Source organism: Hemicordylus capensis, chromosome 1 (genome assembly GCF_027244095.1).
Source record: "Hemicordylus capensis ecotype Gifberg chromosome 1, rHemCap1.1.pri, whole genome shotgun sequence".
NCBI lineage: Eukaryota > Metazoa > Chordata > Lepidosauria > Squamata > Cordylidae > Hemicordylus > Hemicordylus capensis.
Window position 1 is genome coordinate 164236120 of NC_069657.1, and position 72089 is coordinate 164308208.

A 72089-nucleotide genomic window follows, 5' to 3' on the forward strand; every position below is an offset into this window, starting at 1 on the left:
TGCCAGCAATGTGAGAATAACTTTAATCTGTGAATAGGACAAGCAGGTGTCTGAAAACATGTGTATCACTCATGAGGGAGATGGGAGTCATGTGGCTCTACTCTGAGAGAATGCTTTTATAGCATCCTCTGTCTATTGCTGCCTAATTTGTGGAATGGCCATAAGGTTACAGCTGCATACATGCACAATTGTTGCTCATCCTCTCTCTCGCTCTCTTCGATTTATATACTGCCCTTCCAAAATGGCTCATTTGCTGAAGAACCACAAGAACAACAACCCCTTGGTCCTTATTCAAACCCAACTGAGATTCCAAACATGGCTGGAATTGCCTGGTTAAAGATAACCAGTATTACAGGATCCCAAATGGTAGAAGAGTTGGATCTTACTTCCTCACGGTCCATTTGCTCTTAGTTCCCCAAGGTCCATTCCTCCAAAACTACGTTCCCACCAACCTCTGATCATATTTCCTTCCAAGCATTGCTGCACGGAAATCGGTTCTACATCAGTTCTAGATATTTCCACACGGAAATCAGTTCTAGATATTTTTTGTTAGATATTGCATTTATTTAAACCATTCATGTAAACCAAATAGGCATATCTACAGACTCATTTAACAACCATTTCTTCTCACCAGGGGATCCTGGGGAATAGTTCCCTTAAAAGAAAATGCTTAGCATGCTAACCAAACTACTATTCCCAGGATTCTTTGGGGGAAACTAGGACAGTCAAACTAGCATAAAACTGGTAGTGTAGACAGACATACAGTCATCAACACTTAACAAGACTTAACTGGACTGTGGTCCAACTGTCAAGTATTCACTGCTAATAGCTACTGTACATTCCAAATTACGACCCCGTTGTGGTACCCTACCTCTGTATAAAGATGGGGTGGGGAACACTACTTTAAAAGTTACCAAGATGTTGATTGTGGCATGCTTGTTTCTCAAGAAAGTTTACTATTAGGTTGCAGTCCACAGCTTTATTTTGATTTCATTGTAATGATGCTGAACATGGAATCAATGATTTGTAGTATATAGCCATTATTATGGTGAGCTGGATATGTGTTGTTATCCTTCAAATGCTATAAACAGAGAAACATCCCACGTTGCTAATCGGTGTCCTTTCCCAACATGTTTTATTTGGCTGCAGTGTGAAAGTTGTATATCACAAAGCTGAAATGTTTTGTGATATACACTCACTGACTGGGACAAGTGTCTTATACTTTTTATTTATTTATTTATTCATTACATTTATAAACCGCCCCATCCAGAGGCTCTGGGTGGAGTAGAACAACTTTTAAAAAGACATAAAAACACACTATTCAAAACACAGTGCTAAAAACAACATAAAAACAATTCAAAAACCATAAAAACCATTTAAAACCAATTAAAATACTTTAAAAAACAACAACACTTAGAAAAATTAAATACTATTAAAACAGGCTTTCAGTTTGTAAGCATTCCTCCTGTACCATGAAAGGACCATGCACTCTCCCTTCACTCCTTGCTAGCTGATGATCAGAAGATCTGCTTTATTTTCAGCATATAATACTGTTGCTGCCAAGAACCTCTAAAAAGACGTATTCTAGGAGGTTGAGAAAGATGAACAAAGATATATTCTGCAAACTTTTTCATGTTTTTTTATTTCTTAAGAGAATTTTGTGGAATTTCGGCATGGATAGAAATCCAGTGAATGGAAACAATGTGGCTTATTTGATTCTTCATCATTTGTGAAAGTTTGATCTTACTGCTCATAAGATTACCTGAGAAAACTGCCAAAGTTTGTCAGTAAGCATCATTTCGCATGCTTTTAAAACTGGAGCGTTTCCCCACATTTTCTGGGAAATTAATTATTTTTTTTATGGGGTTTTTGATTTTCCTGGTAGTGTGGGCAAAATCCTACCTGCCAAATAGCATTTTCCTATCTTTCATGGTTTGGTCAGAGAATTTCATGTCAGTGAGTGAGCAAGGCTCAAATTGCATCTCCGTACTTCTTGGGCCTATGTGGACTATGTGCAGCAGATACTCTTCAGAAAGTTGAGGAGTGTCAGTGTTTCTTCAATCTTCTGCGGCCTCCTGTGCTGAGTAAGCAGCAGAAGGCAGGATCTGGAGGGAGCTCAAGATAGGCGCTCCATCAATGATCCCATCTTGTCTTTCTGTGTTATGCATTCCACCTCTCTTATCCCTTCTGTATTTTAGGTTGCCTTTAATTGGAGTTAGAAGTTTCCACTGCTTGTAAGATCACGACTGCCAGCTCTGTCACAGAGCTGGTGGGGGCTTGGGAGTTCGGCGGCCGCACGGCCCCCAGAAGTTTCAGCATGCTCTGCACGATTTTAGCTGATCGTGAGAATAGCCTCACCATCATGTTTTGGAAGTAGAATGAGTTCCAGTAGTAATTGGTGTTTTTTCTTTCCCCTCTCCACCTTTGCTGAGAGGAGTCAAGTGGCTAGGCCAGAGAGTCTGAGACACCACTCCACAATCAAATCTGGCATGAAGAGATAGGATCCTGGAACCTTATTGGCCAGCTGCCACCTCTGCCTATGAGCTTAGATTCTGAAAGAGTGTTGTTGTCCCTGCTTCCAACCAAATTCAGAAATTCCACTCTGAAAACACTGGGGCTATTCACACGTCTGCACAGGCGGGTAGATACAGAGCCGTATCTAGGGAAAATAGCGCCTAGGGCAAACACTGAAATTGCGCCCCCTGTCCAAGCATCTGACACCCATCTTTCAGATAACTTTACCATAATATCTACTCATGAGTCACTGTAGTGTGGAGCCACAGCACGGTGACATACTAGCACTCTTCGGATGCTCCTGTGCCCCAAACCCACACGGTTCCTGGCAGTTCTCATGCACAGTGGGTTAAGGGAGCTGGGCTCCATTAGCCCAGTTCCCACTGTGCATGAGAATAGCCTCATTGTATTTGCAGTGTCTTTGACATGGTCTTGTTTCTAACTAACTCTCGAGCATGTATTGCTGTAATGTTTTCAAACTTGGCCTCCATGAAGTTTACAAAAAGCCCCAACACCTTTTGCATGGTCCGACTCCATCATTCCTTCTGAGATTTTTGAAAATCTTTTTCTTTTTAAGGTGCAGGAGGTTTTTGGTTCAGTCTCTGGCATGTCCAGGTGGGACTGAGAGAAAGCCCTGTCTGAATCTCCAGAGAGCCACTGCCAGACAGTGTAGAGAAAACTGAGCTAGATGGATGAGTGGTCTGACTCAGTTGAAGGCAGCTTCATGTATGCAGCCTTTATGCAGCCTTCTACTCATGTGTGGTTTATCCTTAGGTCCTGATATACACGTGAATATTTGAATAAGTATTCTAGATACTGGCTGACATGATGGGCAGACCTACATTGATATTAGGGACTTGCTGGAGCTGCTGCATGACTCAAAATGGAGCCCCAACAGTGTAGCATGTTGCCTGCCATGTTGGCCACAGATTATCTCTGTAAGATGTCTGCTGGCATTGACCCAAAGGGCATGGACTGGCAGCTCCTTCCTTCAGCTGCTGCTTGCAGAGGAAGAGCTTCAGAGGGCTCTCATCAATTTTAGTCATGACAAGAATGCAGAAGAACCAGAAAATCCAACTGTCTTCCATTTCTCATTTCCACACCTCTTCATTCTTGTACACAAAGGAAATTTTCTGGCAGAAGTTTATTTATTTATTTAACACATTTCTATACTGCCCCAAACTTGAATCTCTGGGAGGTTTACAATTAAAATAATTTAAACCTTAAAATCAATTAAACAATCAAAATGATATGAACATTAATATCATTAACATTAAAATCAGTTAAAGCCCAACATTAAAAGTATTAAAACTATAAAGCCAGGGTGAATAAATATGTATTCAGTGTCCTTTTAAAAGTTGCCAGAGATGGGGAGGCTCTTATTACAACAGGCAGCGCATTCCAAAGCCCAGGGGCAGCCACGGAGAAGGCCCATCCCCGAGAAGTGCCAGACGAGCTGGTGACAAGATGAACCTCTCCAGATGATCTTAACAGGTCATGGGGCTCATGGTAAAGAAGGCGCTCTCTTAAATACCCAGGGCCTAAGCTGTTTAGGGCTTTATAGGTAATAACCAGCACTTTGTATTTTGCCTGGAAACTTATCGGCAGCAAGTGTAGCTCTTTCAATACAGGAGTAATATGGTCTCTCCTAGATGACCCAGAGACTAACCTGGCCACTGCATTCTGTATTAACAGCAGTTTCTGGACTATGTACAAAGGCAGCCCCACATAGAGCACATTGCAGTTGTCTAGCTTGGAAGTTAACAGCATATGTACCACCGTTCTGAGGTCATTCATCTCAAGAAACGGATGCAGCTGGTGTATCAGTTGAAGCTGATAGAAAGTACCTCTGACTACTGCCTCAACCTGGGACACCAGGGAAAGGTTTGAATCCAGAAGCACCCCCAGACTGCATATGAGCGTGACCCCACCCAGAACCAGCAGATCAAAGTCGTCTCCTAAGTTCTGACCACGCACAAATCTGTCTTATCTGGATTCAGCCTCAGTTTGTTATCCCATATCCAGACCATCACTACTTCCAGGCAGGCATTTGGGGAGGTTATGCCTTCTCCTGATGATGTTGACATGGAGAAATAGATTTGGGTGCCATCAGCATATTGATAACACCCTGAACCAAATCTTCTGATGATCTCTCCCAGTGGTTTCCGTATACACGGAGTTCCACTATTTGTGTGAGGATAGCACGCACATCTTTCTGCCTGAGAGGACTTTGATGTTTTTTTCTTGGACATCAATACAAATAGATCAGATTCCTGCATATAAATGACACTAGCAATTAATAACCCAAACAGATTTTGCTTGCTGGCTCCAAATAAATGTTCAAATGCCTATAGAAGACTGCTGGAATAAGGTGATTGTTTTTACTTATTTGGACTTGGCTACATGTCTTGGTGGCCATATGCTGCCTCTAGGTTCAGAGGCAGCAGGAGCGCAACTGTGAGATATCTTCATCTCTTGTTTATGAGGCATCTGGCTGGTCACTTTGTCCTTGGCCTGATCCAGCAAGCATCCAGCAATATTCTTATGCATATCCAAGGTCCATGGAAGTTTGCACACAAATGACAAGTATCCATCCTTGTTCAGAAACTCAATGCATTGAGAAGTTCTCTGGTAAAAGTACCATTGAAATGAACTATTGTATTGAAATAGTCTCTTTCTCTAAAAGGGTATGAATTAAAAATTATAATGAACTTTGTGAAATGAAACATGCTATACAATTATTATAAAAATGACAGGAAAATATTTTGGGCATGTTACACATTCCGTTTCATTTGTAAGTATAAAACAATGGGAAGTCTGGATGGCTTCAACTAACTCAACCCACTGGTAGGAATGAAAAAAATAAATTAAAACTGTTGTTATTGATGATGATGCCATCACTGTACATGGTGCTTTGCATAGAAACGCAAACTTCTCTTCCCTGCGGAACTAGGAACTCTAAATTTAAACAGTGGGGGAAATAACCAAGAGTAGGGAAAGAAGGGAGAGGAAAGGTAACTGGAGAGAGTGGGAAGGAATGTTTGTCTAATCAGTATCACAAACATTATCAGATGATCCTGCAGTAAACTTGCACAGTGATTTAAAAACTGCAAGTCCATTTTTAGATGGTACGACCCAATTAAAGTCTAGTCCTCATGAGTCCCATTTATTTCAAGGGAATGTCAGGCATGTGCTTACATCCTTTCCATGGAAGTTGGTGTAGCTCAGGCATGCTCCATTTGAACTGAAGCAAGCCCAGAGGTTTCTGGAACTATTTTACACACTGAATGCAATGATTCAAGCTACAGTTTATAATAAAGGCTTACGAGTTCTCTGATGTATAAAGGAATCTCTTCTTCAGGCAGCACATTGATTCTTATGCGATTGCAGGAGAACTGCAATGAACTGTGTAATTATAAAAATCCTAACTACCTGGAAACCTAGCAAATGCTTATCCCAAACAGAGCTATCTAAGGCACTTGTTATACGTCACTACTATTACATTAAGGTGAATGATAGGGATCTGTTCAAACGGTGCCAGCCAATGCCACTGCTAGAATAATTTGCATGTTGCCTTTGCAGTCGTCAAGGAATATCTGAAGTTGGTTTTGTTGCTGGGAACATTTGCCGACGGCCGATACCTTTACATCCTTTTGCTCTTCATGCTCAAACAACTGAAATTGTGTGAATCTTTTGAATGACAGCTATAAAGGGCCTGTCCAGACCTGGCAGTGCTAATTCCAATGAGTCAGTCTATAGACATCAATGTGTTGAGTCACTGAGAAGGGGGATGGCATGCCTCATGAATTTTATCTTCATTTTCTGCTGTTATGAAGAGATGACTCCTCAACACTTCTTCAAATCAGGCCCACAGGATCCAGCTCTTCCTGAAGGATGGCTTTGCTTTCTTCACCTTGTTTCACAAATCTATCCTCTGAGCCCTGCACGTTAGCTGTCTTCCTGAAGTAACCTTGGCATATACATTGTGATAAGTATGAGAAGAGTTTATGGAAGTCAGTGGGCAACCAATCTACCCCCATATTAGAACCCTTCTGAGAGGCTCTTCTGCATGTGCTGCCTCATCAGAAATTTAGGATAGCTACACAGCTCCGGGCCCACCCTCCTTCCCATTCAACTAAAATAAGGTAAAGTGTGCCGTTAAGTCGAAACAATGCCTTTCAGCATCTTCCTATATCACTGCTGCCCGATATAGTATCAGTGGGGATTTGAACCGGCAACCTTCTGCTTGTTAGTCAAGCATTTCCCTGCTGCGCCACCTAAGGTGGCTGTCCTACTCCACCCAGTATTTCAATGAGTGGTGAAAACTTGTCTTTTCCACCAAACTCATCACATCTCTCTCACTCTTGATGTTTTTCACATTTGTTTTTAGTGGTCTCTTCTGATGTGTTCTAATGTTTTTCTATTGTAATTTATTGTATTGTTTTCTAAACTTTAATGTAAGCTGCCTACAAGAAAAAGGATGGATACCAACACCAAAGGATCAGGAACATGCTCTTGTCCTTATTGAACATAGAACTTACAGCAGCATGGTGTGTGTTCACCCTAGTTCTGTAGTTTATTGGGTGCAACCGTATTTTCTGTGTGCATTTCTCTAACATGCTTTCACATATAACAATTAATCCTGTTTCACATATAACAATTTCTAATATTGTTTCAGAATATTTCACTTGCAAAAAGCCATCATTTCTTCTCTGCTCTGTTTCTTTCTCAAATGTCTATTTTGTAGTCAAATCCAAATCTCTTTATTTTGGTCAGCGACCAGCATGAGTTTAAAACAAATGTAGAAGAGAAGACAATCAAACTTCTACTACAAACAATAAAACCAAATAAATTTGAAAAAGTCCTCCTGGACATAGATCTAGGTACTGAAAGTACTACTAAAAATACATAACTAAAAATAAAAGGAGACAGCAGTATCTCATACTTATGGGACTATTACACACAAATCAAAACTCAAACAGTCTGAAAATGTTGTCTTTTAAATACTTATTTCTTTCTCATCATATCTTGTTTTCTTTCTGGCAATGTTCACAACTGTGACCCCACCCCCAAAACACACACACAGAGACAGAGACACAGACACACACACACACATACTATAGAACCTCAATGAAGAACTGGGTGTGTTTAGGGAAGGATGAAAAGAAAAGCATACCCTTTGTCATATCTATCATATTTAACGTCCCTATTAGACATAGATATACATTTCCAAGATGGTTCTAAATTGCCTGTGACTTAGTAGTACAAGAGCGACTGCACTGACCTCATGGTAGCAGCTACAGTACGCAAGGCAGCAAGGCAATGCGTTCACAAAGGGTATTTTGTTCGGCTTCCATGAGTATGTACAATGGAACAGAAAGAATCCTGCTAAGCACTGTCCCCTTTGTGCATATGGGGCAATTGGAGGATTGCTCGAATCTGAGACAGTTGCAGTCATTTAAAATGGTCCAGCTTGCAATGATGCCTTTGAGTATAGCACAGTTTTGCCTCCCTAGGATGCTAAAAGTAGAGACTTGCAGTAGGATAATTGGGATGGATTAACAACACTGTCACCAGCACTAATTGCCTAAGTCTTTATCCAACAGAACAAGGCTTTCTTTCCCCCAGAATGCTCCATCTTATATCATGCCCATGTAATCAATGTTGCTTTATAACATTGTGCTACCGTTCATCTCTAAAATTTGGTGAATGTTGATTTGTACATCTGAATGTTGACAATCCCAGATGAATTTTGTCCATGTCTGTAAACTTAGAGATTTTCCAGCAAATGTGGACAGTCATCTCATCATAATTGTAAGAATACATGGATATGTCAGAAAGGTGGGGAAATATACATGTCTGCTGGTAAATGTGTGTGTGGCAAGAGAACTTGTATACTGAGTTCCAGGGATGAGTGGGTTGCAGTGCCTCTTTGAGCATTCTACACCCCACAGGATCCTTGTTAAAAGGCCAAGGCACCTGGCAGCCGGGGTGGTAGAAGGACTGAGAGCAGGGGTGGTACAAGGGAAGAGGGCTGGTCTTGTGGTAGCAAGCATGACTTGTCCCCTTAGCTAAGCAGGGTCCACCCTGGTTGCATATGAATGAGAGACTAGAAGTGTGAGCACTGCAAGATATTCCCCTCAGGGGATGGAGCCACTCTGGGAAGAGCATCTAGGTTCCAATCTCCCTCCCTGGATTCTCCAAGATAGGGCTGAGAGAGATTCCTGCCTGCAACCTTGGAGAAGCCATTGCTAGTCTGTGTAGACAATACTGAGCGAGATGGACCAATGGTCTGACTCAGTATATGGCAGCTTCCTATATTCCTAAGGCATTTGGTTGCCCTCATTGCATCAATATCTTTATTTACCACTGAAAGTAGTGCAATGCTTTCCTGTTATTTCTGAGTGGTAACTGTTCACTTGTGGGAAACTAAAGGAATGCACTTAGGAGCAATGCTAGAGTCAGCACTAAACGTGCTTGCTGCCCTAGTGGACTCAGCCAGCCACTGAGAAAGAATCCAATCTCTTCCTATCTTTACCCTGCCTTAGGCACTGTTTTGTGGTGACTCTGCTGTGTAATGGCATGTCAGCGGAGCAAAGCTGAATGTTGGAAGTGTGTTGCTTGCTGCTGACCCCTGGCTACTGATTTGGCCTCTAGACCAGTAGCGGCTGGTGGGCTTTGGAGTGGGGGTGGGGTGCGGACAGGGGAGAACCTGGTCACAGAGGCAGAAGCCCATCTTCCTCCATGCCAGTGGACTTGGGTATTTCCCCAAGCCTGACAGCGTTGAGGAACACAGAAAGAATGGAGGAAAGTAGAAAAGCAGGGGCAAAAGTAGAACACAGAAAAATTTTGTGGGGAGATGGGGAAGAAGGAAGAAAGCAAAAAAGCCAGGGCAAAAAGCAGGGAGAAAGGTAAAAAGCACAAAGAAAAGGCAAAAGGCAGAAAAAGAGGGACAGAAGGGAGAAAGCAAGGGTTGGATGCCCACCCCCCACAAAATATGCTAGACTTACCAGCAGCCAGGGAATTCTCTAGAACAGGGAGCTTCATCCAGCCCCTCCTACCCACCTGCAACTTCCTCTTTTGGTCTTACTGGCTGGAACGGCTGCTACTCAAGCTGCTCTAGCCAATCTGATTCATAGGGGGCTCTTTCTGGCACTGCCCCCAGGAAGAAGAGGAAAATATATTAAAAATATACTCCCAGAGGCAACCAGGAAGTGCATTTTTAACCCATTGTTCTAGTTCTTCCTGGGGGCAGTGCCAGGAGGAGCCCCCAAGGAAGCAGATTGGTTAGGGCAGCTTGAGTAGCAGCTGTTCCCGCCAGCAAGACCAAGAAGTTACAGGCAGGGGAGGAGGGACTGGAAGAAGCTCCATGCTCTGAAGGTTTCCTTGGCTTCTGGTAAATCTGATTTGTTATTAGCTTGTTTTTGTTTGGAGTCTAGACACAGGTGTTGGGAACCTAACAGGTTCATTAAACAAGCTTCTAGCTCCCTTGCAAAGCTCTTAATGCAAAGAAAGGGGAGTCTGCACTTTGGGCTGTACTTACGTGCACAATGTCAGAGGTGCTCTCTCTCTCCTCCCCACTCACACACACACACACACACACACACACAGTCACACACTTTTCAGGCATTCACAGAATTCACCTGGGATTGTCAACATTAACAAGATTTTGGATTCACTCTTTCACTGTTGTATACATTTCATGTATTGCATTGTTAAAATGATGGCACTTTAAAAAGGTTGGAAGCAACCGTTACTGACAGGTGTGTATGTAAGTAAAGGCAATATTCTTTGGACTTCACACACCTGCCCTCATAATTGTCACTCAAACGCTGCTCCTACTCCTTAAAAGTAAAATAACTTTTGTTTCTGAAGCTTGGCATTTAAATCTAACACATAGATCTAATTGGCACAGAATGCAACTGAGGCCAAGAAGGCGGCAAGAGTATCTTACTTATTTAAGGAAAGCCTTTCCACTGAGAATGAGCTGGTCTATGACCACAGGATTTCAAACCATACTTTTCTGAAAGCAACAGAAGTGAATCCGGGAAGCTTTGTGCACATGCAGGAGAAAAGTGTTCACTTAGCTGGTGGTTTCTTTGAAGTATCCTGCATACGCTTGCATGGCTGAACATATGAGCCATTTTAAAACTGAAAAGCTGCTTGCCCATTCAGCCATATGAATGGCTACAGTGGAAACTTCAAAGACGTTTGCAGTTGCAAATGCATGGACATCCTGCCCCTCCCTCTGCTGCCCCACCAGTGCACATAATTTCTTAGTGTTTCAACCGATATCTATAACCGTTCTTTGTTAATGCTGCAGGCGTATGTGAGTGTTTATTTTCTTGAATGCCAGAATATATTTGCTGCTGAGTCATTATTGTTGCCAAGAGTGTGATGAATATTAGGCTATGTCTGCATTACAGGTTACTCCCCTTCTGCTTAATACGGCCGTGGACTGTAGCGTATTTGGGTCTGTTCCTTTGCCTTCTCCAGTGTTTTTATTTTAGAAGTGAACTCTCTGTACACATGTTTTGGGTTATTCTGGGACAAAAGAGCTGTTCATAGGGACATGTGGAGATGGTTTGATAACACAAAAATTGCCTAGTTGACTATTTGCAATGTCAGAGCCAGCTTTGGTCAATTTTAGAGCACTGTGTCCATAGAGGTTCAAATGAAATATCAAATTAACACTGCAGTCGTATATGTGCCTACTTATTTGGGAGTAAGTTCCATTGAACTCAGCGGGACTTAGTTCTGAGTAAACATGTGTAGGATTTGACTGTATAGCACAAAAGAACTGATTTGAAGAAACACAGTGGTTTCTGCAAATTGACACCCCCCAACCCCCCCCCCAACCCCATGTATTCTTGACAAAGGAAATAAAACAAAAGTTTGAGGTAAGCAGAGGCCCTGGAGCTCAAGGCAGTCAGCAAAGGGAAGCAGACTGACTGTATGTATGTCTATTTTTGCCCCCCTTCACTGGAGACAGTTCTTTTGTAGCATTTGGCTTCTAACAGAGGCATTTCCCCCTCTCTGAGCTTTATTTAGTGGGTTTGTACATTGGGACCTACCTTGCTTCCCTCTGATCTTCAGACAGCACCATTTACCCATAATCTGTTGAGGCCAGCATAGGTATTTAATTAGATGCACACTTATCGGGGAGTAAGCCCCATTGAACTCAGTGGGACTTACTTCAGAGTAAACAATATGGTTGGGCAGTTAGATTATAAACTTGCTGTATTTTATAAGGCAAGGACAGGCTAGAAATGGGTCAAGTATCAAATTTAAAAAGTCAAAAGGCATCTCAGTGGCACTATTCACGATAATATATAATGGTAGGAGAACTAGGGTCAACCTTAAGTGGCGCAGCGGGGAAATGCTTGACTAACAAGCAGAAGGTTGCCAATTCGAATCCCCGCTGGTACTATATCAGGCAGCAGTGATATAGGAAGATGCTGAAAGGCATAATCTCATACTGTGCAGGAGGAGGCAATGGTCAACCCCTCCTGTATTCTACCAAAGAAAACCACAGGGCTCTGTGGGTGCCAGGAGTCGAAATTGACTTGATGGCACACTTTACGTTGGGAGAACTAGGAGCTCACTATTCAGCACTCAGATTGTCAACCCCAGTGCCCTCCCTCCCCACATTAGCTCTGTTGAGTTCAGCTCAGCTCCTCTGTCTGCAGCTAAGCTCTACTGCCAAGGTGCAGCAAGTCAGTGGTCAGGTCCTAGAGAATGGGCTGCTTCTCTCCCTCTCTCTAATCGACCTTGTCTACAACAGAGTCTTTTTTTTCTTGATTGTTGGTGGGGGGCTGGGTGGAGCTCAGGCAACACTAGCCATCCTTGGGTGGTGGTGGTGGTCCAGAGCAGTGTTCCCTGTAACAGGGATGCCCAGATATTGTTGACTACAACTCCTATCATCCTCAGCTGACTCCAGAGTAATGTGAATGGGTCTGTGTATTCACATGATTTGGGGAAGTGTGTTAGGCATAAAGGGGAATCAACATAGAGAAGGACATGCTCAGGGGGTCTTCACTTGTATAGTCTTATTTATCAAAGTCCCCTCAAAGACGAAATAGTGACAAAGAAGACTAGGATGAGGAATGTTCACTTGTGTTGGGGCCAGAGTTCCCTGTTACAGGGATTCCCAGATATTGTTGACTACAACTCCCATAATCCCTTGCTGCAATGGCTTTTGCTTGGGGATTATGGGAGTTGTAGTCAACAACCTCTGGGAATCCCTGTTACAGGGAACACTGGTTAGGACATTCACCTAAAAAAGCTAATTAGGACATATTTCGATACATTCACTTAATAGCAGGTTGCTACAATGGATTCTTGCAATCATTCCTGTAGCCAAATGTGTTAAAAGAAGGCATTAGTTGTTGAAATGGCCTATAAAACCTGTCAACATTTGCAAGCCAGTTGGAGGACAGTCGTGTGTGTGTGTGTGTGTGTGTGTGTGTGTGAGGGGGGCAGTTCCAAGTAGTATGTTTGATGTCTGGCCCAGAGAGTGTGCTACCTTGGGCTGTATCCAAGTTCCTCATAGTGTTCAGATTTTTCACCGTGGATTGTATAAATGCAGGCATTTGGCAACGGCCCTATATTGATAGGATGCTGGTGTATAAATCAGGCTACTCTCTTTCCTCAAGCACAGGAAATAATATGTTGTCTTACGAATGGAAAGTGTTTAAGGACAACTGTGAAAACTCAGCACAGTCCTTATTCTTGGCATATGAAAATGTAACCAAATAGCCCACCTGCCAACATGAGTCATGGCTTGGTGTTTAAAGCAGGTTACTGGAGTGGGCAAAAGCTGTATGCAAAGACAGAAAAGGGACACAGTCCCTGTGCTTTCCTGCTTGCTACACCCACAACAATAAGGAGCACTTTAGAGGAGGCAGCAGTTCTTAAGGTGGTGGGCTCAAGATGCCTTTTAAAGCATCTCTTTTTTGAGGCCATCTAAGTGCTGCTGTGAGTTTTTAGTTGCTAAGCATGCTGCGGACGGCATGATGTTGAGCATGTGGCAGAAGAGAACCTTGCAGCAGAAATGAAGGGATTGAAGTTTCTTTTCACATGCCACGTAGAAGGAGTGTGCACTTCACTTTTTGGGGATTATGATTTGTATTGAGAAATGCTTATCAAGTGTCCCCCCCCACCCTCCAAGATTAGTTTAGTTTTAATTAAGTAAACCTTTCTCAGGAGAAAGCTCCCCGACTATTCTTCATACCCAGAGGCAACCATACTTGTTGTTTTTAATTATTTTCTGCTGTTACCCAAACTGCTTTGGGTACTCCTGCCCAATTAAATCAAAGGCACGGGATCCTCATACACAATATGTTTAATATTTAATTTTAATTAAATTAATTAAATTGTTTATTTAATTTTATGTCGCTTTTATTGTGCACCAAGTAATGCAAAATTTATGATAGGAAGAATTTTGTGGAGGGGTGGGGGCAGGAGCGGAAGCTTTCAAACAAGCTAATCACAGTAGTCAAAAGAACCTTCCATATCATTCCCAGGGAATAACCAGCCAAACAGAAGGAGATAACAAAAATCAGAAGTTGTTTGGATAAAAATTGGTGGATGCACAGCAGTGAGAGTGGTTTGTTTTACTTGAGCTATCTTGCTGTCGTTACTTGCATCTATGACAATAGTCACAATGGCGCTTCCTGAATTAAACAGGTAATCAACTCAGCATTAGTAAAACTACAATTTAAGCTTTATTTGCACATTTCAGAAGACCAAGGACAAGAAATGCATTCCCATCATTACAGGCTCACACAGGCAGTTCACATGCAGCAGTGCTGCCTTCAGTACTATTTTTCATTTTCTTTCTGCAGATCTTGCCTCTCTATTTGAATTAACAAAAGAGAGCTCAGGTTAGCATTGGGGCTTAATGCATTACAAATCCATTAGATTTATTCTCTTATCGGGTCCATTTAAAAAACTGTACTCAATAAAAGAATACCCCCCCACCTCCCCACAATCCATAGCTTTAAGTCTAAACAATCAGTCCTCTTTTATGATATCAAGTGTAAGGGAAACATATTTTTGTTGAGCTGGGATTTCACTTTAATAAGCAAGTTTTCATCTTTCATTTTAGTTATTGCGTCATAAATTTTCCGAAGTTTGGTTTCATGCCTGGATCATGATATGATATGATGATATGAATGTAACATATCATAAGATAAATTACTGCTTCCTCCACTATCTCTAGGGATGTATGGATCTATATCTCTGGTTATATGAAAAGAGATTTCATATAGCATTAATCTCTGTTATTGCAGGAAGCAATTCAAACTTGCTGTAAATATGTCTGCATGCTGTATGATATTTTTCATAATTTAGATGGTAGAGGTTATCAAAATTCAGTAGTAATATAGGGAGATATGTAAGTGTGCACTTACACAGATGCACACAGAAAAAACATCAGTGCATGCTGGATACAGGTCCTGATCCTGCAAGATTAACAGAGACCTAGCTCTCTGAAATCAGCAGGCATTCAATGAAAACCTTGCCTATAAAGGCTGGTAGAATTATTCTCTTGGAACAGGCAACATTATGCTCCCATGTATATTTCAACAGGGGTTTTAAAGTTGGCTTTCCCACCTCCACCACCCCTGCTGATATTCGGCCCCTCATTTCTGTCCATACTCTTTACCCTTTTCCAAGATTCCAGACCTACAAGTGTTTATGTATCAGACTCTGGAATTATAGGATGCTCATAGGAGACCAACAGAATATTAAGGCTACAACAATAATATAGGACAACTTCTGAGTAAACATGCATATACTCTGGCTGCTATTCTATTTTCTGTTCTGTTGATGCTGTGCTAAGTATAGTGAATTTTCCTTTTTTACAAATATAGTGATTGCAGCTAGAAATGAGGGGTGTATCCAAGTAGCTTTAGCCCATTTCTATAGAGACTTGCATGTAGTTCAGTTCTGGAAAGCCCCACAGAAATTGATGGAGGTTGTCCAGAGTGGTGCCAATGCAGGAACGGAATTCCAGAATAAATTGCAAGAGTGTTTTTGGTAGAAACCTCTTTATTGAGGTATCAAAATGGCTGACGTTGGTGGTGTTATTATCCTTGCAAAATAATGATGTGTTTTTTACCCTTGAAATGACCATTTCCCAGATTCAGTTGTTAAGAATTGACAGAGAAATTGAAGGATAATGGTGGTAAGGCAAATATAAACATATATCTCCACATGGATTATTCATATTGTAATGAACAACTCCTTACCCCTACGGAGAGAACTGCTAAAATCCATTCTCCCGTCCCGTCAGTATTGTATATATTCATGGGACACCAGTTCTGTTTCAGCAGATTAAATATTATCATAAAAACCATGGATAGTGCATTAAATTAAAAATCTGATTAGGGTAGATATTACCAAAGGTCTTTCAAGACTAATATAATTACCCGTTGTGCTAAAAAATAGGTTTAAATCAGCAGCACTTGCCAGAAAGTTTTTTCCCTTCGAAAAACTAATGTGAGGACCAGGGGTGCTCTTCCCCGTGGACTTCCGGGCTGAAGTCCAGGGCCTCCACACCCCCTGGAGCCCCCCAGATCCTCTTTAGCCTGTCTTGGGTGGTGTAGTGACGGTGCTGTGCTACTGGTCCACACTGCACGAGGCAGCTGAGGGTAACTGTGACCTGTGCTGGGCACACTTTGTCTCTGCTTTAGATACAAAGTGGGTAGTAGGGAAAGAAATATGTGGGATGGGAATATGTTGTGTGTTGAAATGTTTCTGCTAATGCATATTTGCATAAATATACCTGTTTTATATTCTTGTGACTTCAGTTGCTGTTTGTGCCCTCAAGAACCCACGTGTGAAAAATACTGTGTGTGTCACAGTGTGTGTGTGTGTGTGTGTGTATAGGGGGGTGATGCTTAACTTGCAGTGGTGGTGGTGGTGGTGCTCCAGAGGTCTTTAGGTCCAGGCTCCAAATTTCCCTAGGTGCACCTCTGGTGAGGACAATTGAGGATCAAACAATAACAACAAATATTTATATGCTGCTTTTCAACAAAAGTTTCCAAAGCGGTTTACATAGAGAAATAATAAATGAATGAATAAATAAAGATGGATCTTTGTCCCCAAAGGGCTCATGATCAAAAGCAAGATGAACAGTCATAGGACTCATTCTCACAATCAAAACCAAGGAAGGAGTAGTGTCCTTGGCTTGCTTTCCGTCCACCTTTGCAACAGTGCTGGGTACAGGAGGTGGGCTGGCCGCTGCCACCCTGCCCATAGGGGCTGGCAGACGATCACGCCCTCCTCCTACCTCAGTGTTTGCTGACACATGACCATTCCTTGGGAGTGTGCACAGGGCCTGAAGCTTGGCTGGATGCTCCTCTTACCCCGATTCGGATCATGAGAACCAGCCCAGGGGCGTAACTATAATAGGGCAAGGGGAGACATTTGTCTGGGCCCCCCGCCCCCGAAAAGTCACATGACTGACTCCCCCATCTGCGCACCCGCCCGGGCTTCCTTCTGTTGTAGTCATCCTCCGAAATTAATGTGAGTATTAAGATCTGGAGCTACCAGAACAGCATGTCTTTCTCTAGTTCCATTAAATGACTTGCATCGTCCACAATTTACAAATACTTAATTTTTTTTATTTAGGATGATGTTCTATTGTGGCACATAGGGGTGTGTGTGTGTGTGTGTGTGTGTGTGTGTGTGTGTATTTTACTATGCTTTTTGTTACCACTATTCAGCCTCATTTAAGATTTCTTTACTTCATGAGCTGAGCTTCAGTGTGTGTGTGGGGGGGCATTTTAAAATCTTGTCTCTGGGCCCATCCAACCTTGCTATGCCCCTGAACCAGCCTCTTGTCTCCTGTGCAAAGGGCAAACAGACAAAGGGGCTATTCACAAGATTGTAGAAAATTGGGCTAGCCACCACTAGCCTGATTTTCTACGATCGTGAGAACCACCAGGTTCGGCTGCGAGCCCGGTAGTTCTTGAGTGGGTAACCCCCTCAAGTAGCCTGCCCCTTAAACCCGGTTTTTTTATCGTGAGTAGCCATGGTGCCGTGCCATGGTTACTCATGAGTAGACCCCTGGTGGGAGGCTGACAAGCAGCCTCCCGGCTTGGGGGTCTCCCCAGTATGCCCTGTGTGCTTGCGCAGGGCATACTGGTGCTTCTGGGGGCCGCGTGGACCCTGAACTCCCCAGCCCCCACTGGCTCTGTCATGGAGCCAGCAATCGTGTGGGTGGCCGATCCGGCCACCCAGGGCTCTCGCCCTGATTGTCTGCTGAGAGAGTGGGCTTAGCCCGCTCTCCCAGCTGAGTTTCCCAAACCAGGTCTCACTGATCGTGAGACCCGGCTCAAAATGAGAAGGGCAGGAGTTTCAAGGTGTAGTTCTAGGGGGTTTGCTAATTTCCCCCTCCTTTTTTAATTTTAAAGAGAGCAGCTAAGGAACAGGACAGAGCAAGTAATAACTAGGTCTTGAGCAAAAATAAACCATTGGTCAGTACTAGCAAGGTAGTGGCATTATACATCTTCCATCACAGTGATGGAGAAAATTGTACCTGCTAAATAGGTTAGGTTGGAAGCTTAAAAGGACAGAAGCAGGGGCTTTGCAACATTTACAGTTCCAAAACAGACATTCACATCTTCTTCCTCATGGTGGCATACATGCTTCCTATATATCTTTCCATCTAGGTGAAGTAACTCAGAGACTTGGACCCTCACTGCACATTTACCCTGATACAGCAGAAGACATTGAGGCATGGCAACAGCTTCCAGATGTAAATTGTCTTGCTGGATTAGGAGCCCTGTGCACAGACTGGATGCACACCTACAACATCAGCCTGGCACCAGCCGTTGGCCAGAGGAGGAGCAGCTACAGGAAGTATGGCCTGAAGACAGCAGAAACAAAAGGGAGCACCCTCTGGCTTCTGTCATTGGCCAGAGGTTTAAGGGCTGCTGAGTTCTTTTTGATGTGTGTGTGAGAGAATAATAATTATTGCAATCTATTGCAAGCCACAATTATTTCAAAAGATGAAGTATATATCCTTTAAATAAGCAAATTAATATGCAGCCGCATTGGAATATATATTTGGTCATGAGGCAGTGTGGACTCCATTTGGATGTACACTGCATACCGACCACTGTCCTGGGCTAAAAGAGGTGTGCTTTGATGTATGACTGGGACCATAATTCTGACTGGGACCATAATCTGGACTGGGACCATAATTCTGAGGTCGTCCCACTTAGTTTCAATGAGACTTACTTACAAGGTAGAGTATTTCGGAATGCTGTGTGTCACAGCTTCCAAAAAGTGCCTTTCATATTACTGTAAAAGGAGCATATAATTGCTTTTTTATATTTTATGCTTTAAAATCCATTACAATTGGAAATTACAAATGGGAGAGATGAGTGACACACCATTCTAGGGGCATAGAACTTCTGTTTCTAGCCCCATGGCCTTTTTAATGCTTAGGGAAAAAAACTAGTCCTTGATTAAATCTTGATCTCAGGATAAGTAAGGTGTGCAACAGTCCTTGAATCTCACATTTCAGAATGATTGCTTAGTCTTGTGAGGAGGACAGCCGGCGGGGCGGGTGTATGAGTGGATTATTATACAAGCTTCATGTGATTTCATATCTATGGGAATAGAAACAACATTTCTTGAAAGACTGGATTAAATAATTGGAGACTTACTGAAGCCATTTAGAGATTTAGGTTGTTGAAATAAATCCCAGTGATATATTAGCAGGCAGCAGGCCAGGTGAGGTTTTCAATGGCATATGAGCCACATGACCAAAATCCTTCACCATGTGGTGATGAAACTTACACTAGAGATTTATTGGCATGACCCATATATCACTGATGGCGACTTAGTGACTTGATCATGTAAACAATTAACCACTTCATGTAAACAATTAGCCACTTCAGCAAATACAGGTGGAGAAGAGAAGTGGTGAAAGATGTTAATTTGCAGTGCCCTCAAGTCATGTTAACTGAAGATGCAATAATATTTACCCTTGCATTCACTTTTTATTTAGTCCCAGCATTTTAAACCAGTTTGGATCAGGCTAAAACAGGGGTGGAGAGATCCAAATCTGAATGTAAAATCTAACCCCTTTCCCACTTTCCTTCTAGCCCTACTAATTTGTCTGCAGCACGCACACACTTTGGATCTGGCCCAACTGAACCACTATGAGTTATGTAAGACAGAGAGAAAGATTCTGAGAGAGTTGGTCAATAGCATCTAGCCCTGAAGGACTATACTGTAGTTAGTTCAAAGAAGAATGCAGCAGTTACGCTGCTGATTGGCAGACTGTATAGATCACACCTCACTAGAGTTGAAACTGCTCCACCAGCTTCCTTTGTGTTTCTGAGTGCAGTTCAAGGTGCCGGAAGAGTTACCCCAGCAATGTAATATCCCCACCCACCCACCCACAAAAATTGTTTCAGGTTCTTGCAGGATTCAATGAGAGTTTGATTGGACATTTGATATTTAATGGCATTGGAAGCCTGTGTGTGTGTTTGATATAATACCCTTCCTTTCTTCTCAGAAGTACACACAAGGTGGTTCACATTCAAATAAAAATACAAACAACTATCCTTCAAAAATCTACAGCAAGTATTGGTGGACTCTGTTGATATTAGATGGCAATGGCTTTACAGGTTTGACTCCCCCGCTCCCTGCATTGACTTTTTAATTTTAACTCACTGGTGGTGGTGGGGGGGGCTCTGAACCCTAAAGGTCTGGGCAACAAAATTACCCAGGTGTGCCCGAAAACTTCAAGAATTCTAGCTACACCATGTGTGGCAGGCACCCCACATCCATAAAGAGCAGGCGGAGCTTCCTTGCAGTTCTCAAGGGCCACTGGGCTGAACGGTCAAACAGCCACTCTCGCTCCACCCGCTGATGCTACCACCGCCATGGGGGGTGGGGGAGGCCTGCTCAGCTCACCCCCCCGCCACTTCTGCCACACACATTGCGCAGCTAGAATACTAAGTTTTCAGTGCCGCAGTTCTGCGCTGTGGGGCAGCGACGGGGTGTGTTAGCGGCAGGGGCCCCCTGGGCCTTTGGAGCCCCCCCGGGCCTTTGGAGCCCCCCTGGGCCTTGGATGCCACGGACCAGGTCTCCAAGATTTGGGGGTAAGAGCGCCTCTGGCTTAGGCAGAGGTGGCCTTACTATATGGCAATGTGAGGTGACTGCCTCAGGTGGCATCGCTAAGGTGGCAAAGATGGCCTAAGAGCAGGAGATCAGCAGAACTGTTCTAGGGGAACAATCCACTGGGAAGTTCTCCTGCAAGCCTCACTGAAAAGAATATGAGCTGCACAGTGTGCCCCACAGTATTTAATGAGAGAGAGCAATGACATTTGAATAGACTAGTACTACAATATTTTGGAGCAGCTCTAGGCCCAAGAATAGCGGCTTCTTGCACCCTCCTCCATCAGTATGGGGTTTTAAATGCACATAGGTGATACTCATGAGCTACTTATAGAAATAATGATAATGTGCATATAATTCCTTTGCTTAAAGATGCCAAAGAAGAAGCAGGTAGAGCATAACTGGCTCAAAGTAAGGGAGTGTGTGGTCATTGTTTTCCAGCTAGAGATGTGCATTTCTTCTTCCCTCCTCCTTTCATTTTATTTTTGGACAGATCAGTGTGTACTCAAGTCATTCCTGCCCTCTGTCCATAATTCTTGACATCAGAAGTTTCAGTGAATGGGGGTTTCACCTCTGAGTTTTGTTCTGCTGTGGTGTAAATTCATTTCTTAATTTTGGTAGCTGGCAAAGATGTTGCATATCTTCATTTTGGACATGAGTATGATCATCCTGGCTCCATGAGGGAGGCATTATTATATATATTTACAAACACATGCATGCATGTACACACACACACACACACACACACCCTGAGATCTGACTATAGGTTTCAGAAGATTCTGGATAAACTGCCCTCCATGGGTCCTTCCTGCCTGGTTGGCCTCACCTTGGCAGATAGAAGAGTGATGAAAGAGTCTTGCATCGACAAACTGACTCGTTCAGCTGAGAAAGACACTCCACCACCAAGAGAAGCTATAACCACAAAGGATTGTCTCAGGGACCACTAGTGGACCACTCTGGGCTCTTATATATACTGTACATTGGTTCAGTTCTTCAAGAAAGTGATAACTAGAGTACCCCTGCTAACTTGGCAAAGAGGCACCTTTTAACATGGTGATTCTTTTTATTTAGCAGGGGGAGAGTAACTGGCCCTCTTCACCCCCAGCACAGTACCTCCAGTGACTGTTGCTGGTGTCTATCTTGTGTTTCTTTTTAGATTGTGAGCCCTTTGGGGACAGGGAGCCAACTTATATATTTATTATTTTTCTGTGTAACCCCACCCCCGAGCCATTTTTGGAAGGGCGGTATAAAAATTGAATAAATGATTAATAATAATAATAATAATAATAATAATAATAATAATAGAGGCGTGTGAGTGATTGTACCAGGCTGAAGAACAATCTGTCCTGCTTCAGTTTATTGATCTCCAAAAAAACTGTTACCTAGGTGCAAACCTTGTAAACTAGTCATTCCTGACTGTTGCCTGTGAACAAAACTTCTGTTTCCTCCCCTTGCCCATTTGGAAAATACTTATACTTGCCCCCATTCAAAAGAAGAGGGATTGTGGTTTATTCACCCCACCCCACCAGTTATACTTTTCATGCAAAACTGTATTTGGATAGAAGATATTTTATACAAGTGCAAGGTGATCGCTAAATATGAGTGCACAACTACAGTGATTGTGAGATCTGTCTGTCTATCTGTCTATCTGTCAGGCTGATGAAAACTAAAACTGCAACGCTATGAACAGATCAGTTACTTTAAAATAGCCCAATGCATTTGGATATCTGATACTCCTTGAACACAGGAGCATCGTAAGGAGCAGATGGCTCTACAAGTAACTGAAAGCAATGCAAATCAGCACCGAACCCAGTTAACGTACAGTGCAGACATTGCCAAATGCAAGTATCAGTCCCTCTCAGCCTGAGCTCAGCCTGATCTTCATGGCTGCGGCCCAGGATTCCCACACACTTACTAGAGTTTGAGATTTCTTTCCTTCCTTAGCTCTCCGTGTTGAAATCTGTTTCTGAAAAGTGGGAACTCTTCCAAATGTCCTCCAACATAGTGCAAAGAGTAGCTGATAGAACAGAAAATTGCAGAAGCCACAGTCAATGCAGGAAAACACTTAGGTTTATGTGCAGGGCAATTGATTTCCCTCCCCTCCATGCCTGGAAGTCTATAGGGATGCATTCAGAAGCTTTTACATACAAATCTGAAATGTGTCACTTTCTCTCATGACATTCAGTCATGCTCAGCTTTGCCACTTTCTACAAAACATTCTGTGACATCATAGTAGTCCATCTAGTGTTTTCAGAGCATTAGAAAGCATCTCCCTAGCAATGAGGGAGATTTTCCAGCTGTTACCTTGACAGCCTCTGTTCCTTGCTTCCTTCAGGAAATATGGAGATGGGGGATGTACGGAAAACAGTTTGGGCCCTCAATACCTGAGGGACTGCTTGCTCCCAAGGGTCTCTGCCCACCTGATGAGGTCATTGGCAGGGGCTCTGCTCCATGTGTCAACAATGAGGGAGGCTCGTCTGTCGTGCGTACGGGACAGGGCCTTCTCAGTTTTTGCCCCCAGACTTTGGAATGCTCTCCTGGTGGGCATCCCCTCATCAGTTTCCATCACGTTTTTAGAAAACAAGTGAAAACTTGGCTTTTTACCCTTGGTAACAAGTGAAAACTTGGCGTAACGCCTCAGGATTTTAAAAAATGAAATGTGGTATATACTTTTAACAATAGTACAATAATTTTTTTTTAAAAAGAAGATGCCTCACTGCTAGATTTACTAAGCAAAGTTGCTGGGCTGCTGCTATGATGTCACAGAATGTTCCCTACTTCAGGTTCCTAGCAGCTCGGGCAACTTCTAAGGAGGCTTAGATACTGCCAGATTCTGTTCACTTCAGATTTTGTCCTTTTGTGAGTTGCCATGACTTTTTTGGGGGTGGGGTGGGATGGGATGGAGAGGGCAAATTGGTCAAACACTTATTCCTGGTATATCTTCTTGTTTAGTACTTTAACTTGATACCTCTGTGACCACAAGAGGTTCCCTAAAACAGCTTCTACATAGAAACCATGAGTTTGGCATTATGATACACTTATTGTCCAAGCCCATTAAGCCTCTGTGTTTCCCCCCTCAATATCTCTATTCCTAAGAGTCAGCTCTGGGCATTTGATAGATTATTTATAATGACATTTTCCCTTTGCATGTATGTATCTTTCTTTCCACTTCTTTTCTTGAAAGTAAATTACATATAAAAGAAAGTCAGCATGATGTATGTCAGAAGGATACTTGTTTCATGGGGTACATGATGATGTAGGACACTATTTTTTTTTTTAAAACATCTTCTTTTATTTTTAAAAAAATCCTAAAAAATATTTCCTACTACTAATAATGAGTAACTTGAAATGGTTTACAAAAAATAATAATTCAAATACAACAAAGAAAAACAGCAGCAAAAATAAAAGCCACCTCAGCAGATTTCATCCGACCAATCACAGGGAGAAAAATCATGCCAACCATGATTCACATCAGCCTGATCTAAAGCCTTTGTAAATAGCCAGGTCTTGACCAGGTATCTAAAGGTGAGGGAGTCATACTGGCCTCCTGATGAAGGCATTCCACAAAGCTGATACCACCACAGGAAAGGACCCACTTCTCATAGTAAACTGCTGGACTTTGGTTGGCTATGGACTATTGGCAGAGCATCAGATGTTGAATGGAACATATGAGAGGTTGCACCCAGAAGAAGGTGGTCCTAGTTCCTACATGCATTCAATCCTATATAGCTAAGTGTTCTTCACTGAAAGGCCTGGGGCCCAGTGGCCATCCCCCTCAACCCCAAGTGCATCCCCCAAACTAATTATTAACTGTGTGAAGCTTTGGCCCAGCTGAATATTCTGCACAGTTCCCCAGGCACAATGCAGAGGCAACCATTTCCACTGTGCAATGCCGTGCTTTCCCTAGCACTGGGGTGTGTGTGCGTGTGCTCCTTTAAGGGAAGCTTAGCCACTGCACCATCTTGGAAGGTGTTTACCGAGTGCTGAAAAGTGTAGCCCTTCCCAACACTTGCCCCACAGTGCTCTTAAGAAAGGGCTCCATTCTCTTAAAGGACCCTTCCAGCCCTGAGAAAATCCCAGTACTGTGTGGAAGCCAGCACAGTATGGAATGGCATTCACACTAAAGGTTTTTGACAAATTGAAGGTCACTGCTATAGCCCTATTAAGACATTATTTTTTAAAAAATGTACACAAGTTCAGCCATCCGAAAGTGCTCCAGAAGTCCCACCCTTGTGTGTCACTCATCTCCTGTTCGTGCTCTTCACAGTTACGGCCGCATTTGTCTGAAGAGGCAAAACCGAAACCGTGATAGTGGGGGCTTGTTTCCATGATTGACACCTGAGTCTGCCAATCATGGGAATCCCTGCCTTCATGGTTACGGCTTTAGCCTCTTCAAACAAATGGGTGGGGGCAGGGGTGGGTGAGTGATGTGCTGGGGTGAGACTTCTGGCACGCTTCGGGACAGATGTACTTGCGTACAGCTTTTTAGAAAAATAATGTCTGAATAGGGTTTATGCCTGCAATATGCATGGTGGAGGAACAGTATGATCCCTATGCAGATAACCCGCTGTGTGAATAGGGTTCTCTGAATGAGCACCCAACCATGAAGAGTTTGCATGATCTTTGTTCTTCCAAAAAGCGGGAAGATAATATGAAAGATGATATGAATTGAGTCTCTGCATGAATTAAATAATGCATTTTTATTATTTAAATTATACCAGCATTTTTTCTTCTTACATGCAGAGGCTTTTGAATGGCAGAAGTAATAAATAATTATGGGAATTCCCATTCCAGCCAGATGGAACTCGACACTTGTCACTGCCTAATGGATATTTGATTTGATTTTTTAAAATTAATCACCCACACTGTGGTGGGTAGAGTGGGTGATGCAACTGATGGGGCCTTTAACACCCACTCCTGCCTGCATTGGTTCCCTTGGCCCACACCATGCTTCTAATTGCCATTATAATGGCTTCTGAGGAGGAGGGTAGAGAAATCATAGAGCCACTTTGGCACATAGATATCTGTAGAGCTGGCATCTTGGCAGTTCAGAAGGTCCTCAGAATTAGTCTCCATATAGTCCTGTGATTCCCTCACAGAATGGAACACCTCCACATTTGACCATGCACCAATTTACCAAGTGTTGAGCAGACAAAAGAGAATGCTTGGATGGAGGAAAGGTGGAACAACATAGATTCCTTCCACATTCATGAATGTTTGGGAGTGATTTGGCCTATGTAAGTTTACATATGGTTTTGAGTGTGGAGGGGATTAATTCCTGTTGATAAAATGGGACAATGGGGCCATGTGCTGAATTACGGTGAGCTGAGATTGATTTATTAACTCATCCCATGCTGCAGCTGGGTCTCTTCAGCGCAGTGCAGCCTTCTTATGGTGTACATATAATTCTAGTGTAATGACAGTTTATGCTGCGCAAGGAAGCTATTTCAGTTGAAGGGGCAAAAAATTTCTACTGGGGTGTGTGTCTCTGTGTGTGTGTATAGTGAAGGGACTGCGCAATGACTAAATGCTTATTTTTAGAAACAGGGTTAAATTGCAAAACATCTGCATATTTTAAGAGCTCTCTCTCTTTCTGTGTGTAATACCTTATAATAAGCATAGCAGGGTTATCAACAGAGGACAAACACTGTCTTTTTTTTTTTAAAGTAAGGGGATCTGAGGCTTTGATATGTATATATGACATAGCATATAGGCCCATTTCACTGCATTTTTACAATAGTCACTCAAGGCAGGTTCTCCCAGGTAGTGCTGGGCAGTTGTCCCATGGAGGCACTGTTTTATGACCTGGTACTTCCATATAGGGGCTGCCTGTATTTAGGGTGCATGAAGATATACATAATTTGAGCAGCGAAGTCACTGTGGAAATATACTCACCACATTGTGGGTTTACACATGACTTTCTATCCCAGACTGAGCTTGGGGGAAATCCATCCTTCTGGTTTTTGGCAGAATCTGGATTTGCAGAGGGCAGACTGGTCAGTGCCAATCACACACAAAGCCATTTCCTCCTACTGGGAGCAGTTTTTAAAGCACAAAACACATTGTAAAACTGTTATCGAATTTGAAAGTGCTAAGCGAATGCTCCATCGGATGAATATACAAGGCACTTGAAAACAAAATCAAACAGCATACAGCCCACCTGAAAATGGGGAGGAGCAGAAAGGGCAGTGTTAGATTGTGTGTCCATTGAGGAGCAAAAACAGGGGGAGCAGAGTTCACTGTATCTTGGCAGGTGCATCTGCATAGCACCATGAGCTGCTGTGGTTGTGCTCCATGCAGGCACATTACTCGCAAACACTGTGACTCGATGTAAGTGCTGCCTGGCTGAAATCTGGATTGTTCTCGATCTGATCATGTGGGGATATAACTAGTATGAACTAGCCCTCATGAACCACGGAGCTGATCAAAGGTATAGGCGTTCCCAAGGAATAATCATCTTGTTTGTGTAATGTCCCAGGTTCAGTTCCTGGCACCTTCAGGTAGGGCCAGGAAAAACCCCTGTCAGGTATTCTGGAGAGCCTCTGCCAGCGGATACAGACAACACTGAGCTGGATGGACAAATGGTTTGATTCAGCATAAAGTGGCTCCATCTGTTTCTCATACGAGAGATCTTTAGGATAGCTGTCTAGCTGCTACTTTGTCTAGTGGCTGGATGAAGGTTGTTGAGAAATGAAACAACTGTGAACAATAAACAGTTTGTAATATTGACTCAAGCTAGGGTACAGAGAATGGGGAGTGAAGCGGGCATTCTGAGCAGAGCCGCACAAGGCAGAGGGCCCCCAATGTATTGGTTCATATTGGCAGTGTGGGGTTGCAGGATTGATTAATATGGACAGCAATTGGGTGGGGGGAGGTGCAGGAGGAGGGCCCCAAGACTATGTTTTACCCCAGACCCAGGTTACATCTCTACATCCATGGCTAAAGCTGAACAGAATTTCATAAGGCACATAAAAATATCACATCCCTGCCCACAGGAATGGAGGGGTTTCTCCCTTACAAATATAAGACTTGCTATAAGCTACAAGGTGGGTCAATTTCTTTAAAAGATGCCTTGAATCATTGCAGGCAAGCCCTGTCACTATCTCTGCTTCTGTTTGACAGCTTATAAGCTAATAGATCCTTATAAGCTAATAGAACCTCTAGGTTGTTAATAAATGAAAACTGAAGTGCTTGTACTTCTATAAACAAGTATGTAATTAGATATTACAGCTTAGGGAATCTAACATACATTAATAATATGCATAGCAATGTTAACACTTTTCTTTTAAAATGTATTTAACATTTTCAGTTTTTTAACATTTGGAAGTTAGTGAGTTCTTCATTTTTTTACATTTTGTACAGACTTATGACAATTTATTCTATATATCTAGAAAAATAAGCTATCATTGTTGACGGCTCTGATTCTGTGTCTGCTAAGGGTGAGGGGAGAAAGAGACTTTTCATTTCAGCAATGGGTTGTGGAGACTTCTGATATGTTTGAAGTTGATTGGATCAGGGCCTATGGATGCAACTCCAGTAATCTACCGAGCTCGTAAAAAAGACTAATAGTGACCTTTTCTTATATCTTGGAGTCCTCCCCAGGAAATATCCTGTTCATTGTTTCTAGCAATCAATTCATAACATATCAGGGGTCAGGCATTTTTAAATCCTGGCAAGTACTGACAGATGCTTCTCATGCTACTTTTTGTATTGGCTACACATAACCAAGTGCAAAATACACTGAGGTCATTTACACAATCAAAAACTGTGTTCTACCCATGTTTGGGAGCTGTGTGTGCTCCCAATTTTCATTTGTGTGGAAGCAAGGTAAGATGAAACCTGAGTAGAAATGATTTTGTGGAAGCAAGGCAGGAGGAAAAGTTACCCAAGTTTTCCTCTTACTTTGCTTCCACACAATCATTTCTATCCAGGTTTTCCTCCTACCTTGCTTCCACACAACTGAAAATTGGGAGCACACACAGCTCCCAAACCCAGATAGAATGCCGTTTTTTTATTATGTGAATGACCTCACTGAATCACACAAAATGTGAATGAGAGGTTAGTATACACATTGTTCTTTGCTTTTCCATTCTAACTGTTGGTTATCAATTCTTTCCCCAGTGACTTAATAAAAAACTAGTGTGAGGACGAGCTTTCTATGGTACTGTAAGGGAAATACCTGGATTAATATTTTCTTATATATCTGAAAAAAATAAATCTAGAAACATCTTTTAACTTAATGCATTATTTACAGGTAATGCGAATCATCATTTAACTCATTTGGCAGGGTTCATTTATCTTTTGGAAGGCTATGCTTTAGGCCACACCACAGGGTGGTGCAAATATTTGAGATGGAACTAGAAAACCAAAAGTAGTAAAACTAGCCTTTAGCCTAGCCCAGAGATCCTCTGAGTACAGGCTTACCTAGAAGACTTATAAGAAGGTGCTTTATTTTGTGTGAAGCCACTGATCCATCTGGACTAGTAGTGTGTACTCTGAATGGCAGCAGTGAGATAACCTTTTTCCTTGAACCTTTTTGGCTAGAAATGCCAGCAACTACAGTGCCACCCTCTACACTTCCACCCTTTAGTAACAAAGCATGTGTTCTGTTTCTGAGCTGTGGCCTTCCTCAATCTATATTAAGAAGGTGGAGAGTTCGAGCAGTAGTCAATATGGATGAATCATTCTTTGGTGCTCCACACTGTTTTCTGAAGCAAACTTTGAAAATTGATCAGATAGACACATGAAACATCCACCAGTGCTAAAGTCTATGAACCTGAGACTGCATGCTAACAGAAGTGGGAGCACCCTAGGTCAAGGCCAGGAAATCCTGCAGATGTATCAGCCCTGCCAAGGCCTGTGCACACAACTCCATGCTGCTGTGGTGCAACAGCTGAACCAGGACCCTTGTTGCAACCTGGGCCTCAAGACACAGCACAGGATGCAGGAGCTGCAATCAAGGCTGCAAACCCAAATGCTGAGAGGGGTGAAGTGATGCTGTCTGAGATGGATATATCTGCTTTTCTGCTGATTACAATGTCTCTGACCATTCTTATTTGCATCTTGTCACCTATGTCGTGTGTTTGTGTGTGTGTGTGTGTGTGTGAGAGAGAGAGAGAGATACTTATATGGGACTTTTGTTGAAAAGTGGTATATAAATATTCGTCTTATTTGTGTTTACGTTCACACTGTTTTGAACAAGGTCAATTTGGACAAAGAAATGGATATTATATATTATATTTATATATATATAATTGTTAGATTAAAATACAGCACATTTTAAATCAGAAAGTGTAAATACATGACTCTAGTTAAAAAGAGATAGGATATGAATTTCAAGGGATGTCGCAATGTCAAGGAGAGACAAATATTCAATATTAAGTAGGGAAATCTGAGGAATTTGGGTGGTAAATACACATGGCTTTAAAAGTCATGCTCATTTATTAATGTATCAGCTGTGGGGAAAGTCAGAATGGTAGTAAAAGCAGTAGCAGCAGTTGTAATGATGTTGGGCATTTCTATATTTATATTTCAGGAAGTATTGATGGTATTGTGAAATAGACAAGCAATTTTGAGTCAATATAAACAGATTCTTTTTGTGGTATAGCTATTCTTTGTTTCTTTCTGCAATTTACTTGGATGTTTTGTCTTGCAAAGTGTGGGCCAGCCTGTTCCTAATCGTGCCAAATGCTGGGTCAGGACTGTAAGCAGAACTGTATTTTGCTCCTTGAACAAAATGTCTCTCCAGTTTAAATGGATTCACTCAGAAGCTCTCGTCTTCTCTGGTTTTGTGTTCTAAACCAAATTTTCATGTTCCTTTCTGGAGTATATTGCTGAATGAACTGGTAGGTATTTGAATGGTCCTACTGAATGCGGTGACTAAACAATGCATATATAAGTACAGCATCAGGTAGGTCACATGACATGGCATATGGTTCAATGAGCGATGACTCAGATCAAAGAAGTTGAAACAAATGAATTCTGAATGGAACTCAAATACCACCCCAAAGATGCAGTCAAAGGTTTGAAAAACAAACAGTATTTATTAAATTAAAATGGCTGGCTGACTACATTTCTCAATAGAACTACTCAGGAGTTACTCTAAAAGACGGCTAAATTTGAATAGGACTTCCTCTTGTAAATTTAATCAGGATGTCAGCCACTTTTAGTTGGGTTGAAATTATTGGCTATTCACCAATTATATAATTTAGAATTTCTAGTTGATTATGATTTGCCTTTTCACTGATTAACTGATTCATCGGTAATATTTAAATAAAATTGCTCATGATGAAAATCTCACTATAGGTGCTTTAATGAATAAAAGCTACCACTCCTTGTTAGAAGAAAAAAATATCTTTGAATTGTTGTTGTTTCCTATCACAGTAACCCATGAAAGCCAAAATAGGTTAAAAAATAACATGACCTTAACTTGCAGCAAAGCTAATTAAAATTTGCCCTCACTGATTGCCTGTACTGATTAACCATCTAAAGCTTTAGTTGATAAATCTACTGATTATCTGATTAATCTTTAGCTAAAACCAAGTAAAGAAATAGTCTCATACAAAACATTTGAGGCAGCCAGAAGGTAAGCACTTATAATTCCTACTGATTTTAGTGGGAGATTTAAATGCATGCTTAAATATCTGCCATTGAAATAAATGAGACTTAGAAGAATTAGAGTGTAATTTCATTCTATATATGTAAGAATGATTTGCTGATGAAAGCCCTCAGAATGAAGGATGGGAGCCTAAATATATTTGATCAGATTTCTCTGGCACAATTTTGAAAACCTGATCTGCATGGAGAATGCTTCAACAGAAGGTGTGTGTGTGTGTGAGTGTGTGTGTGTGTGTGTGTGTGTGTGTGTGTGTGATTTCTGCACAAACCTGGGAATCACAAGCTCTTCAACTAATTCAACTTACCTGGGCAAGCACCCAATGTATATGGTGGAGAGCGGCTGGGTATCCTTCCCCTCATTGTGTACAGTAAGTAAATATGTGACAGAGATGCTCCACGCATACACTTGTGTACCCATTTGTGCAATTCTAACTGGGTCACAATCTGCAGGATGCTTTGAGGGGGCATAGCATCAGCTTTGGATGTGTTTTGATACATAGTCAACCACTGAATGTTCTAATGAAAAGGCAAGATATACATTTGATTAACACATTTATTGAATGAACAAATAATAAACACTCACCCAGCTGTGCCACGTTCATGTTAACTGACCATGCTCTTTTTCATGGGCTTTATGAAAACATCCGAATCTTCCTAAATCATCTGAAAATCCCTTTGTTTGCAGCTTCCTTCCTTCTCATTTGATTTTACTTATGAAGACAAAAATGACACATTCCATCCAAATTCCATTTATTTCAGTTTCATGTTGGGAGGTTCAGACTATTTTGAAGCTCAGAATGATGAAATTTGACAAATGCTGCTCTGGCCAGGAAAAAAAAAAGAGAGAGAGAGAATAATAATAGAAATATACAACCCCTTCAGAGTGGTGTTGGGAACACAGACGAAAGCTGCAATCATATGCACACTTAAGTTTCATTAAATAGAGTGGGCCTTAGATGTAAACATGCTCAGGATTGTAAACATGCTCAGGATTGCACTACTGTTTAAGCTTGTTAAGGTAAAGTGTGCTGTCGAGTCAGTGTTGATTCCTGGCGACCACAGAGCGCTGTGGTTGTCTTTGGTAGCATACAGGAGGGGTTTACTACTGTACAGTGCTATTATCTCAATGAAGTACAGTAGAGCACTCACAAACTGGCTGATGAAATTCTGGGCTGAAAAGATACAAATGTAAATTCACATACATTTACATGTTTCTGAATTGGGTTGGCTGGTTTGTCTTGTCTGAGGTGCCAAGATCGACACATCTAGGATAATTTTGTTAGAAACAACCATTTTCACATATACAATCACTAAAAATAACTTAAAAACCATTTTAGAAGACCTCTGAAGAGCAAACGTGTGGTTTTGATTAACTAATTGTACAAGGAATATGAAAAGAATACCAAGGCTGTACCAACTCTGACTGAAGTTATTCCTGGAGATTCCCCACCCCCACCCCCCAAATATTTTTTCCACATTATTAAGCCATTAAAATCTGCAGGATTGCTTTCAATAGTCACCTGATGACTGATGCTGATTCCTGGAGGACTGGCAATCCTAGGGCTGACACAAAATCTAGATACTAGAAAGGAAGGAGGGAAAACAAACTAGGCCTAAGATGCTTTTTCTTGGGGAAAAAAAGAAAAAAAAGATGAGTAACCAGGGTGAGCCTCAGCAAATTCCGAAGGGAACGGAGAGAAGCAAAACTGAGAGAAGAAGGGAACTGAGAGAAGCATTTTTGAACTAACCATCCCAGCAGAGTTATACTGTTTGAGTTGGTGCCTTGGTTCCCGCCCCCTGCCACTAAGCCCATGCAACACCATAGTTAATATTATTGTTATTATTAATATTATTTAGCACTATTCAGCAAAAAGTCCTTAAAGCAGTTTCCATATACTGATGCAACAACTCCCTGCATCACATTTTGTTCATGTTTTGCTTTGTACCTTGGGCCATGGGAATGAGATCTGAGATTCAAAAGTGGGTACACATATTAAATATCTCACCCACTCTCCAGTGTGCTTAAAACTGTATGATTCCAGTTAGAAAATATGTACAGCTGGAGGGAGTTTTGACCTACTGATTCCATTCAAAGGTTTCTTCTGGATTTCTGGGATAATATCTGAGCTTGATTATCTCTGAGTTATTTTGCTTCCATTTAAATAATTTTAACGTTTAGCCCTTAACATTTAGCCCTCCTGTGTAAAAAAATGCAAGACTGAAGCAAGAGTTTTTCCCCAAGTCAAGTGATAAACTATCACCCAACTCTTAATAGCAACTAATATGACCATCACTTTCTATAGTGGTGAAAACTGAATAAGGATGGGTGTCTGGAAATGTACATAGGCACAATATGTAAATGTCCATCCTTATAGAAACCACACAGATCACAAGACAGAACAAGTCTAGCTTGCTTTTCTGGCATTCTGCAGTCCTTGGATAGTCATCTGTCTCTGTGAAATTTTCTCATTTTTGATTTAGATGTTTCCTAAAAACGTGGCCCAGTGGTTGGTACGCACTAGGCACTAGCCCAAGGAAAGCACAGAGCAAAAACTTCATACTGTGCTTTATTAAAGATTTTTTGAAACAAAGACTTTAAGGCGTCATTTGCTTCTTGTTACTCATTTCTGCAAACATCTCCTGTCTTCTCAGGCTATGTCCTGATGTGTTAGCATTAGCAGCCTGTGGATTTCTGAAACTTGCTGGAACAAAAATTCATGCAGGCCAATGTCGTCTGCTCAGGCATAGATAACAGCCAAAAGCAAAAGACATCTTAAAAAAGAAATCAACTGAATGAAATGACATGGGATTTTTTATGTGGTGGTGGTGGGGAGTTTCTTGTTGAACACATGTGGACTAATGCAGCTTTTCAGGTAGGAAATAATTATTACATTTAAAAAAAAAGTTTACATTTGATGAAGAAGGTGCACTTTTCGACCATTAAAAAAGAGATTTCCCCCTCTTTAATTATTTTTGAAGATTGAATCTGCAAAGATTCCAATATTGCTCTTGCCTTAGGCTCATAGACATTGTTCACCAGGAAGTATATTTTGTAAACAATTTCTCACAGCGGTGGAAAATGCTTAAATATTAATTTGGTCATAATTGGCAGAGAAGCAATTAAAAACACTACCAAGCTGACTTTCTCCGTTCTTCTCATTCTTCTCCTCTTTTTTTCATTTACTCACAATGTAGGAAGTGAATGTAAAACAATAGATCCCTGAGCTGCCCAGAATTCGAAGCTGAACTTGCCTTAAAGCTACAATATGGATTTAATTTATATGCAAATGTAAGCAATAAAAAGGCAGACACTGTCAAAATTATAGTATTTTTTTTTTTTAGGAGATGCTGCTAAACTGGCACGTAAACTGGAATTGTGATTTCAGTGTAGGAACTAATTATTATCGGTCACAGTGTTACCTTTTTCGTTTAATCCTCTCTCTCTCTCTCTCTCTCACACACACACACACACACACACACAGTGTAAATTACTTTCTTAAGAAGAAGGGGAGGGGAAAAAAGGAAACTAGAATATTGGGGATGAGTGACTGAAAACAGTCAGCAATATCTCGTGTGAGATTCAGCATCAGGATAATTTCACAGTCTCGCTTTTTGACTGTTGTGTCCTGAGCTGACCAGCACCATGCAAGGCTGATCAAAGGCCCATCGGAAGCATCAACTAAAACTAAATGGGGCTAAAGTATGCTAATAGAGAAGCTAAATGTACTTTAATCCTGTTATAATACAAGGTAACTTGGAGGCAGCGAAGGGCCTTGTTGCTTCCACACACACACCCCCCGGCCCCCAGTGCTTCCAGGACCCCTGCAAACCCTGAATAGAAGTTGCTTCCTATTCTTTTCTTTCTTCTCCTTCTCCTTCTTCTTTTTGCTGTTGCTGCTTCTGGGTATGGCTTTCTCAGATGTACACATCGGCCCCTCCTGCTTCGTTTACTAAGTGTCAACAGTCGGCTGAGCAAGCCTTCTCAGCTCCTTAGATCAGTACCCTGTGACCTTCCACATTTAAGCACAGACCATTAGGCTAAGCTTTCCAGCTGTTGCCTGAATTATGAAGGATTTTTTTTTCCAGAGGAGAGCAGAGCTTAGTGGAACACCAGGCAACAGTTTTATATTATGTCCCATTACCACCCAACTTGCTGTGCTGATCATCATCCAATGAAGGACAACGTTGCTTTCTTTCCATACTTGTCTTGCAACTGAGGAGCAAAACAGGAACACCTCTTTGAAGTGACTAAAATGTGTGGTTGTCCAGTTTCACTATTGTTGTGTACTCTTGGTGGAATCCTGATCAAAAAACACTTTCCAGAAAGGGGAAACAAAGTCAGCAGGCTTTAACTGTGCTACACTATACCCTGATAATAAAATGACTTTAATAAAACGATGTTCTTTTTCTGCCCCTTGAATTTAGTTTCCTTCCTTCCTTTTACAACTTTTGCCTGAAGCTTCCTAAATGGGAGGGGAGGGGAGGGGATGTATAGTTAATTATAGCTCCATCTATAAAATGATATGTTTTGTTGGGGTGGCCCAAAATACTGCATATGAGCCCCAGATGATAATAGACTGATGTAATTTTCAAGCCAGCCAACTGCCTCAGCAACTGTATTGGAAGATTAAAAAACAAAGGTTTCATTGAAGCATTACCTCCCACCATGCAGCTGAAAATCTTATGGCTGGAGTAAATGATCCTAAATATCATTCTGTTAAGCACAAATTACATACTGGATATATAGAGCTGTAATCGTGGATTTCCAAGAGCCGCTCCACTTGTGTGAGAACACTAGCATATGGGAGGGGGAAAAATACATATATCTCTTTGCCTGGATTGCATATAGAAATAAGAAAGGAATGTAGCCTTTCACAAAACAATGTTTCGTTCATATTACATTCCTTTTTTCACTATTAAATGACTTTTCCCAAACCCCTTCCAGCCCTCCTACCCCAGGGGGAACCTTGAGTCTCAAATGCCATAAATACTCCATCCAGTAGATCCTTCTGAAATGTAGGGCAAAGATCTCATATCCCAGCCCAGTGAACTATTATTCTCACATTGTATTATATTAAACACCCTTTCTGCATTTTGGATGTCTTCAAGTCAGCTCAAAAATAAAATGGCGAGAAATAGATGCTCCACAATAGGACTTTGCAAATGCAGAATTATCTTTCATTTACATAGGCTGCAGATCCTTAATGGAGCATGTGTGGTTTTAAGGCCACATACGTAATAAAAATAGTCATATAAAGCGTAATGATTAGCATTCATTTTGATCCTTGGAATGATCAATAAAATGTGCAGGGAAGTCTATGCATGTGCTTACGCTTGCCTTACTTGGAAGGATGTAGATTAACTACTCTATTGTCGATGAGAAAAATTCAAGAGAAGAAAGCGATCGCAACCTTCCAGAGCTCTCAAACTGGTAATAATAATGCTGTGTTTATGACAGGAGCTGCCTTGCTTCTCCAATGAGTTCCACTTCAGGAGTCCACAATAACCAAACTTATTGTGCAGAAAATAAAATAAAATAAAAACCCTCCAAAAACGAACTCAAACTTTTTATATTCTTCTTGCCACATGGGATGGGTCACTCGGGAAATCTTTTGCCGAAAAGGACCTCCAAGAGAAATTCATGGCAACTGTTGAATAATGGAAAAGCAACAGAGATGGGCTTTATGGAATCTATTGCATGTATCAGTAACAGAGTCATCCATATGCAGGGACAAAACTCTACACTCTTTCCACCTTATGAGTGAAAAGAGATGCCTTAGGAACAGAATAAAAGTCACATCACAACATTATATTTGGCAGAGGGACAAGAAATGTTGAACTGTAACCTTCATACAAGACCACCTCATTTCTCTTCTCCCCCCCCGCCCCCATTTCTCTCTTTCTCATTTTCTCCCATTAAAGCTTCAAAACATTCATTTTAGTATGATCAAGTACATTTATACAAAATGTATGCTAAGGCCTCCTTTCTTTCCCTCCAATATTTTGTTGTACTATATACTTCATAAAAAAAGAAGAAGTTGTAGCTACCTTTTCCCACTTCAGCTCAGAAAAATGCTGTACAGTATAAACTACAACTCTGCACAATAGTGGGCTTGTTTTTAACATTAATGAATGGCTTCAGTTTATAGGAGAGAGTTTAATACATTGGCAAACACATCCAATACCTGTAAAGGAGCTTCCAAAGTATGTATAAACCTAATATGAGAGAAGTCCTTCTCTCTTCCAATAGCTATTTATAATGAGGTATAATGTACAAAAAGCTGCAGGCAAATTAAAAACATGATGTAAACTTTCTGCATCCAGTCCTTTTCAAATGGTTAGTAATGCAAAATTTACACATTTTACACAAGTGCATTAAAGCACCTAAACAAATTATCCCTAATGGTAATTGTTAACTGATGAACCATTGCTGCATGAGGACCAAACTGGTATTACTTGCAATTAATTATTTTTCATACTTGTTTATCATTTAATATTATGTGAAGAGAGATAAAAAATGCATTCACTTTTAGGTAATATAATCTCAAATTCATTATTTTGAACAATAAATTAACTGTAGTTCAAGCTGTAGCAAAAATGCAGAATAAACCAATAATTCTTGACTGAAATGTGAGAAGTTAGATAGCAATGACTACTAAGGCAGGAAACAATAATACAACATTGGACTTGCATTTCTTAATTAATTCAATGTCCCTATAACATTGTATACATACTAAACTCAGGGAAGTACTACTGTACCTATGACAGGCATGGGGTTTATAATTGGCATCCTGAAGTCATCTTGGTCTAAAACAGATTTGATACAGGATTTGATCTGCTGATTTTTGAAAACTTTAAAGCAACCAGTGTGGACTACGATTTTGATGAGAGCAGCCATGCTGAGGAAAGAGATGTATAGCCTTTCCAGTTTGGTTTTGATGAGAATCACTTCCTCCCCAAGTTGATATTAGCTACATTGGGGCAGAGGATACAGGCAAAAATATAGGTATTAGTATTCCCTCCCCTCCAGTGGGTCTAGTAGCAACTTTGGGGTGTGTGTGATTCAGATCAGAAAAATGGCCCAGAAGAAAGGCTTAAAACAACCCTTTCCAGCAAAGGCTTAAAACTCTCCTCACCACATGCCATGGTTCTCTGGATCATCCCCTTTCTGAGGCTGCTATTCCCCCCCCCCCCCCGCAAAGAGCTAAATTTGTTATTTGCAATGACTCATTTAATGTAATGTGTTGGCACTCAATTTCAAAATGCATTTGACACGTTTGAAAAATATAAGCCAGCACTGGCATGTGGACTACTTGAAAATATGAAGCTGCCTTATACTGAGTGAGATCATTGGTCCATCTAGGTCAATCTCATCTGCACTGATGGTCTCTCTGGGGTTTCAGAGATGGGTCTTTTGGAGTCCTCTCTAGCAATGCCTGAGAATTGAGCTTGGGACTTGCTGACTGCAAAGCAGATGCTCTACCACTGAGCTCCTTTGGAGTCTGACCATTTAGAGAAGTTGGAAAACAAATTTTCAAAACAAGCAAGAGGAGGAGAAGAGCTGGTCTTGTGTCCCCTTTGCTAAGCAGAGTCTGCCCTGGTTTGCATTTGAATGGTAGACGTGTGAGCACTGTAAGATATTCCCCCCAGGGGATGTGGCCACTCTGGGAAAAGCACCTGCATGCTTGCATGCAGAAGGTTCCAAGTTCCCTCCCTGGCATCTTCAAGACAGGGCTGAGAGAGACTCCTGCCTGCAACCTTGAAGAAGCCACTGCCAGTCTGTGTAGACAATACTGAGCTAGATAGACCAATGGTCTGATGCAATATAGGGCAGCTTGCTATGTTCCTATGTTCCTAACCCAAATATCTAAATTAAAAAAGCAAATTCCACCACACAATTATTTTTTCTGTGTTGCAGTTTTTGCAGACATTCATATTAAAAACTCATCAGCTGGACTTTAGCGAATTGGTGTCACACCTATAGTACAGTATCCATTTTGTTCTAGTGGATGGCTAGGCTTCCATTGTCTTGGATTCTAGGCTACTAATCATGAGCATATCACTAGCAGATGAACAGAAGGAAACACACACACACACACACACACACACACACACACAGTATTAATATCTTTTGCTTTTCTAATCTTCCTAAGAAAGGGGGGGGGAAATGACTGGGCAATGATAAGTTGCTTTGCTATTAAGTGACATTAGTGAGTTTGTCTAATGCAATTTTATGATCTCACCCCCATCCCACTAAGTATATAGCTGGTGATGATCTGGTAGCTGGAGAGATTACATATGGAATTAAAGTCCTACCAATGTAGAACAGTCTTGAGCAGTGGGTGCTCCATGTCAACCACTTGGACTTGGATGCATTGCCACGGTCAGAGGCGTCGTCAGGGGTGACTCTTTCATGAGGCAGAGTGAGGCAGTTGCCTCAGGCAGCAGATTGTTAGGGCACCATCAGGGCAGCAAGATGCCCACTGCCACCACCATCAGAGCAGTTCAGAGCATCTCTCCTCACACTCCTTGCAAAGCTTGGAGGACACAAGGACAAGGATGTTGCAGGCAACCTTCCCACCGCCCCTCCTCCTGTGTCATTTTCAAAGCTTGCAAGGGTTAGTTTTGAAAGGGGATGGCCCCCACCAGGAGCAGGGGGGCAAGGCAGAATCTTGTGCCTCAGACACTGCAATACCTTGGGTCACTCCAGTATTGTGTAAACCACCATTTTCAATTATTCACTCATTCAAAAGCACAAAACATTTTTTTCATAAGCAGCATTTAGAGCTCCCAATTACACTGTCCAAAAAAAAAAAAAAAAAAAGTGAAAAAAGTAATGCTTACATCCAGCTAATTTGATTTTGGCTTGGAGCGCCACATACTAATGTCTGAAGAACTGCTCCCCCTTTGTAAAGAATTGCCCAGATAATGTTCTCTGTGTGTTTGTTTTAGCCTTGTACTTTTTGGTTTTGTTTCCCAGTTACATATGGAAATGAAAATGCGCTGTTTCAAATAGGTTGTGCAGAACATTTCACAAACTTTGAATTCCTCCACTGCAACTCAGGGAACTTCTAAACATGTGACGGTATCTTCCTTTCCAGACTGATGGCTTTCCTCACAGGAAATTGTAAATCGAAATTCTAATTCTGCAGTTGCCAGTTCCCCACTCTTATTTATATGTAACAGATTCCATTATGCCACATGCTTTGAAGAAACCCCCACATTCCTTTCATTCCCTTGCTCTGAGCACAAGAATCTCCTCTTTTCTTTTGACACTTGTGTGTGTCATTGAAGGTTGCACCATCAGCTTCATTATGAAGGACTAATTGCTGCATTGTTAGGGATGAGCTAGGCAGCAGTTAACCACCAGTGACAATATTATCAACTGTATTATCAACTGTATTATCAACTGTGATTTTAAAATGTTATTTTAAATTGAAAACATCACACAGGACTTCACTGGGCAACTCAGCTTTGGTAAAGGAACCAAGGGGAGGGGGGCGGGACCACCAACTGGCATCTCGTTTCTTTCTTTACTTGAGCTGCAGAGCTTTTGTTTGGCCTATGTTTTTACTTCTTCGTAAAAAATGGACTTTAAATCATGAACATCATCATAATAATTATTGTTTACACAGTCAGACAGGAGTTATTGGCTGGTATGTTTTATCCAGACATCGAGTCCTTCCCAAGGACCTGGGATGGCTGAATTTTATTATTAATGCTGTTGCTGTTATTATTATAGATATCGTCACATAATATAGGCTGTTCCCAGTAATGTTGCTTTTTGTAATTGGCTGATGGTGATTTCTGTGGCCCCTATGGTGTTGAGGTGCTCTTCAAGGTCTTTTGGAATTGCACCTAGGGCGCCAATTACCACTGGGATTACTTGGGTCTTTTTCTTCCACAGCCTTTCCATTTCAATTTGTAGATTTTTGTATTTTGTGATTTTTTCTATTTCTTTTTCTTCTATTCTGCTATCCCCTGGTATTGCTATGTCAATTATTTTAACTTGTTTTTCTTTCTTCTTCACTACAGATATATCGGGTGTATCGTGTGGCAGATGTTTGTCTGTTTGTAGTCGGAAGTCCCATAATATTTTTACATCTTCATTTTCTACAACTTTTTCAATTTTATGGTCCCACCAATTTTTGGCTACAGATATCTTGCATTTTTTGCAGATGTTCCAGTGTATCATCCCTGCTACCTTGTCATGCCTTTGTTTGTAGTCAGTCTGTGCAATTTTTTTACAACAGCTGATTAAATGGTCCACTGTTTCATCTGCTTCTTTACAAAGGCGGCACTTGCTGTTTGTTGTGGATTTTTCTACTTTTGCTCTTATTGCATTTGTTCTTAGTGCCTGTTCTTGTGCAGCCAGTATTAAACCCTCTGTTTCTTTCTTCAAGTTGCCATTCTTAAGCCATTGCCAGGTCTTGGTTATGTCTGATTTTCCACTTTTATGGTGCAAATATTGACCAGGCAGGGGCTTATTTTTCCATTTTCCTGCTTGGTTCTTGACTTGTTCTTTCTTGTAGGCCTGCTTTGTTTCATTGGTGTTGAATAGTTTCTCGTTATTGACCATTTGAAGTGCATCTTCTTTACTGTCCTTTATATAGTCTTCAAGGCCTCTTTTCTCCTCATCCTCTACTGTTTGATGGACTTGCAGCATTCCTCTTCCACCTGAGCTGCGAGGGAGGTATAGACTATCTACATCACTGCGGGGGTGCAGAGCATGGTTGATGGTCATTATTTTCTTGGTCTTACGATCTAGCATCTCTAGCTCTGCCTGGGTCCAGTCTATTATTCCTGCAGTGTATCTGATAACTGGTATAGCCCAGGTGTTTATGGCTTGTATGGTGTTCCCGCCATTGAGTTTGGACTTGAGGATTTTTCGAACTCTCCTGATGTATTCACTTCCAATTTTTCTTTTAACTTCAGTGTGTGCGATGCTATCAGACTGGAGAATGCCCAAGTATTTGTAATGTTTTTTCTCCTCCAGGTTCTTGATGTTGCTTCCATTGGGTAGTTCTATTCCTTCTGTTTTTGTTATTTTTCCTCTGTTCATTATTAATGCAGCACACTTGTCTAGTCCAAACTCCATTGCTATATCACTACTGAATATACGGACAGTGTTTAGCAGTGATTCAGTTTCTGACTGGGACTTTCAATACAACTTCAGATCGTCCATGTACAGCAGATGGTTGATTTTACTTGATGTTTTAGATGTTTGGTATCTGAGGCCTGTTTTGTTTAGTATTTGTGAAAGTGGGGTCATGGCGATTACAAACAACAGAGGGGATAGTGAGTCCCCTTGAAAAATACATCTTCTAATGCTAACCTGTCCAAGTGTCTCGCCATTGATTGTTAACTGTGTACTCCACATGCTCATTGCTTTATTTTTTATAAACATCTGAATGTTTTTGCTGACACCAGTTGTTTCTAAACATTTTAGTATCCATGTGTGAGGCAATGAGTCGAAGGCTTTCTCGTAGTCAATCCATGCAACACTTCGTTTTGTTTTTCTACTCTTGCAATTTTCTAAAATCATTTTGTCAATCAGCAGGTGGTATTTTGTGCCTCTGGTTCGGGCAATTTCCTTCTGTTCAACTGGAAGCTGTTTGTTAGTTAATAAGTGTTGCAGTACTTCATCTGCTATTATTCCAGTTAATCATTTGAACATGGTTGGCAGGCAGGTTATCGGTCTATAATTACTTGGAACTGCACCTTTTCCTGGGTCTTTCATTATGAGATGAGTTTTCCCAGTTGTTAGCCATTGTTTAATATCACCTCCTTGCAAAATGTGATTGAACTGTTTTGATAGTTGTTTATGAAGGCTTGTTAGGTGTTTAAGCCAAAAGCCATGCATTTCATCATCACCTGGCGCAGTCCAATTTTTAATTTTCTTTGCTCTTTCACTTATTAATTCTGGTGTTATTATTAGATCTTGCATTTGTTGGTTACATTTCCGACCTCTTTCACCCAGCCTGCTTTTTAATTATAATCTATTGGATTGTCCCATAATTTCCCCCAGAATTGCACTGTTTCTTCTTTATTTGGTGTTTCTGTGTTTCTTGCAGTTTCTCCTTCTATGCTTTGGTAGAAACGTCTCTGATTCGACTGGAATTGGAGATTCTGCCTGTGTTGTGTAATTCTGGCTTTGTATCTGCTAATCTTCTTTGACACGGCTGTTATTTGCTGCTTTATTATTTCCAGGACTTCTCTAATTTTCCTTGAATCTAGGTGGTATTTTTGGATCAGATACTGTTTGGTGTTTTCATTCTTCAGCTTCTTGTCTTTCATATCTTTCAATTTACTAGCATCTGATCTAAGCCTGGCGACTTTATTTTCTAATCTAATCTTCCATTTAGGTGATGTACTACTTTCTTTTTTTACAGGTCCACTGATCTTATATCCGAACTCTTGTGTTGTTATTGTTGCTGCACTGTACATTAGTTAGTTTGTTTCTTGCAAATTATTGGTTGTTATTTCTGCAAGTGCAGCATTGACATCTTTTAATGCCTGAGCAAGTTGTTTTTTGGCAACTGTTTTTTAGAGCTGGAAGTCGAACCCTGGTGGTTGTTTGGTTCATGTGCTCAGTTATTTTTTGCTTTAGTTCTTGTTGCTTTTCTGTTAAATGGCATTCAGGTTTTTGAGGTGAAGGCAAAAGGGAGGTTGCCTGGTTTTGATTTTGAAACAGTTTAGCAACAGTGGCATCCTCTATTTCCAACACCTCCTCCATCTGCGCTTGAGCAACTTCTTCAGTTGGTGGTAATTCTTCTTCCATATCTTGAGCCTGTGTTGCTCTTTGCAGTTCTTCCAGCTCAACTCCTGTGAATACTTTATTTCTTATTATGAATCTTCTCTGGTCTGCTAGCCTTTGTTCTGTTATTTCTGTATCTGGATGCTTCACTTTCCAAATCTGGTGCATTCTTTTTAAATAACCTCTTCTAGTTGGACTAGACTTGTAATAGCAGATCATTATTTCCTTGTTGGCAGTTTTCGTATATTTTTTCTGATTAAGCAAAGTTTCTTCCAGTAACCTTGCAGTCTCCAGCCCTGGTTGCTCAACTGAAGATCCTGAGTCCTGTAGCCCAATTGCCACCAGATGTCCAGGGACTCCAGCACCTGGTGCAGTCCTTGTTGACCTGGGCGACGACCAATCCGGTATAGATTTATTAAAGTTACGTCTCACCATATTGTTGATGGGAGAGGCACTCTTTGTCTGGCTCCTCTGGTGAGACATGTCTAGTATGGTTGGACCTCTGGCATTGCTCTCACCTTCCTCAGAGCATGCAAGCCCCACAACCATGCCAAGGCAGTGCCTCACTGGGGGATGATGATGATGATGATGATGATGATGATGATGATTTTATTAATTCGATTTCTATACCTGCCTTCCAAAAATGGCTCAGGGCAGTTTACACAGAGGAATAATAAATAAATAAGATGGCTTCCTGTCCCCAAAGGGCTCACAGTCTAAAAAGAAACATAAGATAGACACCAGCAACAGTCACTGGAGATACTGTGCTGGTGTGGATATTTAAGCTCTTATTATCATCTAGTGATGCCCTGAAACACGATTTGGCTGTCTGAATCACAGGTACCTCCCTTTTAATTTGGGGGCTTACACAGCCCCTTTAAAGCAGTGAAGAGCAGGTCCGTACCTGCTCCTCCTCCCATTACAGCCATTCTGGCATTCTGCCCGGCTATGCCCACATTCTGGGGGGCAGGGTGGGTTCTCTCAGCTCTGGCCTCTGTGTGCCCTCTGCATGCACATGGCTTTGCAGGCTGGCACATTTCATGCCTCAGTGAAACATGTGCAGAGGCCATGTGTGTGCCGGCACAGTGCAGGGGGAGCTGGGAGGTGTCCCCCCAGTGTGTGGGTATAGCTGGGGAGAGCGCTGGGATAGTGGTGAGAAGAGTAGATAATGGTAATGGTGGTAAGTGAAATAGGAAAGTAATTGTGGCGATTGGAGTAGGAGTAGGTATGGGCCTGCTCTCCTCTGCTTGAAAAGGGCTGTGTAATATAAAGGGAGCTGCCTGTGACTTGGACAGCTGATTCGCATTTTGGCACATCCCTATTATCATCACACTGAGTTAAGTATGGAGTTATGTATGGAAGGTGCAGGAAAGCAGACATTCCACTTTAAAGTGACCCGCTCCCTTGCCAATCTGTATGTGTTCATGCAATTTCAAAAGTGTGGCACTTCTTATCAGAGTCCCTCTTGTAGGAGACATCTGAGGAGAATTCTGGGACATCCCTGCATGACTTCAATGAATATGATCTTCTGGGGAAGGGCACAACAGCATTAGATGCTCTTGTAACGTAAAATCCATCTGAACAGTTCATAATAAAGGTATCTGGCAGTGAATTACAAAAGTATGAAATACGGGTCCAGCTCTCACTGAAAGAGCTACATCAATCTCTGGGCTATACCATTTCAGATTGTAGGTGGGGGACTTGCATACTTGAATGCATATAAAAAAAAGTTCCCTGCCCCATAGAAAACTAGCATGTAAATAATAAGCTAGGCTAGAATCCTTCCCCCTGAAATTCTATGGGAAGGGAATATTTTACTATGGAGTAGGATTCAGTCATATAAGCCAACATCTGCACACTCAAGTGGTACAACTCAAAGGTTTACATCTGTGAAGAGAGCTCATCTGTCTTGTGGTAGTAAGCATGTATTGTCCCCTTTGTTACCTGGTTTGCATTTGAATGGGTGACTACATGTGAGCACTATAAGATATTCCACTGAGGAGATGGGTCCGCTCTGGGAAAAGCATCTGCATACTTTCAGGCAGGAGCTGCCAAGTTCCTTCCCTGGCATCACCCTGGCTGAGAGAGACTGCTGCCTGTAACCCTGGAGAAGCCACTACCAGTCTACGTAGACAATACTGAGCTAGATCGATGGATGGTAGAAGGCAACTTCCTATGTTCCAATGAGGCCACTGTTTTTCTTTTCTTTGTGTGAACGCTGCCCAAGGAGAGTAAAAAGAATGACTGGTGGGCTAAAATTACTAAGGGTTTGGCCTGCTAGCTAGGGACTGATAGACGATTTAGAGTTGTTGTGTGATTTGTTTGCCTTCACAAATACTGTCCTGAGTGATCCGGAGCAACAGCAAGATCAATACAACCCATCCAGAGTTCAGGGCAGCCACGGGGAAGGCCAGAATTTGCATCTTCTCTACCAAGTGGTATCTGCTTTCTAGCTTTCCATCTTCTGGAACGAACCTTTTCTCTCAGTAATTGGCTGTTTCAGGGTCTCAGATTAGTGATTAATGGGAAGGAAAGCCAGTGGCTGGCCCTGTGGAGGGGTTTCCTTGAAAAATTCAGTGGGATGCTGATACCAAACCTCCACACTGCATGCATACAGTTTTTTTTTAATTTTTGTTATTAACTACTAATGATTTGGGGAGGATAGGGACAGGATTGGGGAAGGCAATAGATGGTGTTTGACTTTCTCTGGCCCTCAGCTTCAGATTCTTGGATTCCTCCTGAATTCACAGCTGTACTTGAAAGTCCGAGTCAGGGGCGTAACTATAATAGGGCAGGGGGAGACATTTGTCTGGTGGTCCAGTGCCTTGGGGGGGGGGGGCCCAGAGACAAGTCACATGACTGACTCCCCCAGCTGCGCACCTGCCCGGGCTTCCTTCTGTTGTATTCATCCTCCGAAATTAATGTGAGTATTAAGATCTGGAGCTACCAGAACAGCATGTCTTTCTCTAGTTCCATTAAATGACTTGCATCGTCCACAATTTACAAATACTTAAAAAAATTATTTAGGATGATGTTCTGTTGTGGCACATAGGTTTTTGTATATGGTGTGTGTGTGTGTGTATTTTGCTATGCTTTTTGTTACCACTATTCAGCCTCATTTAAGATTTCTTTACTTCATGAGCTGAGCTTCAGTGGTGGGGGGGCATTTTAAAATCTTGTCTCTGGGCCCACTCCAACCTTGCTACACCCCTGGTCCAAGTGTGAAATTTTTTCTGATTTAAACCCAACCACCATAATTTGTGCCTGGCTGGGGGAAAAGTGGCTTTGGAGTGGGGGATTTGTAGGGGAGAGTTGGAAGACATGGGAGGGTTTCAGGGGCATAGCAAGGTTGGAGTGGGCCCAGAGTCAAGATTTTAAAATGTCCCCCCTCCCGTCACGGAAGCTCAGCTTATGAAGTAAAGAAATCTTGAATGAGGCTGAACAGTGGTAACAAAAAGCATAGTAAAATTTGTGTGTGTGTGTAATATATATATATATATATATATAAAATTGTGGACGATGCAAGTCATTTAATGGTACTAGAGAAAGACATGCTGTTCTGGTAGCTCCAGGTCTTAACACTCACATCAGTTTCGGAGGATGAATACAACTGAAGGAAGCCTGGGTGGGTGCGTGGCTGGAGGAGTCAGTCATGTGACTTGCCTCTAGGGGGCCCCCAAGGCAGTGGGCCCCCAGACAACGGTCTCTCCTTGCCCTATTATAGTTACGTCCCTGGAGGGGTTAAGCACCTCCCCTCTTCCTGATGATCCTTCCTCAAGAGGAGCCCCTCGATCTTCACATTTCTCATTATCTTGACCAGGTCCTGTTTAAGACTCTGAGAAGCTCATGCTTCTCAGCATGAGAAAAAAGCATGAGAAAAGATCCCTTTTCTTGCTTCAGACTGTGTCAATAGACCTATTTGAACATTCAGATTAATACATGTATGCACTCTGTACAGTGTATGCTAGGGATGTGCACAAAATGGATTTTGCATTCTGTTTTGAGCTCAAAACAAAACACAAACATTCCATCATAAAACAACTGGTCCAATCAATCGTTTTGACAGAACAAACCTGAACCGTTTTGAGTGTTTCAGCCATAGGGAACAATGAGGAAACTCAAAACATCCAATTGTTCCCCATGGGTATATCCTAGGGGCACCAAAGTGGGTTGTATGTTAGGACATGATGGGTGCTACCTACCATCCAACCCACAAAAGAAATGGGCAAGCAAGAGATTTTAAACACATTTTTAACCTTTCTCCAAAACCCCCATAGGAGAAAGGTTAAAAATGTGTTAACAATCACCCTCCTGTACCCCTGGCAAGGTGCCAAGAAAGCCCTCTGTGAACCACTGTGTGGAATGTTGCGGTGGCACTACCAGCTCCTTTGGCCCTGCCGGATCAGGAAGTGGCAGTGATGCTGCTGATAGGGGTGGACTGCATACTAGCCGTAGGTGCTCCAGCACCCTCCTCCTAGTTTCTCCCCAGCTTCCTCTCATGGGCTCACCTAACCTCTTCAACTAGGAAGTCCCTCCACTAGGGCAGCTGATCAGGGATGAAAGCTTTGCCCTTCATCCTTGGGTCATATATGCAGGACAAAACATGCTCTGCCAATTCACCCAAGGGTGTCCTCAGCCGATCCACCAGTCCTCAGCCAACTTGCCAAGGCAATTGCTTCCACCAGTGGTCAGCATGGACTGGAGCTCACCCATTGTCTTCTCAAAGAGAAGAGCAGTGGGCAAAGCCTGGCTCAGCATTGCTGCCTCAGCACGCAAGCTGTTTGTGGCAAGAAAGAGTGCCAAGACAACATCGGAAAGACAAGCTTGGGTGCCAAGACAACTTCGGAGAGGAGCGCCCAGTCTTGATAGGACAGGTCACACACTCCCAAGCCACACCTCCTTGCCAGGGAGTGGCTGGCTGGCTGTTGCTCCTGCAGATGCTGGGACAAGATAAATGTTGAGTTCCACCGGGTTGGAACAGCCTGAGAGATCAGGTGTTCAGGTAGGCTGAGCTCAAGCTGCCTCTTCTTGAGCATCCGCCTACCCTTTTTGCTCCAGTGGAAGTAAGCTGCTATCCTGCAGCACCTCTCCACAAGAGCAGCCATGGCAGCAGGAGACTGGGGCTGAATGTCTTCAGTGGGGATGCCTCACTTGGCTCTAGCCCCAGAAAGGCCAAGCGCACCCCACATGACCAGTTTCAGAGTGTACGCCACACAATGGATGGACACCAATGGAAACTGCTTGGCTGCCTTCAGAATGTTCCAAGCCTTGTCGCTCACCATGAACCCTCAGTGAAGATTTGGCTGCCTGGACAGCGATCCCACTACCCATGGATAGATCCCACTATCCATGGCCAGCAGCATCAGATCTCCCCTTGCTCTCCTGCCCCCACCAGTGCACCATGAGGGTCAGGAAAGAAGTGTGCAGCCCATTGCCTCTGGTCCACAGCAGTGAAGTGCATGCTTGTGTCAGGCACTGCTGTATGCAGCAGCCCTGACATGGCATCCCTGCAGGGCCTAGTACAGGGCACCACCCACCTGATGAAGGTGGTACGTGATAGTTGGAGGCAAGCAGTAGGAGCAGTGAGCAGAAACTGGCATTCTCCACCACCTGAATGGCTAGTCGCCCAAAATGATCATCTCAGTAATGGCCAGGGTGATGAGATGAGACTTTGGGTGATCAGACTGCTTGCCCACCAACTGCATCCACCACACAGGGAACTTCTCCTGCTTGGAAGCAGGAGCAGGTGCCTTGCCACTAATCAAGGACACACACAGGCCTATTGCTGCTAGCAGGAGCAGCCCCCCCCCCAACCGATGATGCCACTGCAGGTGCTTCAGCATCCTAGACATCCCAAGATGCTTAGGATCCTTACCCCTTCTGACCTGTGCCCTGAAGACATCATGGGTCGAGTCACCAGGACAGAGCTCAAAAGCATGCTGCCTTTGGAGCCAGTCTGACCCAATTTTGGTGGTGGTGATACTGGGGCTGCTAGTTCCTTCAGGCGGTGGTGGGTGGGGGGTATCACCACCACCACCCTTGGTCCAGGGCTGGGAAGGTCTAGGAAGCGGAATGAGTTCCTCTTGCTCCTCCTCAGTCTCAGATGGTGGGGGGGATTGTGCTGCCAAGAGTGACTGGGGAGGATGGTGGGACTGATCTGGCTGGTCTAGCAGCCAACACAGTCTGATAACAGTCCTGCTGGATCCGGCCCAAGTCCTATCTAGTCCAGCATCTTGTTTCACACAGTGGTCCACCAGATGCCTCTGAGAAGCTGACAGGCAAGAGGTATGTGCATGCCCTCTCTCTAGCTGTTGCTCCCCTGCAACTGGCCTTTAGAGGTATATTGCCTCTGAGGCTGGTGATCTATCGCCTTCAGCCTAGTAGCTGTTGATAGACCTGTCTTCCATGAATTTGTCCAAGCCCCTTTTGACGCCACAGGAAGAGTTTCTTCCACGACAGGGGAGAACCTCCCTACTAATTCTAGCTCAGCCTCCACCAGCAGCTGCACGGCAGGACCACTCTTCTTCAGCAAGATGGAGAATGCATCTGCATGCAGCCACAGCAATGGGGATGACTCAGGAAGTAGGCTCCTCTTGCCGTCACACACCATGATGAGCATTCGCCTGACACTCTGCTCCTACCTCTGCCGCACAACCTTCTGGACATCTTTTATTATTTTTTTAAAATCAAGCTCTGACCCTGATTGGTGGGGGGCGGGGGAGAAGAAGTGCTTTAAGGCAGCTGTTTTAAAAAGGAGTGTGGGGTCAGGCTGGTCTATTTATGTTGTGTGTGCCACACACAGTGCCACCCAAAGCACTGTAGTGCACACACAGAAAAATTAAATCTCCCCAATAAAGAAGCAGGTTTTATTTGGGGGGATTGGAGGGGAGCAAGCAACATTGAGGTAAGTCTAAGGGAAGGGAAGGGAAAGGGAAAGGGAAGGGAAGGGAATTACTGTGGCCTCTCCTAATCCACACCTCCTTTCCTACAGTCCTACTTAGTACCTAACCCACTCACTAAAACTAGGCCCTATTTAAAAAACTTTAACCTGACCGGGGTGGAGTGCGGGTGGATCTTCTGGCATCTTCTGCTGGGGTCTGGCTAGATGCTGCTCTCTGAGGCACTTGGGCCGAGCAGACACTGTGACTCAACAGCTGGGGGTAGGGCAAGTGGGTGCCAGGTGGGCACCTACCCACCCAAAAAAGATCAAAAAAGAAAACAGCCAAAAAGCATCAAGGAAACAGAGAGAGCCTGTTAGGCTGGGCACCAGACAGAAGTCACAGAACACACCAGCCTACAAAAACAAAAAGTGAAATGCAAACAGCTTGGGTCTATAAAAGGGGAAAAACAACAACACACCAGCCAGCACAGCACTCCAGTGTTAAAGCCACTGGGGGGATTGCTACAAGAGAAGAAAAATCCACAGAAGAAGAAGAAAAATCCACAGCAGTATCCAGTTAAAGCCCGTGGGGCTGCTGGTACAATTTAAAATAAAAAGAAGGAAAAAGAGCAGTTGGTTGGAACTGCAAAAGAGGGGAAAGAGACAGAGAGGCTCTCCACACGAGCAGTGTGTAGAGTCGAGGTAGGTTAAGTGGGGAAAGCGGACTTGGCCTGCTATCCCCACACATGAGAAAGCAGGAAGCCCTGGGTGCATCGGCCATCCACATGATTGTCGGTTCCATCACAGAGCCAGCAGGGGCTGCAGGGATTGAGGACTGCCTGGGCCCCGGAAGTCCCAGGATGCCCCGCATGAGTGCATGGGGCATCCTGGGAAGACCCCCAAGACCAGGAGGCTTATTTCAGCCTCCCAGTGGGGTCTCCTCATGAGTTGCAGTGGTGCGAAGCCACACTGTGGCACCTCACGATTCGGTAAACGGGGAGGGGTATTTATGCAGGCTAGCTCCCAGGAACCGCGCGGCTTCTGATGCAGCACACGATCACCCCAAAGCAGGCTAGGCTCCCTTAGGCCGCTTTTGGGTGATCGTGGTAATAGCCTAAGAGAGATGCATACATAGATAAGCCAGCAGGCACTCTTTGGAGCTATTCTTGCGATCACAAAAATCCTAGCCCGATTTTTGTGATCGTAAGAACCACCGGGCTCACAGCCGAGCCTGGTGGTTCTGGAGCGGCTAACCCACTCCTTTAGCCCACCCCTTAGCCCGGGTTTGCGGAGCAAGCACTCTGCAAACCCGGGCTATCTGCTCATAAGTAGCCGCGCTGAGGCTCCACGCCGCGGTTCCACGCCACGTCTACTCATGAGTAGACCCCCTGGCCGGGTGGCTTAAAAACAGCCTCCCGGCTTGGGGGTCTCCCCAGTATGCCCTGCGCGCTCATGCAGGGCATACTGGGGCTTCCAGGGGCCACGCAGCCCCTGAGCTCCCCAGCCCCCACCGGCTCTGTCTCGGGGCCGGCCAATCTGGCTGCCCAGGGCTCGCTGCCCGCTTGTGAGCGGGGAGAGTGGGCTTAACCCGCTCTTCCCGCTCAGTGCCCTAAACCTGGTCTCACTTATTGTGAGACCCGGTCCTTTGTCTCTCTCTCCACTGGGCTAGGCATTCACCACCAGTCTGCTCTGCTGCAGTCTCTCTCCGATGTATCCTCTCCTTCAATAGAGGCACACTAAAGGGCTCCCTTTGCCTCCCAGCCCCCTTAAATACATTTTGAAAATCCCTGCTTTGGCTCCCTCTCTCTCCTCCCCCCCAATCAATGGGGGCACAGTTGTCCATGACAACAATTGATTTGTATGTTACCAAGCCAGCCAAGAAGCAGGAGATCACAAGCCATTCAGAAGCCAGGGCCAGAAAACTAATCAGCAAGGGGGGAACAGGCATCCAAAATGGCAGTCAGAACTCGAAATGTTCCAATTGAAATGGGGTTGTGCTGCTCCAAGCTCAAAATAGGCCCTTTATTTAAAGGCTGTTCTGTTTTGAGTTTGAAACACTCAAAATGGCCTGTTTCGAGCTGAAATGTTTTGCAAGCAAAACGTCCTGCACATCTTTAGTGCATGCATCATACAGCTCTGTAAGCATGTACATATTGACCAATGATATTCAGCACATATACATCAGTGCACTTCCTACTTGTTCCTATCATTTGAAGGGACTTGTGCCCTGGTTCACTTTTAAAATGAACACATGTATAGTCATTTGCACAACGCATATACATATGTTAAGACACTTACACACACATGCAACACAATGAGCCCTTTCTCACGATCCTGTGACCAGGCTTGAGGATGGGTGGTCGGAAAGGCTAGAGCAGCCTACCTTTCCTGCAGACGATCTAGAAGAGTTGTTGGGCGCATGGGTCCCATGCCCAAATGAGCTGCTGCTGCCCCAGACAGTGCGGAGGTTTGGGGGTCTGGATGTGTCATCTTGGCCCCCAGAAATCCCACTATGCACCGGACAAGTGTGGGGATCCCCCCGGCGATGGCTAGGAGCCTGCTCCTGTGGTCAGCACCAAAGACTGTAACAAAGTTTATCTGTCTAACACATGAGCATTTAGCCTGAGTTAAGGGCTAACTGGTGGGCTTCATAGGCAGTTTTGCTGTCAAGGTGCTACTGGGAGCCTCAGAGCTCCCGGTGGTATTCATGGGCAGCCAAGCCTGGTGAGAACAGCCTTGTAATAGTGCTACTATCATTTTATTTTCTTAATTGCATTGTACTGTTTGTCCATGCCGATGTGTGCCTCTTGGGTGTGTGAAGTCTGGGGCAATAGTTCCCATTCCTTCCCCTAAAACAAAGACCTGACCTCAGTAAGCATGGGGTTGGGAAGGTAACATCTAGTTTGGCCCTTTATGTCTGCCTTCTCCCTTGAACATATGATGCCTTATACTGTAGCAGAACACTAGTCTTTCTAGCTCAGTACTGTCTTTGCTAAATAATAATAATAATAATAATTCGATTTCTATACCGCCCTTCCAAAAATGGCTCAGGGCGGTTTACAAAGAGAAATAACAAATAAGATGGATCCCTGTCTCCAAAGGGCTCACATTCTAAAAAGAAACATAAGACACACACCAGCAACAGTCACTGGAGGTACTGTGCTGGGGGTGGATAGGGCCAGTTACTCTCCCCCTGCTAAATAAAGAGAATCACCACGGTAAAAGGTGCCTCTTTGCCCAGTTAGCAGGGGAATTGGTAGGAATTCTCCAAGATTTTAGACAAGGGTCTTTTCCACACACCCCTGGAGACGCCAGGGATTGCATCTGGGATCTCCTTCATGTGAAGCATGTCCGCTACTGCTGAGCGATGGCCTCTTGTGTTCTTTCATGATCTTTAAGATCAAATGAAAGCACATTCCCAGGTAGCCTGTATCCATGCACAAAGTATAAACAGCAAAGCCATGTATGGAGGCATTTGCTGCCCTAGAACTGTGTCAGAAATGGCTGGAAGCAGCAATTTAGCTGAAAGGTGCTGCATTCGCTACTCCGTGATTGCTGGTGGGGATTCTGGGGTCCATCTCTCAGTTTTTGAACTGCTTGAAGCAACACTGGAGTAGTCTCAAGGCCAGAGAATTAATGTTAATGTTCAAAGCAGGCCATATCAAATAGTAATTTGATAACAAAATGGCTCTTGAGAACGGTTTGAGTTGTGAACCCCTGCCTTAGAAGTTTGTCAGATTCTAAGCTGAGTAGTTGCCTAAATGATGGCATATTTTCAATCAGTTTTTATTATAAAATTAATTTATTTATTTCTTATTATGAAATAAAATATTCATTTACTCTTCCTTTGAGTAGCCCAGGTCATCATACATTACCTGTATGTTCCCTCTCCACTTTTAGTCTCACAGCAACGCTGTGAGATAGCAACAGCATCACCCCACAAGCTTCAGAGCTGGTGAGGGTTCGAATCTGGCTCTCCCTGACGCAAACCTCTATGCCAGTGGTTCCCACAATTTATTGTGACTCGGGGTGATGGGGATTGTAGTTCAGCAACATCTAGAGAGGAGAGCTGGTCTTGTGGTAGCAAGCATGGCTTGTCCCCATAGCTAAGCAGGGTCTGCCCTGGTTGCATATGAATGGGAGACTTGATGTGTGAGCACTGCAAGATATTCCCTTTAGGGGATGAAGCCGCTCTGGGAAGAGCAGAAGGTTTCAAGTTCCCTCCCTGACTTCTCCAAGATAGGGCTGAGAGAGATTCCTGCCTGCAACCTTGGAGAAGCCGCTGCCAGTCTGTGAAGACAATATTGAGCTAGATAGACCAATGGTCTGACTCAGTATATGGCAGTTTCCTATGTTTCCTAGAGGCCCCCAGGCTGGGAACCACTGCTCTATTTCATGCTGGCTCAATTGAAATCAAAGAGCCCTCTTTGGCGCTCTTCAATGCCATTTTGAGTTTGGGGAATATCCCGGTACTTCAGAGCACAAGACTGAAAAATCTCAACTCTGAGCTGAACATCCCTATAGTTTTGCTATATGTGACTAGTTACCCAAATGTGCTGTTTTATTATTCTAATGATATTTTGGCCACCCTAGTGCCAATTACATATGAGTGCAAATCTAGGTGCCGGATAGTGAGCTCTTAGAATTGGGACACAGCAGTGCAGAATAGAACTCTTCTCCTTTTTTCATTAAGGATATGTAAGTGCTTTGACACACATACCACTCTATGAATCAGTTGAGCTATGATAATCTTCAAGATCAGGATTTTTCACACGTTGAAGGCATATGCTCTGAGTAATAATGTCTGTCAATCATTCCTCAGAGCTGTGTTCCCAAAGGCTGAAATAAAAAAAGATTTGCCTTTAATTTGCCTCAGAAGAACTGCACAAGGAATCAACTTGGTTCCAGACCATTTGTAACTTTGGCGAGCCTTCAGAAATCTATGGTGGAAGCCATGACCCCCTGATATCCATAAATGACTTTAGTGGCTGTGGATGGAGTCCACAACTTCTTGGTACGCTGTTGGTTTTAGTCCAGCTAGTCTGAACTATGAAAAAGTACAGACAAGTTAATTGTTTGTTAGAGCCTGTGTGGTCAAATGATTATGGGTCGGTGTCCTTGCAATCCAGGTGGGCCAGATGTATAAGGGCAAGAAACCACTTTTGCATCTCCCTCCCCCTCCCTTTTTTTGGCTCCCTTCTTGAACACAAGGAGACTGATAACTTTTCTGCTTTGAGAACTATGAAAATGAAAGGGGTTAAAAGATGGATGACAAGAGAATTCCATTCTTCCCCTTGCACCTGCAAGCAGTAGTGTAATAGCAAACATATGAATCCCATTTGCCACAGACCTTCTCCAGAACCACATGTTTATAGGCTGCCTGCTTTAGTGCATCGGAGATTTTCTTGTTTGGGAAGTTGTCTGGAAGTTTTTTTTGAGAGAGAAATACATGTTGTGTGGAGAAAATGTGGGTGGGGAGCCAGTACATCTTCTCTAGTAATACTTTTTTCTGCTTAATATGACACTAGAGAGAAGAAAAGCTTATTAACAGCATTCCCTTTCAGGGTGCAATTGTAAACTCCAGATGCTGACCTGGGGAAGCTGGTGTCCCAACAGGAGCATCTGGTGTCTTTGTACATTTTCAGGAAACTGTGTGAAGGCTGACTTCAGACCAACCTCAGGTTCAGCCAGGTGCCTAGCAGGGCTGCCAGTCCTAATGTTTAAAAAATGAAGCTCTCGCCTCCCTCCTTTAACAATTAAGATTGATGTTAAGTCTAATGAGATTTGAAATAATCATAACATTTTGGGTTACTGGGTTGCACTGCTGTCATGTATTTAGACTAAAATGATAAAACATTTTTTTTAAAACATGGAGATTCTTATGTTTGCCTCAGAGATTCTTAAAATGGTGAGGCTTGTGTAAACATCAGAGGAATGGAAAAGCCTCTGCAGGCCACCGAACATGTCCCAGTCATCCAGGAGTAGTTCTACTTGCTTCAAAGTATTTTAGTTGCTGGAGAAAAGATGAGACAGCCCTTCGTCGGATCCTCCAGTTTCTGCCAATTGTCCCTTACCCGGGGACAACCCCCCGGCCCATCTCCACCAGTCTTCGGGAGTTCATTATTGGGGAGGTATAGAGACAGAAGACCGATTGCACAAGCAAACATACATTCATGGTACCCTGAGTTGTGTGGGAATGATGAATGGGGAAGGTTAGCACTCAGCTTCCCATCCACCATCACACTGTACATTATAGATCCCTGTTTCTACCCCACCCCTGGCCTGCTGACCTGTCAAAGTTACTTCTATTCATCACCACCACTGGAATAGCTGCCCCATAATCAGTGGATACACCCCTTGTCTCCCAATCTCCAGACAGACTCAGACACATTAAAACTCAACTCACCCAGGATTGCAGACAGAAGCTGAATTAAAATACCTACCCACCTTCACAAACCAAGGGATCCTGAGCCAAAGAGCCTGGCACATTATTATTTCTTGTTTACACAGTCAGACAGGTGTTATTGACTGGTTTGTTTTATCCAGACATCAAGTCCTTCCCAAGGACCTGGGATGGCTGAATTTTATTGTCAGTGTTGTTGTTGTTGTTATTATTATTATTATTATTACATTTATATCCCGCTCTTCCTCCAAGGATCCCAGAGCAGTGTACTACATACTTGAGTTTCTCTTTCACAACAACCCTGTGAAGTAGGTTAGGTAGGTACCTACCCACATAACCTCATTATCCTCCAAAGTGGCTCACCCAAAGGGGCGACAGGCAGCGTTCCTATAAAGGCCCAGAGCTGGGCAGCTGACCCCAGGAACTGCTGAGTCACCCACCCCTGGCCCCAGTTCTGCATACACTTCCCACAGACGTTACCCAGAGGCAGCAGGCTGCAGTCTCACTGGGGAAGCAGAAGCAGGCTGGTAGTAGCAGAAAGAGCCAACAGCACACACTCGGTCTCCCACCCCGAGCAGCACTGAAGGGGGAAGCAGATGGGCTCTTCCTCTCCTCTGCTGGGCTTCTTGCCTGGCGACTGTGTCCACCGCTTGACTGGCAGCGTGCCATGCTTCATGGAAGACTTCACATGACCCATGTCAGTGCTAGTCACAGGCACACTAGACGCACTAGTGCTGCTAGTGGAGTCAAGGAGATCCGGGAGATACCGTCGCATGTGTCGCCATATGGAGGACATCCCCAGATGCTTAGCATCCTTGCTCCGACTGACCTCTGCACTTCAGTGGATGCAGCAAGCAGTGGTTGGGGCATCTTGAGAGATTGCAAAATGCCACGAAACATCTCTGGGTGGCCACCAATGTCCTGGATGCTGTCTTGGGCCTTTTGTGTGACAGTGGACCTAGGGGGGGCTGCTGGTGCTCACCCACCACCACCCACCCCCTTCCACCCTACATGGAAGAAGAAGGGCCCAGCTTCACTGGAGGAGGGGCCGCCTCCTCCACCTCAGCAGCAGACCCTTTCCCCTCGGAGCCAGACTGGGAAGACCCAGAACTGGACTCTGCCATGACATGGGCATCATCAAGGGGGGGGGGCTCACTGAGTGGCAAGAGGAGCAGTGGAGGGGCTGCAAGAGGGAGGGAAAATCTGGCTGCACTGCCAGCTGTCAAGCCCCTGCCCTCCACCCCCACCATGGAAGAAGCTTCCCTGGCAGGAGAGCCCCGCGCACTGCCAGGCTCTGCACCAGGCACCAGCCCCAGCAGTGCACCACCCGATGGACCTGCCACTGGTCCCGGACCTAGATTGGCAGCAGCAGGCTCCTCCAGATAGGAGAGCCTTCACACCGCTGCCTCACCTGGCCCGAAGAATTTGCCAGTGGGGACCTGTGGGACCCTATGCCAGCATCTTTTCTGTCCTCCACACTGGCCTCCCACACCAGCTTGGGGATCCCTTCCACCTCTGCCTGCCACCCTGCTGTGAGCTTTGCTTACCACATGGTGCTCAGACATTCCCAAAGACCCCGGGGGCTTTTAATTTTTTAAAAAATGTAAAACATGGAGGGTTTTTTTTTAAAAAAAACACACACCTATTCGGGGGAAAATCCTTTAAAACCCTATTTAAAGAAAACCCTATTTAAAACAAGCCTACCCACCCACTCCACCCACAACAACAATACAATCAAAAAACAATACAATAAAATACACAATGGGGGGGGGGCAACTAAAGGGGAACCTGTAAAAACAAGAAACAACCTGTAAAGAAAAAAACACAGAAAATATTTCCCCACACCCAAACAAGAAAGGAGGCCCTTTTCAAGGAAAATTAAAGGGGGTAACAAAAAGTAAGCACTGACCCCCTTGTTGTCCTGGAGATCTTCTGCCCCACACACTGGTCAGGAGGAAAAAAAGAAGGAATGGATTCCAGACCAATGGTAGACTGGTCTGGAATGGCAGACCACAGCATGGGCGGGCACACATAGCTGGGGGGGGAGGCAGAATGAAAAGCTTTCCAGCTGATTACCCACCCACCCACCCAAACAAAGTAAACTGAACACTGATTAAATAAATAAAAAGGCTGGTGGAAAAAATGGCTGTGGGGATGTGGAAGGGGTGAGGGGGAAAGAAAGGGAAGGACAGGGGATGGCGGGAAGAGGTGCTGCTCGACTCTGGAGTAGGCAGTGTGCTAATCACAAGAAGAAAGGGGTTAACAAAGAAAAGTACCTGCTCCAGAGAAAACAAGGAATCCCCGCCCCAGAAGAACCCAGAATAAAATAAGAACAATTGGCAGTGGATGCTGAGCTCAGGACTCTGTATTCTCAACTCAGTCAACAGATTTTAAAGCAGCAGCTGCCACAGAAACAAAAAAGGTGGAGGGACAGTGGAGACTGGGGGTTAGGGGAATAGGCCAGAGAGAAGCCTCAGGTCAAAGGCCTGGGCCCCCTGGCCCAGGAGAGGGAGAAGAGAGACGATTAGGGATGTGCACAGAACCATGGTGGGGTGGTTCGATTCTGGCAAGGATGCCGCTTTAAGGGTGGGGGAGGGTGCACTTACCCCTCCCACCGCTTCCCCCCTGCAAGTGCTCATTGCCAGTAAAAACCTTTGGGACAGCAGCGTACCACCCTGCCATCTCTTCCCCCTTCTCAATCGGAAGTGGCCAGAAGTACTGGGTGTGCGCGCACACACGCAATGTGTGCACACACACCTGGTACTTCTGGCCGCTTCCAGCCGAGGAGGGGGAAGGGGTGGCAGGGAAGTAAGCTGCCACCCCAAATATTTTTACCGGCAATGAGCGCTGGCAGGGGGAAAGCACCTTCCCCCACCCTTAAGGTGGCACCCCCAGCATTGAACTTTGACCCCCCCGGTGTTTGAACCAGTTCGGAGGCCCGTAAAAGGGCCTCCGAACGGGTTAGTGCACATCCCTAGAGACAATCACTCACTCACTTCGGGGGTGGGGGTGGGAGAGCAGAACAAATACACACACAGTCACTCCAGGACAAAAAAAAGTTTAAATCGGGGGGGAGGGGGAGGGGGGAGCAGAAAAACAGGTAGAAGGGATTGGGAACAAAAACACACAGCAGTATCTGCCAGGCAGGCTCTCACCACCAGCACCAGAAGGCCAGAAAGAAGCCAAGGAAGACTGCAGCCAGAGTGATTTTGATAGGCCAGAGGCTTGGCTTTAAATAGGATTTGAAACTCCCTCCTTTGGCATCCCCCACTTTGACCTCCCCCCTGGCCAATAGGGTGTCAGTTCTCAGGGACTGGTAAAGTGCAGAGCCTAACAGAGAGCCAGACTCATCTGACCAATCAGGGAAGCAAGAGCTCAGCCAATGAAATCAAGCAACACAAGTCACACAAAATGGAGGACAACATCTAAAATGGAGCCTAGAATCTTCAAATTGGCTCAAACAGGTTCGAACCGAACCTGGCTTGATCAGTTTGAACTTGGACCAGCATTGCCAGTACAGCCTGGTTTGGTCCGATTTTGAAGCTGTTTGCACATCCCTAATGTCTGGTGCCTTATTCTGTAGCTTATTCAGCCTAATGGCTAATCCAATTTTCTCTGTTTGACCTGTTCAAAGCCCCTAAATGTGTATTGTTTGATGGGCAAATGATTATACTCAGTTCCCTTCAATGTTACAAGCTCTCACATTGTATGGTTATACTCAATAGCAGTAAATCATAAACAATTCATAAGAGGAATGACATAATTCTCCATTTCAATCATGAAAACAAACTTAAACCTAAACAAGCCTTTTTATTTCCAGGCTCTCATTTTGATTTTTGTAGCCACAATTGGCAATTCTTTGTGTCAAAGCAGCATATATGAGTCCAAACTCTCTTGTGTTGACTGCAAAAATAATCAAGGAATAATCCAAAACACGGAGCGCATGTCAGTTGCTTTATTTTTCATTAGGACATTTTAAAAAACCCAATCAATCAAACTCGCAAGTGAAAATGTGCTGCTTTGCATGCACAGACATAGATATGACTTTGCGAAAATCTGAGATCACTCTTGCCAATAGACCCGTTAAATTGGTTTTATCAGTCTGGTTGACTGGAATGTTTGAGTACATACAATAGACTCAAGTGTATTAGTCTGAAAGTCTTTCTAATACACTGCCGAATTAGATATGGCTAAATAGTTTCATAGCAATCTTCAGCTGCTCTTTCACCGCCCCCGCCCCCGCCACCCTGATCTTCATATTCCAAAGTGAAAATGGTTTGTATGGAAACTTCCATAATATATTTTTAATTCCAAATTTTTAACAAGTCTCTATAAAGGCTCCACATCCTAGTACACAGAGGGGCTGGAAGAGTTGCAGAAAGTCAGTCCTTATTTATAGAAAACCCAGCTTTAAATCATGGAAGGGAAGGGAAGGAAGGAGAACTCCTCCTGAGCGGAACTTTCCAGAGTATAATGGTATTTCTGTGACTCATCCTGCCCACCTCCCTTTTTCAAAATCTTTCCCACAGGATTCTGTTCGTCAAGACTGTCTGCTCCAAACAACAGATTACCACATGGCTCTGACAGTCGTGCCACAGATCACAACATTTGGTGGCGTGCAGAGGCAGGAATTGGAGGAAACAAAGCAAACAGAGACACATCACTGGGGCAGCAGCTTGTGTGAGCTTCAAACTGGACCTACCAGTGGCAGCACGGCGGGGGGGGGGGAATGGAAGGGAGAGAACAAAAGGGTCCGAGTGCATTTATGGAGGGAAGGGGCGAGTCACATACTCAATTTCTGAAATAGAAAAGGGGTGGGGGAGCCATTTGTATGAGGGGGTGGACTGCTGGACCCTGGCAAGTTTGGCAAGAAAAGAAATATAGGCATGGAGCAGCTGGATCCTGGCAAACTGGACACTTGGAGCCAATAGACACTGGCAAGAAATATGGACAAGGGCATAAAATCCAAAGGAGTGGAATTCAAACCAATTAGTAACTCTAGGAGTAAGTTATTGGTAGGGCACTGCTTCCTTCCTCATCCTTGCCTGGGAGTGATTTGACCCCCTGAGACTTCTTAAAGAACCCTTCCTCCAGGGGCATGGTTGTTCCTTCCTGTTTCCTTTACAAAGTAGCCCAAATCCCTGCTTAATACCGAATGCCAGCACACCGACCCTTTGTTTGGCATAACCAATGGAAAAACTCTACAGGGAGTGCCGAGAAGAAAGTGAACACCTTCAAGGCTGACTTGACTAACTGACAGCCCTGAAACAAGTTCTTTCTTAGCCCTGTTAGCCATTGATCAGTTGAGATCTCTATCAGTTCTTTCCAGGGCTGTTCTTAGAGAACCCTGGCAGGGTGCAGAGCCCGGGGCAAATCAGCCAGTGTGGGGCCCCCTTCTCATGAGGGTTAAAAGAGCGGGGCCTGGGGTGGTCACCCTGATTGCCATGGACTAAGGACAGCCCTGGTTCCTTCCACTGGGTGGAAGGATGAGAAGATGTGGTCCTGTGCTGGGAACGAGGCCCATTTTGGATCTCTGTAGCCAAACAAGGAAATCTTTACCCATGTTGAATCTGCCTCCTTCAAATGGTATCATGGCATTGTGCCAATCACTGGAGGTGGAGCTAACCTTGATACTGAATGGATAATACAGTGCAGCCTGGTGGAGGATTGCTGCATTGCACTTCCTCCCACTCCTGCTTTCTCTCCAGTGTGACAAAAAACTGGCCCCATTCTAAGGCAGAGAGCTTCAATCTTCAAGCGCATCCATGATAATTCTGTGTTTCTCAAATACATACATTTTAAAAATCAACAGATCTTTAAAAGGTAGGTAAGAAAGACCAACCTAACCTAGCATGGGCATCTTTCAAAAACTGTTGCTGAAGTCTGGATCTAACTAAATAACATTTGATTGAGCATCGGAATATTATTTTTAAATGCTGGTTTAAAAAACCATTTTCATAACTGATGGTTCTAGAATTTGGGATAGATTATAGAATTTTGATTTATAACTTCCATTAAATACATTAGCTATTTAGTGTGGCAAGCTTCCACTCCACTGAATCCAGACCTGTCTATATTTGTCTGGTAACGGCCATCTGATTTTGAAGTCTATATGAGTCCAAGATACAGACTGCTATGTGGAATCCAGATCAAATTAACAATTGTATTTATGAACATGAAAGAGAGCTTCAGGTTCAAAGCTTACTCTGAGGGAACTTAGTTCTAGTTTTTGACTCCATAAGATGCTTAACATTATGCCCTTGAATCCCACTATATTTCATTGTCACACCTGAACCTCTCATTGGAGCTATCTGGATCTGTGGTTTAGTCTTGGCACAAGAGGTCCTAGCTGTCATCTTTGACATATGCATGCTGTACAGCCTCTTCCTCCAAATGATGGGATTTGGCCATACTCACTTCTCTGGATTCTCATGTCTATTAATGAAGTGTAACAATGGTAGCTAATCGCAAAGTGGACCTTTGCCATCCCAATGTATCATGTTACAAAGCAGGCTTTAGAAGTCAGTTTTAGTAAGGGGCTTCATCTTAAGTTTCATAGACCGAAGAGATGTATACACCAGCATTTATACACAAGCCTTTATGTCCAGGCTCCAAAATTACCTAGGTGCACCTCTGGATATAGGATGTATAAAGCAGATTAATAGAAATCGATGGGTGGGTTTATGAGGTTTGCTTGGAGCTACCTAGACTATTAACTTTGCCCTTTTCTAAGAAATTACTTTCTCCAGGATGGCTCCTCCCTAAAACAAGGCTCTTGCATTCAGTCATCCTAGGCCAATCCCATTGCTCAGTCTCATAGGTAAGCTATTTCCCAGCCCTCCAGGATGGACTCTTGTCACTGCTGAGTTATTGATGTTTGTGTCAAATGCATCAGCCTACCCCACCCCAAGAGGCTGTTGGCACTAGGCTGCTGAATAACATCCCATTATCTTCTTCTCTTCCTCTGACTCACTGTGGCTCTGACCCCTGCCCCCCCCCGCCAATGTGGGTTCTCTATTCCAAAGGAATCTACCATTGAACACACCTTGAAATAACATTCCTTGATTTGTAATCACATAATTTAGGGCCAAAATGTAATGCAATGTTTTCCATGTAGATGGCTGACTGTCAGAATTCCACTAAGACCAGCTGGTGTGTGTGTATTTATATGGTGTGTGTATTTATTGGTGTGTGTATTAATTGTGAAATGGTGTTCTTTCAGATGTGCTGATGCTGACATTCTCACTGAATGCCAAGAATCTTTGCCAAATTTGACTTTTTAAAATATGGTGCTTGATTGATTGTGGAAACAGAACTTTGCAACAAACTAGTGAATATGTTTGTGCTAGGATGGAATCTTTGATCACATAACTGACCTGTTCACCTCTTAAGAATACTCATTGTAAATAGCAATAGCAATAGCAATAGCACTTACATTTATATACCGCTCTATAGCTGGAGCTCTCTAAGCGGTTTACAATGACTTAGCATATTGCCCCCAACATTCTGGGTACTCATTTTACTGACCTCGGAAGGATGGAAGGCTGAGTCAACCTTGAGCCCCTGGTCAGGATCGAACTTGTAACCTTCTGGTTACAGGGCGGCAGTTTTACCACTGTGCCACCAGGGGCTCTGGAAAGCATGCTCACACATGGAAAAAAAAATGGAAAGCATGCTCACACATGAAGATATTGTCATCATATGGATGTCTTAATATGTCTTCTTATCTTGATGCACATCTAGTTTTAAAAATTATCTATCTATCTATCTATCTATCTATCTATCTATCTATCTATCTATCTATCTATCTATCATATTTCTATACCTCCTGATATAGAAAATCTCCTATAGTCTTCTGTGACTTAAGGTCCCTTCATGTATAACATTTTCTCCCCATCAAAATACTCTTCAAGTAGGAAATCTGTCCATCAGCTATCATGCCTGAAGTGTGGCATAATGAAAGTTTGCTTTTCAGTGTGTATATGGACTGGCTAACTGAACATTTACTGCCTGATCCATGTACTTTCTGCTGGTAAATTCTTATTCCATACGCATATTTTCCCCTATAAGATTATTTTGATTCATGAAAATGGCATCTATCTATCTATCTATCTATCTATCTATCTATCTATCTATCTATCTATCTATCTATCTATTTCTCTAAGACGTACCCATCGCTAATCCCATGTGTGGCAGCTCTCGTGAGAGTTCGCGAGCAGCTGCCAGTGCCAGATAGCAGTGGGGATGGGTGGACCACAGCAGGGATGGATGGGTGGGGGAAAAGAAACTACTGCCTAGGAGAATAGCTGAGCAGGTGGCGGAGAGGGCGGCGCAGCATCCCTCTCCGGTCCACCTGCCAGCCAAATGTAAGGAAGGCTCACACTGGGGCTGAATGTGGATGGACGGGCAAGAGAAAGAGGCGGTGGGTGGTGGGTGGTGGGGCGAGAAAGTGGTGGGTGGGCAGGCAGCTCGAAATAGTCCGAGAATGGGGCAAAGAGCCGAGGTGGAGGGAAGAGGGGAGAGGAGGAGGAGGGTGGGCCATGAATGAGGAAGGGGGGCCGAGAATGAGGGACAAACTAGAAGCGCAGATGCTCTGCACCCTGGCCAGCTAGTATACTGTATTAAGTGACCCTTAATAAAGCTAGCATACATTTATTTATTTATTCGATTTGATTTGATTTGTATACCGCCCTTCTAAAATGGCTCAAGGCAGTTTACAGCTAAAACAAACCACTAAAAGAGTAAAGAGCTAAAACAAATTAAAACCAATATAGCAACAATTAACAATTTAAAAACATTTTAAAACAACAATTAAACAATTACACTGATTAAAAGCCTCAACATCGGGTTAGACTATTAAAACAGATTTAAAAACCTTGGAAAGCCAGGCCAAACAAATACATTTTAAGGGCTCTCCTGAAGGCTAATAGAGAATTCAAATTGCGGATTCCACAGCCCAGGAGCAGCTATAGAGAAGGCCCGCCTATGAGTTGCCACCAGAGTAGCTGGTGGTAACTGGAGATGAACCTCCTCAGATGACCTTAATGTGCAGTGGGGATCACACAGAAGAAGGCGCTCTCTAAGGTAACTTGGGCCTAAGCTGTTCAGGGCTTTAAAGGTAATAACCAACACTTTGTATTTTGCCCGGAAACATATTGCCAGCCAGTGCAATTGTTTCAAAGTAGGCGTAATATGGTCTCTCCGGGTTACCCCAGAGACCATTCTGGCTGCCGCATTCTGAACTAATTGAAGTTTCCGAACTACGTACAAAGGCAGCCCCACGTAGAGCGCATTGCCATAGTCAAGCCGGGAGGTTACCAGCTGGTGCACCACTGTTTTGAGGCCATCCTCCTCAAAGAATGGCCACAGCTGTTGAATCAGCCGAAGCTGATAGAAAGCACTTCTGGCCATGGCCTCCACCTGAGAAACCAGGGTGAGTCCTGGGTCCAGGAGTACTCCCAAGCTGCGCACCTGCTCCTTCTGGGGGAGTGTAACACCATCCAGCACAGGAAGATCTAACTCACTCCTCAGATTCTGACCCCCCACAATGAGCTCCTCTGCCTTGCTTGTATTCAGCTTCAATTTGTTATCCCTCATCCAGCCCATTACTGCCTGTAGGCAGGCATTTAGAGAATGAGTGCCATTTCCTGAAGAAGGGAGGGAGAAGTAGATTTGGGTGTCATCAGCATACTGATAACACTCAGCACCAAATCTCCTGATGACCTCACCCAGCGGTTTCATGTAGATATTGAAAAGCATTGGTGACAGAATGGAGCCCTGAGGGACTCCATATAACAGCTCCTGCTTTGAGGAGCGATAGTCACCAAGCTCCACCATCTGGGATCTACCCGAGAGATAGGAACAGAACCACTGCAGAGCAGTGCCCCCTATTCCCAACTCCCCCAGGCGACCCAGGAGGATACCATGGTCGATGGTATCGAACGCCACTGAGAGATCCAAGAGGACTAACAGAATCACACTCCCGCTGTCGATTCCTCAGTAAAGGTCATCCATCAGGCTGACCAAGGCTGTCTCAACCCGTTCTAAAGCCAGTTTGAAATGGGTCTAGACAATCAGTTTCCTCCAAAACCAGCTGGAGCTGGTTAGCCACCACACTCTTGATTACCTTGCCCAGCCAGGGAAGATTGGAGATTGGCCTATAACTATCCATCGCTGAGGGAGCCAGGGAAGTCTTCTTAAGAAGAGGTCTAACTATTGCCTCCTTCAAACAGGGAGGCACCCTACCCTCCCTCAGCAATGCATTTATTATATTAACTAGGCCATCTCCAACAATCTCTCCGCTAGATCGAAGCAGCCAGGTTGGGCAAGGATCCAGAGAACAAGTGGTAGGCCGTACCACTCCAAGCAGCTTGTCCACGTCATCAGGAGTCACAGATTGAAACTGATCCAACCTAACACTGCAAGAGGGATCGCTGGATACCTCCCTCACAGACCCTGCAGAAATAGTGGAGTCCAAGTCGCCCTGGAGATTTTATCCGCAAAGAACACACTAAAGGCATCACAGCAGAGTATCTCCGAGAGCTGATCTGAGGCAGAAGGAGCAGAGATTATACTCCTCACCACCCAGGATAACTCTGCCGTACATGAACCTGCAGACGCAATGCACGCCGACCAAAAATGCTTTTTTGCTGCACGCACTGCCATCGTGTAGGTCTTCAAATGGGTTCTATGTTGCATCCTGTCAAATTTGGGCCGAGTTCTCCTCCACTTGCGTTCCAGTTGCCTACCAAGCTGCTTCATCCCCCGCAACTCCTCCGTGTACCAGGGGGCCATCCTAGAAGCAGGCCTGGAGGGACGCTTAGGAGCAATAATATCTACTGCCCTGGTGAGTTCTTTATTCCAGGTTCCCACCAGGACATCGACAGAATCACTGGCTGCACCAACATCGAAACCCTCCAAGGCCTTTTGGAAACCTGCTGAGTCCAGCAGCCTTTTTGGGTGGACCATCCTAATAGGTCCATCACCCCTGCAGGGGTGGATTGTGACCGTGATACCAACCTTAACCAGGTAGTGGTCTGTCCATGACAATGGGGTAACCACTGGATCCCCCACCCACGGAACACCCCCCTGATCCGAACGGAAGACCAAATCCAGTGTGTGGCTGGCAACATGAGTTGGTTCAAAAATTAATTGGGATAGGCCCATAGTTGTCATGGCCACTATGAATTCCTGAGCCGCACCAGACAAGCCAGTCCCAAAGTGGATATTGAAGTCTCCCAGCACCAAGAGCCTGGGATACTCCAACACCAACTCTGCGACCAGCTCTGTCAGCTCAGTTAGGGAGTCAGTTGGGCAGCGGGGTGAATGGTACACCAACAGAATCCCCAATCTATCCTTAGTTCCCAGCCTCAGAAATACACACTCAATATAAGCCAACTGTCTCACAGGGGCCCTTGATGTTTCTAACATCCATCAATTTTTTTACGGCCATTGAGCCAGAAACCATCTTCTTTATCTGATCAGTCATACTCTGCATAGCTAAGACCCACTTCTATTTTAATCTTGTCAATGTTATCTGACCATGCCCTATCACCATATAGAGAGAAGTGAGAGAGCCAGGAGCTGCAGACTGCCTAAACTGCTCAGGTGAGGAGCTGCCCTGCCCCTAGGGACCAACACATTTCATTCTAGCTGGCCCTGGTTGGAGGGTGTGCTTGTCTCTCCTATGGGTCACCATCAGTGTGACACTGGTCATCATCAACGTTTGAAGAGCAGCAGCTGCAACTGCTTGAGCAACAGCAGTGTCTTATGTCTGGGGAATGAACATTTTACATCATAGTCTCCCCAGAGAACATAAAAACATAAGAAGAGCCTTGCTGGATCAGGACCAAGGCCTATCTAGGCCAGTATCCTGTTTCTCACAGTGATCCGCTAGATATCCCTGAGAAGCCCACATGCAGGAGATGAAGGCATGTCCCTCTCCTGCTGTTGCTGCAATTGGTATTGAGAGACTTCCTGCCTCAATACCTATATAGGTATCATATTCGTACTATATAGGTATAGGAAGGTATCTTATAGCCAACAAGACTAATAGGTATTGATAGACTTGTCCTCCATGAATTTGTGCTCCAGAGCCTTCCCCAACCACCAATTTATTTTTATTTTTTATTTAACCTATCTTTATACTGCCCCAAACATATGTCTCTGGGCAGTTTACAACAAAGCAGAATAAATGTCAGCGGAAAAGGTTAAAACATTACAACTATTTAAATTTTTAAAACAATATTTTAAAATGATGTTAAAAACTATTAAAACAATATTTAATTAAAAGTCCAGATGAACAGATGCATCTTTAGACTTTTAAAAAGTTGTCAGAGATTTCAGAGATTTTAGTAGGGAGTGCATTCTAAAAATTTTAATGCCTTAAAAATGTATTATGTTTATTATGTATTTGGTTTGCTTATTGTCAGCCACCTTGGAGCCCCCTTGCCAGATAGAAAGGCAGGATAAACATATTTTAAATAGGAACATAGGAAGCTGCCATATAATGAGTCAGACCATTGGTCTATTTAGCTCAATATTGTCTTCACAGACTGGCAGCGGCTTCTCCAAGGTTGCAGGCAGGAATCTCTCTTAGCCCTATCTTGGAGAAGCCAAGGAGGGAATTTGAAACCTAGATGCTCTTCCCAGAGCGGCTCCATCCCCTGAGGGGAATATCTTACAGTGCTCACATGTGGTCTCCTATTCAGATGCAACCAGGGCAGACCCTGCTTAGCTAAGGGGACAAATCATGCTTGCTACCACAAGACCAACTCTCCTCTCCAACCTATAAATAATATAGGTTGATTAAATAATAATATAGGTGAAACTCAGTGAACTTGGAAAACATTCAGCGTATCCCTATAAACTGGCAGTTTTTAAATCATGATTTTTGTTACTTGAGTATTCATTCGCTTTATTAGTAATTCAACTTTGTATTCAGGATTTATTTATTTTTTGTAAAAATCCACAGATTGGTTTCTCCAACTGAAGTAGCCAGTCAGGTGAAGGGTTGACTGAACCACTGAAGAAACAATGCTCCTTAGCCTGCCTTGGGCTGTGGTAGTGGTGTGATTGTGCCTCTAGCCTTTAAAGGGTTGAAGATGCCATTGTACACACTGGACTAGCTAGTTAGCAGCTGCCCTGTATAGCCAAGCAAATGAGGGAGAGGTGTGCCTGGTTGTGCCCATCAAGTTGATTTATTAATGCTGTTTTCAGCTTTCTATCCCACCTTTCCACCTGAAAGCAAAAAGTGTCCAACGCAGCTACTGAAGGCGCCTGTAACTCCCCAAACCGTCCTTCCACATGCCAGCAGCCCATTCATCTACTCAATGCCTTGCCAGGACATGATTACTGGGAACATAAGAACAGCCCTGCTGGATCGGGCCCAAGGCCCATCTAGTCCAGCATCCTGTTTCACACAGTGGCCCACCAGATGCTGCTGGAAGCCACAGGCAGGAGTTGAGGGCATGCCCTCTCTCCTGCTGTTACAACCCTGCAACTGGTACGCAGAGGCATCCTGCCTCTCAGGCTGGAGGTGGCCCTTGAATAGTAACCAATGATAGACCTCTCCTCCATGAAGTTATCCAAACCCCTCCTAAAGCCATCCAGTTTGTTGGCTGTCACCACATCTTGTGGCAGAGAATTCCACAAGTTGATTATACTTTGTGTTAAAAAAAACTTCCGTTTGTTGGTCCGAGATTTCCTGGCAATCAATTTCATGGGCTGACCCCTGGTTCTAGTGTTATGCGAGAGGGAGAAGAATTTCTCTCTATCCACTTTCTCCACTCCATGCATGATTTTATAGACCTCTATCACGTCTCCCCGCAGTCGTCTTTTTGCTAAACTAAATAGCCCCAGGTGTTATAGCCAAGCCTCATAAGAAAGGTGCTCTAGGCCCCTGATCATCTTGGTTGTTCTCTTCTGCACCTTTTCCAGTTTGACAATGTCCTTTTTTAGATGTGGTAATCAGAATTGTACACAGTACTTCAGGTGTGGCCACACCATAGTTTTGTATAAGGGCATGATAATATTAGCAGTTCTATTTTCAATCCCCTTCCTAATGAACCCTATGGAATTGGCCTTTTTCACAGCTGCCGCACATTGATTCGACACTTTCAACGAGCTGTCCACCACAACCCCAAGATCCCTCTCCTGGTCAGTCACTGACAGCTCAGATCCCATCAACGTATACTTGAAGTTTGGGTTTTTCATCCCAATGTGAATCACTTTACACTTGCCAACATTAAAGCGCATTTGCCATTTTGCCACCCACTCCCCCAGTTTGGAGAGATCCTTTTGGAGCTCCTCAAAATCTGTTTTGGATTTCAGTACCCGAAAGAGTTTGGTATCATCTGCAAATTTGGCCACATCGCTGCTTACCCCTGCTTCTAGATCATTTATGAATAAATTAAAAAGCACCGCTCCCAGTACAGATCCCTGGGGGACCCCACTTCTTACTTCCCTCCATTGTGAAAACTCTCCATTTATCCCTACCCTCTGTTTCCTGTCTTTCAACAAGTTAGCAATCCACATATGTACTTGTCCCCTTATCCCATAATTGCTACGTTTTCTCAGGAGTCTTTGATGAGGAACTTTGTTGAAAGCTTTTTGGAAGTCCAGGTAGACTATGTCAACTGGATCACTCTTATCCACACACTTGTTGACTCTCTCAAAGAACTCCAAAAGGTTTGTGAGGCAAGATTCACCTTTGTGGAAGCCATGCTGGTTCTTTCCCAGCAGGGCCTGTTCGTGTTCGTCTATGTGCTTTACAA

The 72089-nt window shown here is 43.7% G+C and overlaps 1 long non-coding RNA gene across 1 annotated transcript; it reads right to left on the bottom strand.

The window, feature by feature from the left end:
- Positions 1-22573: 22573 nt before the first annotated feature.
- On the bottom strand, positions 22574-60472 carry LOC128340268 (uncharacterized). The gene is made up of 6 exons (XR_008313559.1): positions 60444-60472; positions 59225-59259; positions 55633-55751; positions 31859-32092; positions 26554-26690; positions 22574-22675 (listed from the first exon to the last, which is right to left on the bottom strand). It is a non-coding gene; the product is annotated as an uncharacterized LOC128340268 (long non-coding RNA).
- Between the last annotated feature and the right edge of the window lie 11617 nt (positions 60473-72089).